The sequence below is a fragment of the Zingiber officinale genome, chromosome 9B (genome assembly GCF_018446385.1).
Source record: "Zingiber officinale cultivar Zhangliang chromosome 9B, Zo_v1.1, whole genome shotgun sequence".
Taxonomy (NCBI): Eukaryota; Viridiplantae; Streptophyta; class Magnoliopsida; order Zingiberales; family Zingiberaceae; genus Zingiber; species Zingiber officinale.
Genome location: NC_056003.1, coordinates 3089008 through 3158898, shown reverse-complemented (window position 1 = coordinate 3158898; position 69891 = coordinate 3089008). Strand labels below are relative to the sequence as shown.

Here is a 69891-nt window from a genome sequence, read left to right as displayed (position 1 = left end):
ATACTGAAGGGTTACCACTTCAAAAAATGACAACGCAGTATTTTGCCTGCTGGCAAGTATCATAAAAATATAAAGTAAAAAGAAAATGATGGTTATAAATGATTCTCCACAAAGCCTCTGTGTTTTCTGCATCTTATATTCAATAAATAAATAAAATCGATGCAGTTTATTCTTCCATACGGTACCAATAGCAAGTCTCTTCAATTTCCCATGGTAGCATACAATTAAGTAGTTCTAGTCTTAAATAAACACATATATGTTACTGCAACCCACAAATCGAAGGCCAAACCCACAATCCATTCGATTTTTATTCTGTTTTTGGAGCCGATCAAATATTTCGTGTTCTAGAGTTCACTGTAGCATAGTGCACCTCGATCTTACATGTTAGATATATGTGAATTGAGAAGAGTAGGAAGAAAGAAAAAAATATGAGACTTTAGTTTACTTGATTTATATTGATTCACTTCGCACGTGCCGCATCAGTACCACTCAAGTTAAAAAAAATTCAATCTCGTCCGTCCAATTAAGTTTAGCCTTATAAATGCGATGCAGCTCCTGCTCCACCTCGTTCGCTAGGGCTTTGGTGCAACCGCTCTTTTCGCTCGCGGCCGCCGCCAAGCTGTCCCTCGAGGGGCGACCGGAGGAGAACACTGATCTGTACGAATGGTGAGTCCCCTCTCGAATTCCCACCTCTGCTTCCATTTTTTTACTTGGGTCTTGATCTGTACGACTTCACTCCGCTGCAGGGGAAGGGCACGGGGAGCTTCGGGAAGAGGAGAAACAAAACTCACACGCTCTGTGTGAGGTGCGGACGGAGGAGCTTCCATCTCCAGAAGAGCCGCTGCGGCTCCTGTGGCTATCCTGCTGCTCGGATCCGAAAGTGTAAGCAGCTATATTTGGGGATTACTGAATTATCTATCTGTATTGATATCAATTTGTGTTCTGGATTGGATCTTTGGGCCTTTGGGCGTAAGGAAATATTCTCGTGATGTCCTTTATTTCTTACAAATGGATTGAGTTTTGTTCTGCAGATGCTTGTTTAATCATGTAGAATAAAGAGATTTTTGGTACTGTTGTTATGCTACTGAATGTTAACAACTGTAACAAAATTATGAAACAATGCATGCAACACACACACACACAAACATAAAAAACCACTTTGACATCAACAAGAAAGACTTGTGATTGACATGATTTGAGCTCAAAATCATATTAAACATTCCCCTAATAAGTACCACCAGCCATCTATGTTTGTGTCATTGTCAACTATCTTTCAACTCAATTTTAATCGGACATTGAATCATCTGATCGAAAGGTGAGGAAGACATCATCCCTTCCATTGTTTTGTTGTCTGGCTTGGACTCTTTTGGCATGAGTTATGGCTTGTGAGTTTTAACAGCCTCTTATCCCTTGCCATTTTTTTGGAGATAAATTTTAGTGGATGTGTGGATCACCCTTCTGGGCATTTGTTTCGATTTACTTTTCAAACCCAATTTATCATCTTCAAAAACTGTATCAAGTTTTCAGGATATTAGCTTCTACGAGCCATAACATACCAACTAAAGACTGGATCAAGGATAACATTTTCTTCTACATTTTAGCTCTACATTGTCGTTACATTACAGATTATTTGTTTATCTGTTTATATATTCAGTTAGTTTTCTTGATGAGCTTGAATGAGAATTTCTTATTGTCCCCCAAGTTCTCTAACCCTTCTCATCTTAACAGCCGAAGCTTTGGTCTATAGCTGTATGATTGCTTTGACTGAAACTTTGAACTGTTGGAAGAGGTTTAGAAGCCAGTTGAATAGAATGCGTTTGAACTGAGAGGAGACTTTTGTGAATAAGAAGAGGAGGTTTTATGTGACTTTTAGTTAGTGTCCTTGGGAAAATTTTATTCCATTCCTTGACCATTAATTATAGACTCTTTTCTAACGATTCCATTATTACCACCAAAAAAACAGGGGTGCAATAGCATTTATAAGTCCAAAAATTGATGTAAAAAAACCTTAAACTATGCGGTTTATAATCTTTGTTAGCGTTCTGTCTTTTTGTTTGGTGGTCAAATTAGCCAAATCCTTACAATGGGCATGGCATCTATCACTTGATGCTGGTACGCCACTTTGTTCAGAAAATTGTGTTTTCATCTGTTCCATATTTATAGTGTATATATATATTTTCCTCATATGATGTTTCATGCTGCTTGAAGATTGATTTATGTAATTACATATCATTGACCATGCCATCTTGAGGCAGATAACTGGAGCGTGAAGGCCATTAGGAGAAAGACTACTGGAACAGGTAGGATGAGATATCTCCGTCATGTTCCTCGGAGGTTCAAGAATAACTTCAGGGAAGGTATGCTATTCTCTCTCAACAGAACGCCTGCAAAATAGCTTTTAATAATAATAAAAAAAAAGGGTTGAGATCATTGGATACATAGACGATTCGAGATATATAATGTTTATTTTCGCAGTTCCCATTATCTATATATGAATAAATCATAAGCAATATTTTCATAAAAAGAGTTCATACGCATTTTTTTTTATTATTAGGGTGTTTTGGGACTGAAAACATTATAAAAGTTGTTTTTTCCTTGTCTATCTCTTATAACATTTTTACATTTAATACATGGGATATCATTTTTTTTCTAGGAACTGAAGCAGCTCCAAGGAAGAAAGCTGCCGCAGCAAATTAATCAAGAGTTTTATTTTATCGCTATTTATCGAGGAGCACCTCTTTGCATTGGCGTTCATCGTGAACATTTTATCAATTAGATTCCTTGCAACTTCCTATCGAAGAACTATGGATATAAATTTTATATTTTGATGTTAAGTTGAGACAATCTTGACTATTGAGCAACACTCAATACTATAATAAACTCAAGCTCCAACACTTAGTTGTGCGTATAATATCAGGTTATCTCATTAGGATTTCTTGCCTTGAAAAATCTCGACTATGCTTGATTGATGTGTATAACGACATAGTGCAGGAAGTGTGCTGCAGTTTGTCGATTCACAAATACCATAACAAAACAAACTGAAGACCAAGGAAGAGCACAACCATCGTCCAAACATTATAATTAGAGCTTATGCACATACGATACAACGGTAACTCCTAATAAGCTTTAAGCCTCCGGCGTGGCTGCTGAGTCGACACGGTTGGTGGCGGACTTGAGCTGGAAGGTGGCGAGGTGTGGGGCGGTGGAATCCTCGTCATGGTAGACGTAGGCGAAGCCGCCGTGGCGGGTGAGGTCCATGCCTTGCAGCTCTTCCTCCGCCGTGATCCTCAGTAGGCGGAGCTTGTTGAGAACGTAGAAGAGGGGCGCCATGGTGGCGCTGGTCCACGCGATGTTGACCAGGATGGCCACGATGTGCGCACCGAGCAGTCGCCCGCCGCCGCCCATGAAGAGGCCGTAGGGGCGGTTGTCGTGCCCCGGGTACACCTCGTTCACGTACTTCTTCCGCGCGAAGAGGGCGGTGAAGAGGATCCCCCAGGTGCCGCACCCGCCGTGGAGCTGCGCCGCCTCCAGCGGGTCGTCGTACTTGAAACGGGCGGCGAGCGCGTTGAGGCCGATGAGGACCCAGGCGGAGACGAAGCCGCAGATGATGGCCGCCCACGGGTCGACGACGGAGCACCCGGAGGTGATGGCCGCGAAGCCACCGAGGAGGCCGTTGCAGACGTCGACCACGTTCCAGTGCCCGTTCTGGAGGCGCTTCCCGAACAGAGTGGTCAGAGCGGCGGCGCAGCCGGCGAGGGTGGTGGTGACCGCGGTGCGGCCGACGGCCGACCACTGGCCGTGGATGCTGCCGCTAGGACCGTACGACTTGAAGATGCTGAGGAAGGAGCCCGGGTTGAAGCCGAACCACCCGAACCAGAGGAGGAACGAGCCGAGCACCACCAAGGAGGCGGAGTGGCCGCGCAGCGCCACTGTGCGGCCGGCATGGTCGAACCGCCCGATGCGGGGTCCCTCGATGAGCGCGCCCCAGAAACCGGCGATCCCTCCGACCATGTGAACCACTCCGGATCCGGCGAAGTCGATCACCCCGGACTTGAACAAGAGAGATTTGCCGGGGCTCGCGGCAGCTGCCGCCCATCCGTCACCGGACCAGTACCTGCCCAATTGGTTGTTAAACCTGCCAATCGAACTCCAACAACATCATTACAAGAAATCGAAATAAAAGACCACGACGAACTACCAGTGGGAGAGAACAGGGTAGACGAAGCCAGTGAGGAAGGAGGAGTAGATAAGGTAGGCTGGGAACTGCGTGCGCTCAGCAATGGAGCCGGAGGTGATGCCGGCGGCGGCGATGGCAAAGGCCCACTGGAAAAGGAAGAAGGAGTAGTCGTAGCCGTACACGGACTCCGGCATGTTCTTGAGACCGAAGAAATGCTTGCCGATGAAGCGATTGGAGGGCGAGCCGAAGGCGAAGGCGAACCCGAAGAGGTAGTAGAAGAGGCCGCCGGCGGCGGCGTCGAGGACGTTGGTGAGCATAATGTTCATGGTGTTCTTGGCGCGCACAGAACCCGCGCAGAGCATGGCAAAGCCGAGCTGCATGGCGAAGACCAGGTAGGCGGAGAAGAGCAGGTAGGTGCTGTCGATGGCGTGGCCGGCGTCGGAGAGCTGGTTGCAGATGTAGGTGGCGGCGCCTGTGCCGTTGATCCCCAGCAAAGGGGCCAAGTCGTCGGCGCTGCAAGCCATTCTTTGGTTCCAACAAAGTCCAAAGAACTACTGCACTGCTAAGAACTCAAAGAACAACACAAGATGGATATCGAAGGAAGCCATTAAAGCTTGAATTTTATAGAGAGGGAGACGCACAACAAATCAAAACAATGTAATGGATGATGCAACCATCTGCAAGATGGATTTGATTAATGTCAATTTGCAGATTTGCAATGGTTGAGTGCGACAGTAGAACGCTGGAGGATTCCATGGGGATTCCAGCGGCGAGAAAGCTTGAATTGCTATCCAATTGTGCAAAAAAAGCGGGTCCCGCCGCCCAGCGGCCTCCTAGGCCTGGCCCCACAAGAATCCTAGGAGGAAGTAAATCAACGGTGAATGTTGGTCTGGTTAAAGCGTGGTGTCTCCGGAATTTAATACAGCCGGCCCAGATTATTCATCCAGTGCGCGTCCGTGGACCTTCGACCCTACAACTCATTGTGCAAGGATGTCACGCCTTAACCGGTTGATCCAGCCCGCGGGGACGCTTGAATTGCTATCCAAGAGCAGACATCACGATGACAAAGAAAACGATTTATTTAGTGTCGCTGACATTTGTATTTCGCCTTTAAATATGAGACAAATTATGGCAATGGAGGCAGATTGTACTTCTTCAGAAGGAATCAAAATTTTTGGAATAAAAAATGTTTTGTAGATTCAAATAGAATATGCAGTAGACAAATCTAAATTGTTCATGTTCACAACTTATTCTGCATCTAATTAATTAGTTCTTATTGGCTGGATTTTAGCACCAATAATGGCGCGCCACTCTTGATACTCTTGAATGTCAACACTGTATATTTAAGCGCAAAGGTTTGAATTCATTCATTCCGTCAGTTACGACTGAAACAAGAAGATTAAATAATAATTCTAGGATGAATTTGTATTTGTAAAAAAATGTTTTTTTACTTTCGATGATGAATTAATTTTATAATTACTTAATAAATATCTTAAATTTTGTTGTTAAAAATTTAAATTTAAAATCCGTCTTTACTTAAATATAAATATATAATTTTTTAAAAAAAATGGAATCTAAGAACCTAACACATGTTTTCAAGTGAAAATATTAAATATCTAGGATTTCCAGTGAAAGGTATCAGTTTATCAATGTGTATGTACAAATTTACCAAACAAAATTAATTGTATATTAAAATGATCAAATTTATTTAGAATAAAAATGGTTTCAAGCTTCTATAAACAATTCTTGATTGGTAGAAAGTGAGCTATGCAAGAAATGAATTGTTTAGTATCAATATTTATGGGGTAGGTGAAAATAAATACATATAAATTTGAGGGTATCAATTAACAAACCTGATAAAAAATTTCTACAACAAAGAGATTTTGGCTACATATTTTTAATTAAATATTGTCAATTAATATAAATATAAGTCCGTTTATTTTAAAATAAAGGCTAAAATACTCCTATATATTTTTTTTATCAGTACAGCCAAATTTACAAAATTTTATAAAAAACCATTGTACCTTTCTTATTAATTTTTTGATAATAACTTTAAGTGAGAAAAAATATATTAAATTAATTATTATATCATTCAATAAAAATCTTCACAAAATTTATATCCGTGCCCGCATAAACAATAGAAAATAACAATTCTGAAATAGATAATCAGTAAAAAATGCATTCCATCACTCTTACCAAATGAAAAAAGAACAATAATTCTAAATTGATGAACCAAAATCAAATGAAGATAGAACAAAATTCATCATAAAAAATCTCCTCCTCCTCGTCAAATGTGTCATACAATGAATAAAAGACTATTGTGCCATTGTCTTTTTTATTATTTTTCGATAATAATCTCAAGAGAGAAAAATACACTTTGAATTGACTGATATATCTTTCGGTAAAAATTCTCATAAAATGTATACATGCACCTGCATAAATAATAGAAAAGTAATAACTTTAAAAGGAATGACCAACAAAAAACTCATTCCATCACACTCACCAAATCAAAAAAGAGCTAAAATTATAAATTGATAAACCAAAATACTCCTACTTCATTATAAGTCACATTTGATAACGATGAGAAGATTTTTAATGATGAACTTTGTTCTATTTTCATTCATTAATTTAGAATTTTAATTTTTTTTATTTGATGAGGAGGATGGAATAAATTTTTGACTGGTTATCATTTTCAGAATTGTTACTTTTCTTTGTGAAAATTTATATAAATGATATAATAATCAATTAAATATGTTTCTCCTCATTATTGAAAAATAATTAAACAAAAAAGATAAAATTATAATGATTTTGTATAGGATTTCTCACATTTAATCTAGGTAAAAAAGTTAAATATTATTTTTCAAATGCAATAAAACTTCTAAAAAATGGTGAACTCACTGTGAGAATCAAATTAAATGTCTGATAAGGAGACGAAATAGATCTTCCTGTTTCGAACTGTGCATTTTAATTACTAAATTAATTAGCATTTATCAAGTACAAAGTCAAACGCATAATAAAAATTATCGTGTTAATGTCAAATCAAGGATTAATACAATTGACGATTGATGAGACCGGGAGAGTTGACTTAGTGATATCCCAATCAATATATCGACTTTATTTGAGATTAAAATTTTATTGAAAATCTGTTAAATATGAATTAATTTTAAATTAATATATAAAATATGTTTTCAACTAGAAGAAAGGGATTTTGGTTGTAGAAGAAGACAAATGCTATTTTCCACTTTTATATAAACGTAAGATGTTGTTTTTTTTCTAAATCGTAAAGGCACCTACTACATTAATTTTTTTACTAAATGGACGTTTATATAACGTACAATGATATAATTGTTTTTTAATATTATTTCTGTGATTAGACGATGACGAATACATGATATCTTTAATATAATATTTTAATAGTTTATTCTTATAAACAGAGTATGAGATTTATTTTATATATATATATATATATATAAATATAAAATTGCTCCCCTGTGATTTGGTGCGGCAACGATGAGTTGGACATGCCATGTCATCTTAGTTAAAGACAAAACAAAAAAAACACATGAAAAGCAAAAAAATCAAAGACGCGACCTAGGGTTTCTTTTCCTTCTCTCGCCGTCATCTAGGTTTCGTGTGTCGCAGCGTTCCTCCCTCTCTATCTAGAAGCTTGCGCGTTCCCTCTATCGTCGCTCCTCCCTTTCTCGGCGAGAAGCTTGCCGCCTCCCTCTATTGCCGAAGTTTGTCGTTTCGTAGCCGCTCCTCCCTCTCTTGCCGCCGCAAGAACAACTTCGTCACGACGCACGACGAGCTCCTTCGCCGCGACGCACGACATGATCCATCCTCTCCTCCCTACGTGCCCTCTCGCGCTGACGCGCTCCTCTTCTCCCCACCGCTACATCCTATGAGTTTACCCTAAAATTTTCCAAGTTGGACGAGTTGTATGTGATATCTTGCTTACAATAGAAATTGATGTTTTCTATTTCGCAATAGCTACAAACATAAACTCAAGCAGTGGTTGAAGATTTTATAGAAGTTGACAACACTGCTCCATAAGATGGTAAGTTTGATATAATTTGTTAAGTATATATTAATACTTTGTAAATTTCAACAAATATTTGATATATCATTATTAGCTACATGAGTATTGTTTTGAATTTTCAAAATCTATATTTTTTTTGGATCCTACATCACTGAAATACATTCTTGTCATAGCAGGATCCCGTATCAAATAGTGATGCAGGATCTTGATCTGTATTTTTGTCATAACAGGGAAATAAATTCCATATCGATGCAAATCCTTATTCTTGACTATTTCATGTCACTAATAATGTCCCACTTGTTCTTGCTCAGATCTTTTTTTACTTTATACTAGTAGGAAATTAAATTATTTTGTTTATGTTATTTTGCTTTAGAAAACTGTTAGTTTGCTTCTTTATTTTGCTTTAGAAATTACATGCTTTGTGTTGCTTTAGAAATTGCATAATTTGTTCATTATTTGTTTATCTATTGTCAAATATAATGCGAGAGCGCATAGAAATGAAAGAAAATAGAGTTGATGATCAAGAATTCATTTCCCAAGTTGCAGATGCTCGAAAGTCAAAAATTGGAATAGAATTCCCATCACTAGAAGATGCATATTCGTTCTATAACCAATATGCTCGAGAAGTCGAATTTAGTTCAAGAAATATCACGAGCAGGAAAAATAAGATAACAAATGAAGTGACATGGAAACAAATTGTATGTTTTAAAGAAGGGCATGCAAATCTAATGTGAAACAATAAACATCCAAACCCTAATCAAGTAACAAGGGAAATAGCACGTGTCACAGTTAGAATGGGTTGTAAGTCAAATATTGCATTTGCCAAGAAACAGACGGGTCCTAATTGAGTTTTCTGTAACTTCATAGAAACTCATAATCATCCGCTCTCGACTCCATCAAAGGTGCATTTGCTACGCTCACATCATAGTATTTCGGTAGCCAAGAAAGCATTGACAAAATAGTTTTCAAAAGCCAATGTACCAACTTGCCAACAAATGTGTTTATTAGAGATAGAGTATGGAAGCCCTGAGTGGGTAGGTTGAACAAAACACAGAAAAAGATATTAGAAACTTTGAGAGAAATCTTAGGGATGAACAAAAGGGTATTAATGTTGAAACACTTATTGAGTTTTTTTACATCTGAGCAAGAAAAGAATTCAGCTTTTTTCTTTGATTACGAGACTGATTCAGATAACAAATTTAGTAGGTGTTTTTGGTCTGATCATGTATCAAGAAGGGCATACAGTGTATTTGGTGATGCAGTTGTATTTAATACTGCATATAACACCAACAGATATGGCTTGATTTTGGCACCATTGGTAGGAGTTAACCATCATCATCAGACGATTCTTTTTGGTTGTGGATTTATTAGTGATGAGAAAACTGAGTCTTTTGTTTGGTTGCTTACAAAATTTTTAGAAGTCATGCCTAAAGGTGCACCAAACATTATCATCACTGATCAAGATCCTGCTATGACAAACACTATTGCACAGGTATTCCCTCAAATAGTGCATCGATATTGTTTGTGGCACATGTTGAACAAATTCCCAGATAAATTAGACCCTTTGGCTTTTCGAAACCACTATCACAGCATAAAGAATGTCATTAAAAATTCTACAACACCTGATGATTTTGAGAAGTCATGAGAAGAGACTATCAAGTGTGCTAAGTGCTAACCTAGAGAAAAATGATTGGTTATCCTTGATGTATAAATTGCGACACAGATGGGTTCCAGTATATTTTAGTCATGTATTTTCTGCAGGAATGTCAAGTAGTCAAAGATCTGAAGGCTCGCATGCATTTTTCAAGAAATATGTCTCAAATAAGAACTCATTAATGGATTTTATCACCCGTTTTAATAGAGCACTGAGACACCAAAGACATAATAGTTAGTTGCAGACCATATTGATATAAATGAACATCCCAAGGTTAAGACAACCTGACCAATGAAAACTCAAATGGTTAAGCTATACACAAAAAAAGAAATAGTTGGAGTTTAAAAGTGAAATGACCGAGAGTCATAGTTATTATGTGCAACAGACATTTACAGAAGTTACCTCAGCAGTTTACCATGTGATGAAATTTCAAAGTTCTTCTTTCTCAAAATCAAGAGTGCTCACGCATGACAAACAAAGAGACTACATATCGTGTAGCTGCATGAAATTTGAGTTCGAGGGCATTCCATGCAGACATATGTTAGCTTTTTTTCGTATCAACCATGTGTTTATTTTGCCTGATACGTATATACTCAAACGATAGACACGAGATGCAAAAGTTGGAGCAATATATACTTTAGGGGAGCAAAATTTTCATTGATGATCCAGATTCAGAAAGGTATTTGATGTTGAGGCACTCGAGGTTATCCTATAAAATTTCAGTATTAGTTGATGATGTATCTGTTGGGACCGATGTGCCCGCTAGAGGGGGGTGAATAGCGTCTCACCAAAATCGATGGCTTCCTACGTATTCGTTAGTTGCACAGCGGAATAATACGAAACTAAATACGAATATGAAAGCTAAAAGACAAAGAAAGGAAATGCAAACCAATGCACGTCAATGTAACGTAGTTCGGAGATAACTTGCTCTTACTCCACGGCTGTCCGTAAGGTGGACGATCCCGATCTTTCGGTGGATTAACCCCCGGCTACTCAAGCAACTCCTTGTGGGTGGAGAAACCTCACCACAATACCAACCAAGAACACTTGGACACAAGAGAACCTTGAGCACGTTTGGTGACTACTAATTAGGCTTTAACCAAGTCTAATTTCGTCACCTTGGCCGGCCATCCCAAGCTCCTTCTTATAGAGCTTGGAACAAATCAGTAAGCTGATTTGCTCGTTACCAGTCGACTGGTCCTTGCACCAGTCGACTGGTGTCAGCCCAACGACTCTCTCAACGGCTCTCTACAATGTACCAGTCGACTGCTACAGTCACCAGTCGACTACTACAGTACTGCTACAGTAACCCCTAATTCTAGGATTTTACCTCGAGTACATTCACTCAGCACTCGTTCTCGCCCGACCAACCTAGACCTAGCCTTCTAGCCTCCTCCATCAGCCTTGCGTCCCTCGGATGCCTCCCCATCCTTCACGTCTTGCCTTCTGGAGCTTCCATCGGACTTGTCATTATTGTCGGATCTTCCTTTGCCAAGAGGTCGCGCCTCCGGGACTTCATCCATTGCCAAGTCACACTTGGACTTACGTTGCCAAGACTACATGCTTGGACTTACACCGCCAAGACTCATCCTTGGACTTTCCTCCTTTGCCAAGATCACACTTGGACTTACGTTGCCAAAACTACATGCTTGGACTTACACCGCCAAGACTCACCCTTGGACTTTCCTTGTTGTACCTGTATCATGCACACTCACAATGCATATCAAATACAACAATAAACCTAACTTAAACCTTTGTCCAAACATCAAAACTTAGGGCACCTAGATTGCTCCAACAGTATCTTTGAGTAATGAGAGGACAACCTTCTTGGATGAATAATTTGATTATATCTATAACAAAATTCAAGAAATGTCCATTAGTACAACATGCAGTGATAGAAGTCAAAGAAAGAAATCCATTGATGAGAGCATTGGTATTATTGATCCTTCTACGGTAAAAACTAAGGGATGTGGGAATAGATTAAAATCATCAAAGGAGACATCAACCTCAAATTCTAGACTTTGTTGTGGATGCGGACATCGGGGAGTATCACATGACAAGCGTAACTGTCCGTATTTACAGCAAGGGTATGAATCGATTAATTTTGCATTTTTATTATATTTTAATATATTTTGTATATGACAATGCGTCAATTATCAGAACAATTGAAGATAATAATTATATCAGTCTTGACGACACATATAAACCTGATTTGGGATCTATAGTTGATACTATCAAAGTTTTAATTTGTAAAATTATAGTGGTTTATTATTTATTGAGAAAATAAAATTAATAAATTATCTTTATTGTTGCAGGTTCTAACAACATGCGCTAGGATGTTGATTTATGCAAGTATTGGCTTTGGTAGGTTGCGTTCGCGGCGGAGGTGTTCGTGGAGGTGGTGACGGGCAACTTTATCTTCAAGAAGCTGGACTTGCAACAAATAGCAGAGGTCGGCGGGGTGTGCGTGGCGGTCATCGTCTGCGCCGCCACCTTCGCCTGGATCTCCAGCGCTCATACCAGAATCCGACAAATGATCATGCTTGGATGCAACAGCTTTGTCGACTCCCTCATTGACAGTGCAGTGGACAACGAGCTCAGCGATTGGTCTGATGAAATGTAAACGACGATGATGATAAACTTCAGCGTTCGAGATGAGAAGTGAGAAGATTTGGATTGCTAGAACAGAATAGTCATATGTAGATATTAAGGATTAGAGTTAATCTCCATCAGTAAACTATACAAACTACAAACCAGAAAAGAAAGAAGAAGAAAAAAAAACTGGAATTTAAAGTCTGGGAATCGTGGAACTCATCGATCAACATCGAATAAGTTTATCTAATTGCCCTTTTCAACTTCAACTCAGATAAATTTTATCTTTAACACAAACACCATTATCATATCACAATTATAACACCAACATTATGCAACAATGTTTAATGTTTCCAACACCAACTAACAAATTAATTTTGTGTCCAGAATTACAAACATTTAGCCAGTTACATTACAACATGAACATTACTTAACACTAACTAACAATATGAACTAACAACACAATCAAGATTATGGTTAAGAGAATCAAGTTGACCATCACTGATATCCAAATGAATTTCTGTACTTGGATTATTCTTAGGTTATGTCCATGAAAATCATTGTGTTCACTTTCAATATTACTAGATGAACTCATATCGGGCGTCATCCACTTTTGCCATCCATGTTGCCTACAACTGTAATACTGTCTTCCAGGATTCTTGGTTGATCTAGAAACACACACCAATATTCTTTGTCTATAGTCCTTGCATGTTACAGGTTGAAGTCTTGTATTTTCGATGCTGCTAAAACTTGATGATGCCATGAAATAGCAACCTAATAATCAAATTTTCATTACTTAGATTAAAAAAAAATTATAACATTCTGCGGAAGGAATATTGAAGATAATTTGTTATGGAGCTAACACTATAGATTATGTTTAGTTCAAAAAGAAGACAAGTTGGAGCCTTGTGTTTAACCATATAGAAAAATGAGTTGTTTAAAACAACTCATGGTAACTTATCATATGAGAAGGCATCAAAATCAACCGACCACAGGAACCTTGTGCTTAACCATACAGGAAAATGAGTAGTATAAAAACAACTCATGGTAACTTATCATATGAGAAGACATCAAAATCAACCAACCACAGGAGCCTTGTGCTTAACCATACAAAAAGATGAGTAGTGTCAAACAACTCATGGTAACTTATCATATGAGAAGGCATCAAAATCAACCAACCACAAGAGCCTTGTGCTTAACCATAAAGTACAACTTGATGTGAAAGTACGGATAGAAAATCTCTGAAGTAAAACCTTAAACTATTTATCTAGGTTAACTAATAGCAATAATAGAAAATGCAGGAGCATAGTCAGAGGATTTTTGAAATAACAATAGGTTGTGAAGTAAAGGGTAACCTTAAACTATCAATAAGGCAGTTACAAATGCGAGCAAAATGTTGGAAGAGAAATATGTTGGTGCTTGACACCGTGCTAGAACCAGCAATTTTGACCCAAATTTTGTTACTAGAACTTCCCTACGTTCAAAACCATCGTGAACTCAATCTAAGTTACTAGAACTTTGTTTGTCATCTCCAAAATGTTGGTGCTTGACTTAGTCTTAGTGGATTTTCTATAGGAGTTGTCAATTACTTGGACTGAAAATTTTAGGGTAAACTCATAGGATATAGCGGTGGGGAGGAGAGGAGTGCGTCGGGTGAGAGGGCACGCAGGGAGGAGAGGATGGATCATGTCGTGCGTTGTGTAGAAGGAGCTCGTTGTGCGTCGCGGCGAAGTTGTTCTTGCGGCGACGAGAGAGGGAGAAGCGACTATGAAACGACAAGGTTCGGCGATAGAGGGAGGCGGCAAGCTTCTCGTTGAGAGAGAGAGGAGCGACGATAGAGGGAACCCGCAAGCTTCTCGGCGGAGAGGAAGGAACGCCGTGACGCACGAAACCTAGATGGCAGCGAGAGAAGGAAAAGAAACCCTAGGTCGCGTCTTTGGTTTTTTGCTTTCCATGTGCTTTTTTTGTTTTGTCTTTAACTAAGATGACGTGGCATGCCCAACTCACCGTAGGAGCAAAATCGCAGGGAGCAATTTTGTATATATATATATATATATATATATATATATATATATATATATATATATATATATAGATAAATATTTTTTGGCTTAAAATTGAACGGGTTATACTAGTAATAAATATAGAGGTTTTGATACATTATGTGTCCCATGGTTAAAATTATAATATATGATTTTACACATTTTCAATTTAAGATTTAGATATAAATATAAATAAAAAATAATAATGAGAATAGTACGGTGAACTACAGTATTTTTTCATATATATATAGTATTTTTTCTAATTATTTTAATATTGATGCGGTAATAAGAGAGAGTTCATCTGTCACGGGTCAATTGATACGGTGTCAGTCAAAATCAAGGCGGTCAACGTCGGGCTTACGGTTATCCCAGTCAGTAAAGAAGTGGCCGAGTGGACATCACACCGTCGATCAGACGAATGGACAGACTTGTAGTCAAAGAAGCCAAGACAAAGGAGAACATTATATTTATCATCAATGCACGGAAGTCAAGACAAAGAAGTCTTTCTCATATAATTAATATCATTAAATGAGGACAGATGAATGATTACAGAAAAATATATAAAAGGGGTATACTAGATTTGAGGAAGATAGGATTTTTCATTTTCTGGATTACTCATTCTCTTCATGATTTTGACTTGAGCGTCAGAGGACCAATATCAGCAGTTCAGATCCTCTGTCCCCAAATTTCTCTGTCCCCGTGTCCCCTGCCGATCGAACGGACCAGATTATATCTCAAGGCATCATGGTATTTTTAAGATGTGTGCAGTATCCTCGTGATGTGCAAGACATCCTTGAAATGTAATCTTTGATCCGTCGATCAACAAAGGGACATGAAGACAAAGAAATTTGAAAATAGAGGATCCGAACTCCAATATCAAAAACCTCTTCATTGATTTTAATTTTATTTTACAGGATGAAAATCTTCGTACCATCAAGGATCACCTCTTTCTGGATTTTCCAATTTCTTTCATTCATTCGGCCATGATATATATATATATTTATATATATATATATATATATATATATATATATATATATATATATATATATATATATATATATATATATATATATATATATATATATATAAAATATTTCTCTTTATTCTACTTAAGAAATTTTTATAAATATTTTAGGCCGCTGTAGAAAAGATATTTTTCTTGATTTTTTTTATTTATTTGTTTGGTTAGGATTGTATTATCTGTCTCCGCTGATATAACGTATATACATACAACGCATACTGGCTCGCGGCTGGCTCAACCGGTTGAGTCCGGCTAGGTCGTTCCTGGGTGACCATCGAGTTGCTCGATCAATTTGGCGAGATCCACTGGTCGTCGCCGCAGGAGATCGTTGCAGGCGCTCGGATCCGATGGAGAACGGCGAAGAATCTTTCTTGGTCAATCCAGAGAAACTAGATGACGACGATGAAGTTCTCCGGTTTTTAGACTCTCTAGATGCCTATCTCAGGCTCAGGGATTCAGTGTCTTCCATGCTTCGCCAGGTTACTCTTCCTTACCTTGATTTCATATGGATCACTTTTCTGTTTCCACTGATCCTGACTCAAAGTCGAGCACCGTTAGGTATTTTATATTTAAAAATGATTTCAATGTTTTAATGATCTCTTTGGCTATTGTCGACGTTCGTTGAGATTTACCCTGCTAAAAAGGGTAACCTTTTAGGGGTAATGGCGTACAGTTCATTTCTAGTGTCTTCCTGTTGGTCTTCTTCTTTTCTACTTGTAATTGCTGTTTATTTTTTGATTGCTGGAGTATTCCACTGTTTGGTCAGTTTGTAAGAGGGGCAATAAGCATGGGAGGTGAATGAAAACCAATAGGAGCATAAGTCCGTAAACTACAGTATTTTTTCCTGATGTTAGTTCCATTTGTGACTTTATTTAAATCATCGCCATACGCCAAGGAGAATCTGCAGTTTTGTTCAAAAACATTTTTAGATAAGAATAGTTCACTGGAAGTAGAAAGTTTGGTCAGGAACATCAGGTTGTGTAGCGTTATGTTTTTCCAAGTGATTTTGAATTGGTAGCGCTGTTGTCATCCACCAATATTCATCACTTAAGAACGACGATGTTTGATCACACTCCCATGCTTGTCTCATTTAGAGATATACAATCAAATTAGCCGATGCCTTTTCGGTTGCAACAAACGTGGATATCTCATGCTGAGTTCCAGTCAGTGTTGAAGCAAAACTAGGAGGCTTCTATCTACTCCAGCCTTTATCCAGATTAGTGGGCAAGCTGAGACCCCTTCAGAATGATGCTAAGGCCTGAAATAAGTCAACATCTGAACTGTTTCCGTTCCTTTGGAAGCATCATAATTGTTAGGACCAAAAGTAGCTAGAGGGGGGGATGAATAGCTCGTCGCGTTCGCTCGGTGCTCGGCGTTGCTTGTTCCTTCAAAGATGTGCAGCGGAAAATATAGAAACAAATACAACAACGCTAACACGGTTGGTTTTACTTGGTATCCACCTCACAAGAGGTGACTAATCCAAGGATCCACACCAACACACACACCCTCCACTAAATAAAACTCTCCTTTATGGTAACTACCAAGGGCGGAGAAGCCCTACAAGACTCAATACAAGAAGAGAGGGAAAGGATACAAGAAATACAAGCTTACAAGCTTACAATGAGTACAAAACCCTAACCCTAGCTTCTCTTCTTGGCTTTGATCCGCCTCTTGACTTGGAGAGCTTCCAAGATCCTTCAAGAACTGGCTGGTGTGGAGGAGTTGGCGAGCTGGAGTGAATCGGTGAAGAGATACCGGCACGCTGACGACGCCCGGTCGGATCCGATCGATTCAATGTTTCGATCGGAGGCTTTGGATCGATCCACGGATCGATCGAGCGCTCGAAGCGCTGGATCGATCCACGGATCGATCCGGCCTTATCGCGCAGCGTCCCTCGATCCGATCGATTGGACTGATCGATCCGGATCGATCCGACTGATGGGCGGATCGATCCACGATCGATCCCTTTTTCCAAGTCCTAAACCTCGAACCAACATCCGGTCAACCTACTGTTGGTAACCATCTAGTCACCCACGACTCCTTACCAAGTGTCCGTATCCGACCACTTTTCTCTGCCAGTGATCCCGACCTACTTGGACTTTCTTTCAGGTATCTCCTGACCTCTTGACTTCGATGTCCGATCATCCTGATCCATGGATTTTCCTGCGCTTCACTCACGGCTTTCACCACCACTCAGGGTTTTCCATCGCCTCTACCATGGACTTTCAAGCCACTCACTGGGTTTTCACCTCTTCACCACTAGGACTTTCACCGCTCTCACGATTCCATCTTCACACGGACTTTCACGCTCACGATTTCCATCGCCTAGCCAACTACTTCCTCGCACTCACCGACTTTCATTTTGCCTAACATCCCAGTTAGGACTTCCCAGTCAAGTATCCAGTCAACCTTGACCTACTTGACTCTTCTTCAATCAATATCTTATTGTCAAACATCTAAACCCAAACCAAGACTCAGCTTGGTTACCCAGGTCAACCTTGACTTGAGGGATATTGCACCAACAATCTCCCCCTTTTTGATGTTTGACAATACCACAATAACACTTACAATCCCATATGTAAGTTAGGCTAATCCCATAGCCTCCTTCTTCATGCCACTAGGTAATGAAGCTTTCATGAGTCCTTTCATTCTCCCCCTATGACCTTCCCATAGGTAATGAAGGCCTAAGCTTAACCATACATTCTCCCCTACCCGTGGACACACATCAACCTATGCCCGCACACTCAAATCCATTTGTTGAAGACTCTCCCCCTGAAGAGTTGCTCATCGTTGTTCACAACATCACTCGTTGTGATCAACACGATAATGAAGGTCCCATACCCTTCATTTATCCTTAACTTCTCCCTTAATGTAGACAACTACCCAACCTTGAGCATTATCTACCACTTGAGTGTCCACTTGAAATAATGAGGATATCCACTCCCCATTTCTCCCCATTTCAAGTTTAAATGCTCAACCTTGAGCAAGTTCACAACAGAAGGTTAACCACCTTCCAAGGTTCATGAAAAATAATTTTCATGTCTTTAAAGAGTCCCTCCCCCTAAAGACATGGTGGTAACTTCTGCAACAATGACTTGGAATCCCTAAACCATCAGGAAACCCAAATTTAGAAGTTTTGAGGTTCAAATATTCAAAATTTGAAACAACCTCAACCTAAACTTCTACTTAGTCTTCGTTAACCAATCCATCCTTGTTTTCAACATGAAAACACCCTTTGTATGTATACAAATGTATTTAAGGGGTTTGGAATGGTTACCTAGACTAAAATAGGTTCAAAGATGCTGAAATCAGGCCTTCCCAGCCAAAATCAGCAACTTGGATCGATTGGAGTTGGGTTCCAATCGATTGAACCTTTCTGAATCGATCCCCTGATCGATTCAGACTCCCTGGATCGATCGGCTGATCAATCCAGCGAGCTTCTGCTCGCGGGAATTGCCGTTTGAATCGATCCACGGATCGATTCAGGAACTCCAATCGATCCATGGATCGATCGGAGCTCTGATAGTTGCTGAAATTCTATTTCAGTCAACTTCAGAAACCCCTAGAAAATTCTACAAAAATCTAAAAATTATGAAATTTCGCGTAGACATTATTTAGGGCATACTTAATCATGGAAAAATAGCTTTCTATGAAAATACATCATATTTTCAAAGATTGACACAAACTTGAAAACTTGCAAAAACTTTAGTGTTTTTCTTCAAGTTTGTGTCTAACTATTCAATGGTGATTACTATCAAAAGATAGCCTTCACCAAGGTTTTCCAAAAACATTTTAAAAACATTTTCAAAACCAATATCCTATCATGTTCCTTGGGCATAATGCACATGACTTGTACATTAGCTTTCCCAATGATGGGAAAACACATAACTATGTGTTTTGATGAATTTAAAACTCAAAGGAATGCACTAAATCAACATCTTGAGTTTTGTTCATCATCCTAACATCTCACTTGTATATAATATGCACTAAAACACATACAAGTCACCTTATAGTTTTTGTGAGATGTAGATTTTGGTTTTGCCCTAATCTAGGGATCATGCATATTTATCTAGGCATTTTAGAAATATTAGACATCCACCTAGGATGTCACTTGTCAATAAGTGTCGTTAGATGCCATTTGTCCTTAATTACAAGGAATTAAACTTAATGCATGATTATGTTATGGCATACATCAAAAGAAAATAATTTTCAAAAGAAAATATCCTATTGCTACATGATGTATGAATGTCATGACATGGTATTTTTGGATTTTTCATAATAAAACATGAATGCAAAAATAGACATGATGTCATGGCATATGATGGGCAAACAATCATGGCAAGGTTTAGCATAAATAAAATATACCTAGATTAACTATCTAAGTATCCTTAAAGTCTTAGCTAAACTTACAACTTAAACCTAGATTGCCCTAAAGTGCTTCAAGAAAATGCCAAAGCCTAAGTTTGCATTTCTTATTCCCTTGATTAATTTATGCCAATTAAAATTAAGCATATTCCTCAAATGTTGGCATATTCCATTTTTCCTCAAGAGTAGCACTTTTAAATTTAAGGCCCGGATTGCCTTAAATTGTCTAAGAACATACCAAAAACCTAACTTGATAGTTCTTATGAATTTTCCAATATGTGCCATTTAAGATTAAAATCAATTCTTCCACCATTAGGCACATTTTACTCTTTCAAGGAGTAATCAATAATTCCATTTCATTTTCAAAGGTTAACTAAAACCTTGAAAATGCTCCTTGAGTGTCAGTTTCCTCAAAGTTGGGTTAACTACCCTTCTAATCGGAGTTGACACTCTCTAACCCATCTATGGGGTAGAGAAGATGCTCCTAGGAACCCAACACCTATTGGTGCTCCTTGGATGCTCTAGGTACTCACTAGGGATAACTTCCCTAGATACCTTCCTAGTGACCTTGTTGGGCTTCTTAGAAGCCTTGGTCACATTTTCTAGGTCAACTCTAGGGATAACTTTTCTTGTGACCTTGTTTGTGACTTTCTTAGACTTCTTAGAAGTCTTAGTCACATTTATTGCAAAAATACTCTTAGGGATGACTTCCCTATTATTTTTGGCTTGACCACTAGACCTAGGGTTTGTTCCATAACTATATGGAACTCTATGGTAAGAGGGCACATCCTTCTTAGCCTTTGGTTTGTATCCCAAACCTCTATGGCCATTGGATGACTTTTGTACCCCTAAACCTAGGTTATGCTCATTTTGCCCTAATAGGATATTTTCCATCCTTTTTAGGGTCTTTTCCATTTTATCAAGCCTTGATCTCAAGACTTGATTTTCTATCACTAAGTCCTTAGTTTTTGTTTCATTTGATCCATGAGCATTTTTATTCTTGGGCTTGTATCTATTATCCTTAGTGTTCTTGCCTAGGTTTTTACCCACATTCCTAGCCTTAGGGATAGTAGTTTTGGCATGTAGGGCCACATGTTTTTCCTTAAAGCCCTCATGCTTCCTATTCTTATGGTAAATCGCATTAAAATGATAAAAATTGAGCATGCTTTTTACCATAATGTAAAGGGGTAGGCTCAATAAATGTTACCTTCCTTTTTACCTTGGAGGCTCCCCCTTGACTAGTGCCTCCTTGAGCCTTGACCATCTTCTTCCCCTTGGGGCATTGACTTCGGTAATGCCCTTTTTGTTGACACAAGAAGCACACAATGTGCTCCTTGCTCTTCTTTGTCCCGGGGGTGGTCTCCTTGGGCTTCTCCTTGCCCTTTTGTGCCACTTGGCCCTTCTTCTTGGCCAAGTTGGGACACTTGCTCTTATAGTGCCCATGTTCCCTACACTCAAAACATATTATATGATTTTTATTATTAATTGAAATATTTATACCTTTGCTTGTAGGGGTGGCATCTTTTTCTTTGGATCCGGAGGTAGAAGCTTCCTCTTGATCGGACCTTGATTCTCCTCCATTTGATTTTTCTTGACTTGTGGAGGTAGAAGCTTCTTCCTCCTCTTCTTCTCTTGACCCGGATGTAGAAGCTTCTTCTTCTTCTTGATCCGGTGTCACCAAGGATTGCTCCCCCTCAATCCTAGAGGTGGAGGCTTCATCATCTTGAATATGAAACAAGGAGTATGCTCCCTCCTTGTTCCCTTCGTTGCATTCCCTTGAGGATGAAGCTTCTTGGATTTCCTCTTCTTGGGAGGTTGAGCATCTATCAACCTCGGAGTCCTCCTTTTGGTCTTGCTCCAAAGAGTCACCCTCTTTGGATTCTGATCTTGTCTGGAGGGGATCTCTTCATGAAGCTTAGCCAATTTGTTCCAAAGTTCCTTTGCATCTTCAACTTCTCCAATTTTGCAAAGAATGGTGCTTGGCAATAAATTGACCAAAAGCTTGGTCACTTTGTCATTTGCCTCGCACCTTTGGACTTGTTCCGGGCTCCATTTGCTTTTCTTTAGAACTTTGCCCTTTGAATTTTTTGGAGCCTTGAAGCCTTCCATTAGAGCAAACCATTGCTCTATCTCCATCATAAGAAAATTTTCGATTCTTGATTTCCAAGAATCGAAACTCGTAGAAGTGTATGGTGGAGCCACCCTTGTGTCAAATCCAAGCCCATCTTGGAATTGCATCTTGAAGTTGAGCTTGATAAAGTCTTGAGCTTGAAGAATTTGCTCCAACTTCTTCACCCTCTAGCTTTTCTTGTTATACTTGACCCTTCCGGCGATGATTCCGGTGAAGAGCAACCAAGCTCTGATACCACTTGTTAGGACCAAAAGTAGCTAGAGGGGGGGGGGGGATGAATAGCTCATCGCGTTCGCTCGGTGCTCGGCGTTGCTTGTTCCTTCAAAGATGTGCAGCGGAAAATATAGAAACAAATACAACAACGCTAACACGGTTGGTTTTACTTGGTATCCACCTCACAAGAGGTGACTAATCCAAGGATCCACACCAACACACACACCCTCCACTAAATAAAACTCTCCTTTATGGTAACTACCAAGGGCGGAGAAGCCCTACAAGACTCAATACAAGAAGAGAGGGAAAGGATACAAGAAATACAAGCTTACAATGAGTACAAAACCCTAACCCTAGCTTCTCTTCTTGGCTTTGATCCGCCTCTTGACTTGGAGAGCTTCCAAGATCCTTCAAGAACTGGCGATCTGAGCTTTGTGAGCGCTGTGGAGGAGTTGGCGAGAGCTCGGTGAAGTTCTTACGCAGCCATCGAACGCCTGCAGCTATAAACGACGCCAACGGTCGGATCCCGATCGATTCGAATGTTCCCAATCGATCGGGGAGGCTTTGGATCGATCCACGGATCGATCCAGAGCGCCTCTGTGCTCTGGAAACGCGCCTGGATCGATCCACGGATCGATCCAGCGCTTATCGCGCGAAGCAGCCGCGTCCCAATCGATCCACTGATCGATTGGGACCTCTGGATCGATCCACGGATCGATCATCTGTCGGAGATCGATCCGAGCTGGATCGATCCACTGATCGATCCAGCACTTGGTTTTTGTCCGAAACCAAGTCCTAAACCTCCCAAACCAACATCCGGTCAACCTTGACCTGTTGGTATGTCATGCCTAGCATCTAGTCACTCCCTTGACCTGCTAGGACTCCCTTACCAAGTGTCCGGTCAATCCCTTTGACCCACTTGGACTTTTCTCTGTGCCAAGTATCCGGTCAATCCCTTTGACCTACTTGGACTTTTCTTTCATGCCAAGTATCCAACTGACCTGATTCCCGATGTCCGATCATCCTCGATCCATCGGATTTTCCTGCCCCTTCACTCACGGCTTTCACCAGCTTCACTCACTAGGGTTTTCCATCTGCCTAGCTTCACTCACTAGGACTTTCACCTAGCTTCACTCACTAGGGTTTTCACTCTGCCTAGCTTCACTCACTAGGACTTTCACCTGGCTTCACTCACCAGGATTTCCATCTGCCTAGCTTCACTCACTAGGACTTTCACCTGGCTTCACTCACCAGGATTTCCATCTGCCTAGCTTCACTCACTAGGACTTCCTTCTGCCTGGCTTCACTCACCAGGACTTTCATTTTGCCTAACATCCCAGTTAGGACTTCCCAGTCAAGTATCCAGTCAACCTTGACCTACTTGACTCTTCTTCAATCAATATCTTATTGTCAAACATCTAAACCCAAACCAAGACTCAGCTTGGTTACCCAGGTCAACCTTGACCTGAGGGATATTGCACCAACAATAATAGTCCTTATTAGATAATTCCACGTGTTTCTAACTAAAAAATCTTAAGTCCTTGAATTCTCACACACTATTTTTTTGTTCTTTTGGAAGTACACCATCATACAATATTGTATTTTTTTGTCAATAAATGTTCCTTTCAGAAAAGAATGATTCTCACACGTCAAAATTTCATGGAGCACTTGTTGAGCATGCTCCTATGCTTCTCCTCCAATGTCAAAAGTGCAAGTGATGCGGAATTTATGAGTCATAAACCTTACTAAAGAACCTTTTCTCAAACTCATTTCAGATGTTCTTTTGGACAATTGCCAAGATTGTTGTTCTTTTATCAGTTTGATGTTGGTTTTTGTGTAGCGTACTCTGTATCCAATAATGCTTGTTTTTAATAATTGAATATTCGGAATACATATAGAATAATGTAATCCTTTACTCTTTGTATATTGACATGAGAGTAATTTGAACAAAGCCCATCCCATTCAGTTTAGGGCTCACCCCCTCCAGTTCATTTCATGATAAAATTGTATGACAATTGAGCATTAGAAGACCTTGCTAGAAAGACCATCTATGCTAATGATTTTGTATTAATGCTGTTGCATGAAACTAATCTGATGCACTAGGATTTGGTTAGAACCATAAATAGGGCTTAATTGTGTGTGTGTGCGTGTGTGAGAAACAACCCACATTAGTACACTTAGACATTGTATTCAACATGATTATTAGAGCATCCACACCCGTTTCCTTATCCAAAATGTATAATTTAGGCTGAAAAGGTTACTTTATTAAATTTGGATATCCATTTTTCACTACATAATATATCAACTTCCTTATTTTTTTCTCTCTCCTCTATAATGTTTAGGGAATGTATTTCATTCTCTAAATTAGAGAAGGACTGTTCATAAATGCTAAATTTAGGGAATGGATAGAGTAGCTGATGCAAAGATTTTTTAACTACCCTATCCAAAATTTAGGGTAAATCTTTGAATAAGGTAATTGATGTGAATGCTCTTAGTAATGAGAAACATTATTCATAATGGAAATAGATGAAAATTCATTAGCAGAAATCCACAGAAGGTCATTAAGGCCATACTCTACTAAGATTTAGAGCAACAAATTGCACATGGGAAAGAGCGTAGTGATGATCTTATTGTGCAGTTGGATGAGTTATGAAAATTTCAATAAACTCTCAGAGGCTGATGCCATGTTTGAAGATTAGTTTCTAGTACAGTATAAAAGGTGTTTATGTTACTTTCTTCTTGCACTCCTTTGATGCTTTTGTGGAGACACAATGGTCAATGCCAATGTTGAAGAAGAGCTGTGTTATTATTACTAGTGTGAGGTTCACATTTGTGTGTAAGGCTTTGGTGTTTTATAGAACTAAAAGAAAGGATAATTTGGGGGAAAGTTGCTCTCTAAGTTAGATGTTTCAGGCTCAACTGCTCAAGCAGCAAAATAATGAGGTGGATAAGTGGATCTCGAAGGGGCAGATCAATGCCTTTATACTTGGTATTTGAATGCACCTTAGTGCTTATACAAAGAATAAGTGTTGCCTTGAAAAGAAAACTCGGAAGAAAGAGCAGCAACTTGCTAGTGTCTAGGATTGATCATATAGGTACTGGTTAAAATATCAGTCCTTCATATTGGCATCTGGTTGAATTGGTGCAGACCAAATATTGTACTGTGGTGATGCACAACACTTGCCAGTACAGATTAGCCAGTGACGGTGATGGTGAAGAAGAAAGGGGAGAGGAAGGTGAGCAAGAGGAGGAAGTGCATTGGAATTGTGCTCTCTCAGTAACTATCGATCCAGAGAGAAACAATGGCCCATTTTACCAATAATTATCCCTTATTTGGTTAATGGGTGAATAAGATAACAAGTTTTAATAATAAATCTTTTAATTTATCTAGTGATAATTTTTTATCATTCTTTTTACTACTGTTAATTGTTTCCATGAGGTGTGGAACAATGAGTGATAGATAGGTGATCGAAGTGATTGGTTTTTATGAAAGTTTGTGCAACCAACAACATCCTCTTCCTGTTGTCTCTCCATGATCTTGTGGAGATTGTAGCCTGCATCGAGGGGCTGTGTGTGATTACCAGGTGAGAACATATGCTTGTATCCTCCAATGAAGTGCATTGCCTAGTACACACTGTGCACATGTAAATCATCAAAATTTGGTATTCTTGCCTCTATATTCCTCGTCAGACCAATCAGAACGACAATACAATATGGTAAGATTTTGAAACCTAGCATTTGCATCAAAATTATTAATGTTCCTTTTACCTAGATGTCCATTACGATCTCTCAGACTCATTTAAATTGCTTATCTAAAAGCTGACTAGTTCAAAGATTTATAAGGTGATAATTGAACAATAGTGGTCATGGGCGTCAAGAACTTAAAAATCAGGAGGGTTAGTGGAGCAATGTCCACCCTAAAGGAAGAGATGTATGTACATAAGATGAGGCGGCAACTTGTGTCCCTCAGCAAGCTTGGTTCTGATGTTTCACTATATGACTAATGTTGGAGTTCTTACGTTAAAAATGATTTAGTGATCTTAAAGGGAAGGCCATTTCGAGATCTACTTTTCCTAGAAGAGCACAATTTCTTGACTTATTTAAGATGATGACTTGCACGTCCAAATAGTTGATTGATGTGAAAACCAAGATGTTTTCAGGCTTCAAGTATAGACTGAAATTTTTGTGACGTTCTTTCCGGAAGGTCTCGACTAAGCCATGCAAAATTTCTCCTGCACATGGTTCTGCATATTTCCAACTCGGGGCATTGGCAAATATTTATAGTTGAGTTTATCCCCATGATAGTAATGATACTCTAAATCAAATTTCCTGCTATGGACATGATCAACTGTATTTCTACCTTTTGACTTGCTATCTTCTGGATCCTCAGTGGCTATCCATAGAATAACTATTGTTTGTTGTCTGGATCATATTGTATCAATCTGTAACTTTAGAAGGTAACAAATTCTGTCCATGTTAAAATGGGCAAGTTCTAAATGCTCTATATAAGATCATCGTATAGTGCTTCAAAAAGGCCAATGAAAGCTTTTCCAAATTTTAGATTACGAGAGTTTAAAATATTAACCTCGTCTGGTTGTCTTTAGGGGGAAAAAACTTCTTTTGGTTGTATTCCTTTTTCATTCAATTCACAGAAATGACCTTTTGGCTGTAGGGATGGTTTGAACTTGCCACTGCTCGTCATTCTATGGGTTCATCACGCGTCTCAAGTGTTGTTCTAGACCAAAAAGTACAGCCTGCTGCAACCACACTACAAGTGAGAGAATCTGTATCAGGTAGTCATATAAATGCTGTCATCTGAAGCACCAGTGACATAAAGTAAAAGGTTTTTTATTTCTATATTAATTATTCAAAAGAATAGTAGCAAAGTAAACTTTTCTTGGGTACAAAATTTTGAAATTAAAATGTCTTTTTAATCAACTAGAGTTGCAACCATTTTTTTCTCTATCCAAGTGGTCATCCTCTGCAAAAGATGGGATATGCTCTTCTGAGGAGATAGAACTTAGCAGTATGCAAACAACAGTAAAGGATTCAGAGTTACGGCATCGAGGCACATCCAGCTTCTATGGTATTATCTCTCTTCTTCTTGTGCTTTATGATCTTCTGATGATCAAATCTTATATTAAAATTTGTTTGTTGTAGATGATATGAAGAAAATCAATTCAACCATCAATCTAACTCCTACTGATAGCGACAGCAATGTAAGTTTGATTTTGTCATGAATATTTGACATTGTAGAAACTGCAGAATGCTTGCGTGGTAATGTATTAAATTAGTATGTGTCGTTAATGTTTACGCTGTTTAGCACAGATTCAGAAGGAAAGGTCGAAAATGTTATCAGTCTTTGGGACTTTGGTATCCCCAAAGCTTCGTGCTGCACAGGTTTCATTCGAGACAGGTTAGTGCCCCAGTTTCTACTGACTCTTGACATGTAAATCTTTTCAGCTAAAACTAACTTGCGATCTTACCCTTTTTGCAGCACTTGATGGCATAGTAGAAATAGCAAATGTGCAGTCTACTCTCCTCTCTTCATTCTCTCGATTGCAACAAGAAAGGAATGATTCTAGTTGAAAATTTCGTTATGCTTCAGTCTGTGCAACTTAAGTGAGTTTTGATCAATTACTTGGACCCAAAGAGCACACTAGTAACATCGAATGCTTTTTATTGATGTTAAAATGCCTTTAACATTCCAATTCTTATTGAAAAATAAGTGATTTGGATGATAATTTTAAAAAGATGAAATAGGTATGCTATCTTAACAATATCCCATAAAATTAGGCACGACTTTTTCATCTTTTATCTTACGATGTACGATTTATTAGCAATTCTACATAGATCGTTATAAATTATTTGAAAAAGTGTATTTTAATCACGTGAATCCTGTGCGTATTTACTAAGAGAAAATCTTAAATGACAATCAAATTCTTGTAGTAAACAAATATGTGAGCTTGGAAATGAGACCAAAATGATTAGGCCTGAATATTCACATGCAGTGGAATAGAGTACTAATCCGTAAATTAATCAAATTATTTTAATTATGATCTAAACATTTAATTTAATTTAATAAATATTCAATTTTGATAAAAAAAATAGAGTTTAAAAATTTGATTTAAAATCGAATCAAACTAAATTAACCGATTATTTCAAAAAAATAAAAAAATTGAAAAAAATCAGAATTTCTAAATATTTATTTGATTTAATCAAATTTTTATTCACCCATAAAATCAAGTAATCACCCAGATCTAACCCGATTTGATCACGCAAATACTAATAGATGCACGAATTGATCTTGAATACAATCGAATTCAATAAATGGATTGATCCAAATCACTTATACGAACTTCTGTTTTTTTTTCCAGAAATTTCTACACTAAAATAATAATACAACAATGAATAACTAAGGATTTCCGGTCACAAATAATTAGATATTTTTTCTTTATTAATTTAACGACGGCTATTGCCTCGCCGCCTTCACACGAGGCACGTGGAGTTCACCGGTCTCATGTGACTCCACTCCGGCCACCTGCAAACGAACGGCCACCTGTCCACGGATCGCGTGAATACGCGCCGGCCGTGTGGCCTGTGGCCTGTGCGGTGTCGGGCGCGGCCGCCATGCTCATACACGTGGATGCCGTTCTAGCCATACACGTGGAGTCGCGGCATTAGAGGACAGCTAAAAGAACTCATCGCCTCACGTGCACGATGAATCTCGCCGTCCGCTGTCGTGTGCGATCGCCGCCGTTGGTTTGCTTAGCCGCCTTCCGCCCGACACGTCGTCTCACGGCGTCTGGACTCCTCGGCCTATAAAATCCCACCGCCCTCTTCCAAGCTTTCTTCACTGCAAGCGGATCGAATTCGACCAAGAAGAAGATATAACAGATTGGAGTTAGATGGCGCTTAATTTGGCTACGCAGGTGGGAACTCTGCGCGGGACACCGGTGGTGGCGGACACTGGATCGGCGTCCAGGGCGGATCAGCAATTAGGGCCGGCGGCGGTGTGGAATCCGCAGCCGGCGGCCGAGCAGAACCTGCGCTGTCGGGTCCAGAAGGGCATGGGGCAGGGGGAGATCGAGGTGACACCGCCGATGAGCCCGCGTCGATCGCCGTTATTGATGGCTGTTCAGCCAGATCAGCCGGTGGCGTGCAAGGCCCTGGTGGCGGACAAGGATGCCGCTACCGTGGAGGAGGAGGCGTTCGTGATAGAGCACCTCGGAGGCGGAGGTGGTGCGGTGAAGGGGGTGCCGGTGTTCGTGATGATGCCGCTGGACACGGTGAAGCCGGGCGGAGGGTTGAACCGGAGGAAGGCGATGAACGCGAGTCTGATGGCGCTGAAGAACGCGGGGGTCGAGGGGGTGATGGTGGACGTGTGGTGGGGGATTGTGGAGAAGGAGCGACCGGGGGAGTACGATTGGCGCGGCTACGACGAGTTCATGGACATGGCCCGACGCATCGGCCTCAAGGTCCAGGCCGTCATGTCCTTCCATCAGTGCGGCGGCAATGTCGGCGACTCCATCACGTACGTCATCATCCCTTCTCCTCGTGACCATACAAATTGGTCTTAGTAAAGTTTGACGATTTCCACGGCGTAGCATAGGGATCGGCGTGATGCCCATTGCGCCATCTTCATTGACTAGCTAGCGTTCCTCCTTCCCCTGTTTCTTCTTTCGATGGATCTACGAAACAGGCAGAACAGGACAGGACTCATCTTGACGATTTACTTTTGGACACAGGATCCCGCTGCCGGAGTGGGTTCTGGAAGAGATGGACAAGGATCCTGACCTGGCCTACACGGACCAATCCGGCCGCCGTAACTACGAATACGTCTCCCTCGGCTGCGACACGCTGCCGGTGCTCAAGGGCCGCACTCCGATCCAGTGCTATGCCGACTTCATGCGCGCCTTCCGCGACCATTTCGCCCCTCTTCTCGGCTCCACCATTGTCGTAAGTCCACTACTACAGATTCAATTCGACGAAGAATTAGCATTGCTTTGCTGTTTAGCTATTTCTTTGATTCAATTCGATCGAATGATTAATCTCGCAGGAGATTCAAGTGGGAATGGGTCCTGCCGGCGAGCTGAGGTACCCTTCCTACCCCGAATTGAACGGCACCTGGAAGTTCCCTGGGATCGGCGCATTCCAGTGCTACGATAAGGTATATATTTGTTTTGCGTAATTAATTGTGTTTAATTAGCTAGCTAGCGTTCATTTGATTCTAGAAATCGATCGGAGCTATTTGCAGTACATGTTGAGTAGCCTGAAAGCAGCGGCAGAGAAGGCGGGGAAGATGGAGTGGGCCAACGGTGGCCCCTCGGACGCAGGAGACTACAACAACTGGCCGGAGGACACGTCTTTCTTCCGCCACGACGGTGGGTGGAACAGCCCCTACGGGGAGTTCTTCCTTTCCTGGTACTCACAGATGCTCCTCGATCACGGCGAGCGAATCGTCTCCTCGGCCACGTCCATCTTCAGTTCCACCCAAGTAAAGATCTCGGTCAAGGTCGCCGGCATCCACTGGCACTATGGCACCCGCTCCCACGCTCCTGAGCTCACCGCCGGCTACTACAACACCCGCTACCGCGACGGCTACCTGCCGATCGCGCGCATGCTGGGCCGGCACGGGGCCGTGTTCAACTTCACCTGCGTGGAGATGCGCGACGGCGAACAGCCGGGCGAGGCGGCATGCAAGCCGGAGGAACTGGTGAGGCAGGTGGCGGCGGCGGCGCGGGAAGCCGAGGTGGAGCTGGCTGGGGAGAACGCGCTGCCGAGGTACGACGAGACGGCGCACGAGCAGATACTGAACGCAGCGGCGCGCGACGAGGAAGAGAAGATGGCGGCCTTCACGTACCTGCGGATGGGGCCGGATCTGTTCCAGCCGGACAACTGGAGGAGGTTCGTGGCGTTCGTCAAGAACATGGCGGAGGGAAAGGACGGCGCGGAGCGGTGCCGAGAGCTGGTGGAGAGGGAGGCGGAGCGCTCGGTGCACGCCACCGTTCCGCTGGTGCAGGAAGCTGCCGTTGCCCTCGTGAGCGGGTAATATAAAATAAAAATCATAGAAAAAAGGGGCTTTATTTAATCACTCCCTTTCGTTATTGTTGTAATTTATAGAGCCAATCAAAAAGTAATTAAAGTAGACTAGTGTCTTATAAATTGGGAATATGTCTCCATGTACTCGTGTAATCTTCTGCTAATCTTTACCATTAATATGTAAAAAGCTTATTAGTGTTGCATTAATGTGCTTTCTGTTGATGAACCATGTCTATTAGTGGGCGGTAAAGAAGAAATCGTCAATTCCACCACTGTCGCAAAGGCATCTGATGTATAAAAATTTTTTATTAGTCATCCGCATAAATTAGATAGCCCTGATAGGGAAAAAAAAAGGGTAGTCTGCTGTATGAAGTTTTCATCATACGGGGTTTCAGGAAAGTATTTATTGTATGCAGTCTTATTCTATTTTTTACAAGGGTCTGTTTGAATCAAGTCCTAATAGGGAAAAAAAAGGATAGTCTGGTGTACGAAGTTTTCATCATACGGGGTTTCAGGAAAACATTCATTGTATGCAATCTTATCCTGCTTTTTACAATAGTCTGTTTCCAGGATTCAAACCCGTGACCTTTAATCACATGACAACAACTTTATCGTTGGGTCAAGACTTCCCTTCTATAATCCTAATAGGGGCACATCTAAATTATCAGTGATGTGATGATGAAGAGAAACTCCACCTGATGTGATGATGAAGAGAAACTCCATCGGAGGGTCAAAGAGGAAAAAGAGTTCGTTAACATGGAAGTCAAGATTAAAAATAGATCAAAGCCCTAGTCAGCCGATCGGACGAGATGATCAGGAGTCCTCGGTCGGTCGAGCAAGGATGCCAAATGGTCATCCTACGATAGATAGGTCAATCCTCACCTGTCGAGCGGCATGACCGGTCAGACAAAGATAACTATTGTCAATCGAGAAGCGAAGAAGGGAACCATCCAACAACTCTTAACGACACAATCGAACAGGGATAGCTAGTCTGAACAACCATCAGTTAGCTTACTACGGGACTCCTTGCATATCTCATCGTACCCCTTTTGGAGGTTTGCGTCACTTACAACAAAGCATGTTCAGTAAACAAATCGTAATTTAGAAACTTCGAGCCTGCCACATCAGAAATTTATATGCTTGCTTAAGTAAAAGTGTCAGAGAGATACTTTTTGACTATCTTTTCTTATGACGTTTTGAAAAATGTGTACAGACGCTACAAGATATTATAAAAGAGGTTCCCATCCACATGTGGAGGTATATAATGTTTCATTGTTGAACACGTTTTTGCTACAGCATATTTACTGTTCTTCTTCTACGTTTATGTGGATTGCTAATTTAAACGTCGGAGGGTCAACGTCGAGAACTTTTTCCTAACTCGACACTAACATCGCTCGTATTGCAAGATTGTATAGAGTCTTTATCTCATTAACTTTTAAGTTATATTCCTAATTTATCATCTTCTCAAGTTTAAGATACGATGAGTTAATATAGGCCCGCTTTTCGTTAGATGAAAAATTCTCACTAATCTTACATCCTTTAAGTATTAAGCCTAACCATTATGCCGTTGTTCCAAACAAGTCAATCTCTATTAATATTGATAGTTTTATTTTGATTTTGTAAATTATTATTTTTTAAATAAAAAAAATGTAAAATGAAAATTTCTCAAAAATTGATGGGCTCCTTGCGTGGTCCATCAGTGACGGCCCATTCGTTATTGCCTCTAAGGGCTTCGTACTCTAGTCCAGTTCTCCTTGCGGGTTGCTCTGCTTCCATGAGCAGTAGCGCGGCGGTGCAGAGGCGATTCGATCTCGCTGCCATGGGGGACGCAGCTACGAGGCGGCAGAGGCGCGTGGGGAACGAGGATGACGACGACGATGACGAAGAGGAGGATGACCAAGGTTCGGAGGCCTGGGGGCGTGCTTACGCCGACGAGCGCTCGTGGGAGGATCTCCAGGAGGACGAGTCCGGCCTCCTCCGCCCGATCGACACCAAGGCGCTCGCCTACGCGCAGTACCGTCGACGTCTTCTCCAGAAGTGTGCTGCCTCCGCCACCTCCAGTATCCAGAAAGGCCTTATTCGATACCTCTATCTTATCATCGACCTCTCTCGGGTGCGTCCTCCCCTTCTAACTCTTTTATCGTTGCTTTTGACAAATGTATGGGTTCTGTGCTTTTGGGTTTGGATTGATACCGATTGCAGACTTCCCTGCGTCGAGATTTAGGGGTGTTAGCTTAGTTCGTTAATATCAATATGCACAACCCTAATTGAGTTTCTAGTTCAATTGGCATTCGTTTAGTTACTCAAACAGTCGCCTTTCCTTGTAAGCATGAATTCTCTATCCACGCATAACCATTGGCAGGTATGACCATTTGATTGGCGATGGTTCCTGCTTAAATGGCAGCTAAATTATGAAGCTGTCCGTAGATTTGACCGATTTTCATATCTATATTTTCTTATGGAAAGGCGTGATGTTGCACTGAAGGTCATTTATAATTTGCCAGAGTTGAATATATGTTTCATGCAGTTTGGATTATGATAGCGGGGACCAAATACAATATACCACTGGCTTCGGTAGAAAGTATTGTGTAACGCAGGTTTTTACCTTAGCTCCTAAATCTTGCCATTAAAAGTCACAATTTGGACTCTTAATAAATTCCTTCTTTAAAACTTTAATTAGGTTACTGTTGCAATTTAGACGCTAGGGCTTAGCAATTCTTATATGTACCTACCCGTGTGATCTTCTATGCTATCCAATTAATGAAAATTTACCTTGTCATTTTGTTGAGTTGGTTTTGTTTTTCAGCTCATGGGTCAGAATTTTAAAAACCTATGTTTGTTCAGCATGAATTAATAAAATAATTATCAAACTTCAGGCGGCTTCAGTGACAGATTATCGCCCCAGTCGTATGGTTGCTGTTGCTAAGTGTGCGGAGATTTTTATTAGAGAGTTCTTTGATCAGAATCCATTGTCTCATATGGGTATCGTGACCATAAAAGATGGTGTTGCTCATCAATTAACAGAGATAGGAGGCAGCCCAGAGTCACAGATTAGAGCCCTAATGGGTAAACTTGAATGTTCAGGTGATGCTTCCTTACAGAATGCCCTAGAACTAGTTCATGGATACCTGAGCCACATTCCATCTTATGGCCACCGTGAAGTACTGTTCTTGTACTCAGCTCTTAATACATGTGATCCAGGAGATATAATGGAAACAATTCAAAAATGCAAGAAAGCTAAAATTAGATGTTCTTTAATTGGTTTATCAGCAGAATTTTTCATATGTAAGCATCTGTGTGAAGAGACGGGGGGTTCTTACACTGTGGCATTGGATGAGGTAAGCTATATGCACTTGGCTTTGGCTTTCAGTATCTGGACTTTGTATGAATGATACATTGCACATGGCAGTCCCATTTCAAGGAGTTGTTTCTGGAGCATGCACCGCCACTTCCAGCAATAGCAGAATATGCAACAGCTAATTTAATCAAGATGGGCTTTCCTCAAAGAGGAGCCGAGGGCGTCATTGCTATATGTTCTTGCCACAAAGATGTGAAGATTGGTGGGGGTTACACTTGTCCAAGATGTAAAGCACGTGTCTGTGAATTACCATCTGAATGTCGAATTTGTGGTTTGACCTTAGTTTCCTCTCCTCATCTTGCAAGATCTTACCACCATCTTTTTCCAGTGACACCATTTAATGAGGTTTCGTCTGCTGTTCCATTTAAAGTCAGCCAAAAGTTTGCACAAACTTGTTATAGTTGCCAACAGAGCTTTGTGAGCCATGGTAAGAACATGCAACCATCTCAATTTCTCATTGTGCCTTATTGTTTTATTTTCAGTCAAGATGGTTTAAGTTTGGTTAGATATGTTGCATATTCTTAATTTCTTTAGATGCCCCTATCTAATTATTTCTTATGAAGTAACTTACTGTACAGGAGCATATGGTCTTTGCTATAGCAACAATAACTTAATAACCAATTGTTGTTTTGTATTTATTGTACTTAAATAAACAATCTTCTGTTGCTGTGCGAAATATTGGTAGACCTTTCTTATTATTACAATATTTGAGTACTCACTGCAAGTGCATGCTTTGAAGCATAGGGTGTGGTGGTTGAGGCATGGGGTTTTGCCACATGAGGTCTTGGGGCCAAATGAGCATGTCTTCCCCCATACCTTGGCCACCTGTACTAATGGCTAGTAGCCATCCGTGATTTACCTCCACTCGTTGGCCTAGTGACGGGTTGACGGGGGCGCTGGGGCGAGCAAATCGCCTTTTTTGCCACATGCTTTGAAGCAATCAGTTCAAACATTACAAGGCACCTTGGAAATTGAAGGTTTACGTTACACACTCCTAATTACTCTATTGTCTTTACTGAGTCAATTACATGCACATGCTGATTATGTGATAGACTAACAATGATTTAATAGGATTTGAGAATATTGTATTTTGAAGTGTTGATATAAAGTGTTTGATCTGAATATGAATTTCTCTCTTGAACTCTGCCCAATATAGTCTTGTTGCAGGACCCACCTTGTGTCAATCTACCTATGAGAGATATTGGTCATCATTAAGAACTATACCAGCATACCCATCGTTAAGGACTACACACTAACAAATGTATATGCCACCTATATTAGTTCATAAGAGAGAAGGGGCTTGAAATTCTAGGTGGAATTGCAGATTCAATGTGATGTACCAGAGAATAGAATTTAAAGAATTACCTACTTGTTGGAGGAACCTATTTTATCTTTTTGAATCCCATATTTGAAATTCTGATAAGATCGATTCATTAAATTGAATAGATTACTTTGACCAAGTTATAACTATTATCCAATTTTAACATTAATGTCATGTGTAAATAGAGTTCTTAAGTTGACATCACAGAAGGATAACAAATGCTAGACAGTAAAATTTGTAAAATCATAAAATCAGGTAGGACAGCGAAATTAAGTTGCTTCTGAGGTTTGCTTTTCTTAAACTGCTGCTATTTTAAAATTGATCAAGTAATCAAATTTCAAGTATGATAAGAAATGTATTGGTAATTGGTTATGACGTTGAACAAATTCTTAAGCCATGTCTCTTATGTGAAATCGGAGAACCAAACGTTGACAGTTTCTTATATTCCTGTGCTCAATGTGCTAGCGCACATTTTCATGTACTAATAAATGACCATCTTTAGTTGATAAAGTGCAGGAAAAATGGTTAATTTGTGTAGAATAGAAGTTTATCATGGAAACAAGAAAATATATTAAATATTGCAGCTACTGGAAGAAAAAGAGGAAAAGGTAGTGAAGAAAGAAAATGTGTTTCAACTGCTAGTTTTGCACCGTCACACTGGATGCACCTGCAGGTTGCCCAGTTCAGCTACTAAAAACTTGCAATGTAGTCTCTCTCTCTCTCTTTATTACCTTCTCTCTTGCCTTTGGAGTTGTGTTGTATGTTTACCTTATCTCTCTTATCTGCAGGTGGGTATAACTCTCTTCGATATATTTGTGTACAAAAAACATATAGGAGGACATTAGTAAATGTAGAACGATTTAAAAAAATGATATACATATTTGTAAATAGTCCTGGCATCTTAACACGTAAATTGCACCGAAGTGAATTGTACAACCTCCGCTATGACTGGAAGCATTTTTAGTGTTGCTTTGGAGTCCTAAAAATGTGGAAATATTTGCTTGTAAAAAGCGGTTGATGCTAAGTCAATACACGTCACATGTAAGGATTTGGCTTTCCTTTTCAATTGTAAAGAGCATCCTGTATGTGACATAACTACTAAGGCAATTCAGATGTGCTGTCTAGAACCTAGGCACACCATATTAATAATACTAGAATACATAGACCTTTGTTATTCATGATTGTAGCACTTAGAATCACTTGATCAATTGCACATATCGAGTGAATATAGGGCACTTGAAACTGCTTATCTGCTCGAACCTTCTATTTTTTCTGGAGAATGCTGCCTTTTAAAATTTCTTTTATTCAATTTTTTACTTGCATCATCTTTTGCAGGAAGCAAATCCACTCCCCATGTATCTTGTCCAAAATGTAACCAAGCTTTCTGCCTCGACTGCGACATCTACATCCACGAGAGCTTGCACAATTGCCCAGGCTGTGAGAGCCGACCTGGCTCAACTACATAAATGTTGTGGATTGCATCCTAGAGTTCATCTTATCGATGGTGTATCTCAGCATTTCATGCCAGCCTACAAGTTTATGGTTCAACAGGTTGAATTATTCAATGATATGGCTCGCCATCAGTTTTTCTGCCATAATATGAGACGTGAAAATGAATATCGCGATTGAATGGCCTGCCTATACATCTCAGGTTTACTGATTTGGACGTTGAAGTCTCTTGTGGACACTATTTCCTGCCACCAAACTTGAATCTCCAATCGGAGCAATCACTGGTGCAAGCTACAAGGTTCCTCTGCAACAACTGAAATTTGAGTATGTACTCTTGAGACTTTGAGGTTTCATTTTGTTTCATGGCGTTGAGTTTGAAGAATTATTAATTTACATCCTATCAAAAGTTACCTTTTTATTTTTTTTTTCCCTGGGGTTTGAATAAGAAAATTGAAAAACCATCTTTCAGGGTCATTATGTTCCCACAATACTTTTAACGTCAACCTTACGCCCAAGCCCACTCGATTCTATATCGATACCGTGCGCACTCGAATCATGTTTCGGTAAAAAAGGCACAAAAATGACCCATTCTACTTAAAATATAAAATATATAATATGAATACAAGAAATTCTCAAAATCACATAAACGAGGTCAAATTTGATGGCTCGAATTATTCTCTGTGGAAATCAAGAAAAGTTCCTCCCATCTTTAGTCGATGCTCTTGAACCAAATTAACAAGGTAGTGTTTCATCACCAACTCGCCATCAATAATTATGTTCCTCCCACACAAAAAGGCAAAATGGCATCAAAGCATTCTTTAAATTCCCATTTGAACTCAACTTGAAGATGCCCAACACACACAAACACACACAGCAGTGCTCCTGCATTGCATGCATGCATGATGATGCGCCCAATTATCCCACTTAAAAAAACTACAGACCCCTTAAAGTTCCTCTTTTCCTAAAGGAAAGGAAAAAAGCTATGGCTTTTGTGGAGGAAAAAGCTAGCATTATTCTCCATTCCTCCTCCTCCTCCTCCTCCACAAGGGAACAGTGCTGCACCAGATCATGATCCCCTTCTCCTTTTGAGAGCACATATGCTCAACACACTTGCCTTGCCTCCGTGCAAAAGAACCCTCAATGAAGTCAACACAAAAGTTTTAAGGCAGAGTTGCTTTAATTAACTCGCAAAGGGACTCCTATCGTGTAGCTCTCATCATGCCCGCCATGTGCCTGATTGAGATGTGACTGCTGAGCTTGAATATATACACAGAATCAGATTTCAGCTACCATGGCGTACGTCGTTCAGAGCATGCAAGAACAATCCGATTAACTTCATCCTTAGAGCTTGAATATACGTGTTCATGGATGATGATGGACATGGCAGCAGCATGGTCGCAGGGATACATGTGATATGATGAAAAGAGCGTGAGATTTGTTTAATTTGGTCCACACGTGCATGCATGCGTTCGAGTGCCGGGTCCATTAGTTTCGCACGCCATGGCGTCGCCATTTATGACTTCTGTTTCGACCAGCTGAAGAAAGTTCTTACGCACTCATCTAGATGATCAAGACATGGATCCGAAGAGCAAGAATGACAAACAAAGTTAAGCTGAGAGGGGATTTCAGACACCCACAAAGGTGATGGATGTGGAGGGACTGGGAATTCCCGCGGTTATCGTTACTCTAGCATGCATGCGGGGGTAAGTTGACAATCATGAAAATTTAGGGGGGTTTTGGCAAAAGAGTCTGCATATTGACTCGCTCTCTTTCTGGCTTCTACTGTCCAACTTTAATTTGTCACAGGCGAAATGTCGTCGTCTTCCTCTTTTTCTTTATTATTTTTTCTGAAAAAAAAGATTTCTTTTTTTTTTCTTTAATGGCTTGTTGCAGTTGTCGGACTTGGACGACTCAGTACGCATCCCATTAATCCCCGCAACCTTTTAATTTTTATTACAAAAATACCCCTACGCTCCCGGACAGTGGGATGAATTTTTCTTATTTAGTCCCTGTATTAATCTTTTTTACAGGAAAAAAAGTTTACATTAAATTTATTTTCCCTCACAGCGGTTATAATTATTATGATTTCTTTGAGAAATTAATTTATATTATAAATTTATCTTTAAGTCACTTAGATTACATTTAAAAGTATGAAATTTATGTGTAGGTTAAATATTAATTATGAATCTTTCATATATTTAAGTTGATTTTCAATATGTATTATGAATGGAGACTTATTTTAATGGAAAATGGAATGAAACGGAATATTTTGCATTGCAAATGTCCTAGAAGGATTTAGGTTGGTTGGAGAATTTTAAAAATTGGAGGACCGATTTGATAACTGTGCTGAGAGACTTGGTCCCTTAGTGGCATTTCAGTCAATAAATGCATTTGGCACGGGCAAATCTGGAATCAGAAAGATTATCCGAACGTAAGATCGCTTGTAGGGAAATGACACCCTGTCATCGTTCTTCTCTTTGCATTTCCCAAAACGAAATGTCGCAAAGGTCAAAACTCCTCGTCCTCTCCGCGAGCCACACCTCTCTCCTCTATAATTCTTCGTGACGGCTCCCACCTCTGACGAGAACCAATCCGCCTGCTTTCCTCCTTCATCCTCCGCTTCACGATCCCCATCTCTCTCCTCTATAATTCTTCTGAGCGGAGAATCGATCCGCCTCTTTTTCCTCCTCCTAGGGTTCGTCCATCCGCAGCAGTCTGATCCTTGCCGAAATCCGCGGCGAAGGGTTAGAACAGAGGCGATTTCGGGGATCCTGTTTCGCAAGCCGCGCGACCTGAAGGAAAGGTGTCGCCTTGGTCCGGTTTTGTAACTGTATTTTTGCCTTGCCCCTTCTCTGCAGCGGACGAAGCCATGGCGAACTCGTGGAGTAGAGCGAAGAGAGCCTTCGGGCTCAATCTTTGCGTCTCTATGCCGCAAACCGCCGATATCGACGACGACGGCCCTCGTACAGCCGAGGCTGCGACCGGCGGCAGGAGGGACTCGACCGACGCCGCTTTCCCTTCGGATTCTTCGCCAGGAGGCTCGACGGCGACGCAGGAACTACAGCCGCAGATGCCCACAACGCCGAATCCGTCCTCTGGTGGCCTCCGGCTTCGTAGATCCTTAAGCAGATCGACGAAGGTGCGTACTTTTATGGTTTCTATTTGTTTATTTGTTTTGTGCTAGTTATTGATTATTCTTCGATTTGGTAATCCGCTTTTTGCTGAGGTTCTTGCGATTTCAAGAAACTTTGTCATGACAGAGGCATATATTTAGAGAAGATAAAATGCTCCCCTTCGATGTGACTTTTATTTGTTTATTGTTCCATCAAAATAAGCAAACTCGCATTTTCCCTCTTACATATTGTTGTCGCTTGTGCTCTTCCCGATAACGTCTTGCGGCCCCTTGGTCTTGAGGATCAATACAATTTTACTTATTGGAAAAAGGGCGAGGATTTTTTTATTTTCTTCTTCAATCCTCGGTAGGTAAAGTGGCTTCATGTGAAGGCGTGAGGGTTTGTTTTCTTTTGTTTCTTACCCTTTTCAAATTAGAGACTGTTGAGTGTTGACTAAGTATGGCTAAGGCTAAACTTACGAGGCCCCTCAAACCCAATGAATAAATAAAAAACATTCAAGCTTTCTTAATTTAAGCACACTGCTGCTGTTGATTTTGCTTGCACAGTTTGTTCCAAATAATTTCCATTTGGTTTTTTTTTAAGAATTATAATGGATGAAAATGATGGGGTAGCTAAAGTGGCTAAGATTTTTGTTGTTTAACTGGCTATAGCCTTTGATGGACTTTAGTAAATGCGTGCCTTCTTATGAGCTGTACTCCCAATGCTGTAATGACTAATGTGAAGTAGCTCAATCGCCATCATTTGGACTGTATGGGAATTACAACGTGAACATCATTAGCAGGTTAGATGATGGGTGAAAGATTATTATGATCAGTCCTTGACGAACTTTTATGAATCTGGTCCAACATGAAAAATGTGGTTTCTTTCTTTCATTTTTCTTTTGAAGTTTCTGGTGGATATCTAGGTAGTTTCTATCTATGATAACACCTTGTCCTACAGTCACAGATTGTGCATGTTGCTAATTAATCCATGTCATATGATGTTCTAGTATATATTCTTGGTAACTTCTAATGACCAGTTGAGTTGATGTTCATCCATTTATCTAGTGTTTGTGACTTAACACTTCTATTCACTTCATTTCCAAACAAATTTCTATAATTGTTTGATAAAACTATGAAACATCAAAACATATTGTTATTACATTAGGAACAAATAGACGTTGATAACTTCTTTGGCTTTTTAGAGAGCTATAAGCTACTTCTGTTAATGAATTTTCTTTGTAGGGACATTGAAGGCATTCTTTTGCATGCATTTTATAGGGTCTGCGTTGTTAAATAGGGTACTGATCCAAATCATGCATGCATTGTTAACATATTACTTAAATTATATATAATTTAGATCATTAAGCCAAGTAAATATTCCTATCATCTGAGAATGCATAAGCTTCCAGATTCCACCTTGCCTTCAGTCTCTTTTTCCAGTTTCATCTTTGTATTTTATATTTTCTAAAATCTGGTTAAATAGTGATATTGGTACAGCTACTTGCAAGTTACCTAACTTAGAGAATATACGTAAACTGAAAAAGTACCACGACACTTAAGCAAAGAATCTTTTCTAGTGCAATATCTTATCAGCATAATTTCCTTCTTTTTTTCAGTTTTTTGCTATGTTTTGGCCAGCATATATGCTTTTTGTTGGTGCTTTACCATCTTAAATTTTCTTTGTATTGTTTTGAAAACTTCGGCATGTTCTACAATCAGGAAATTTTGATGATTCCCTTATGGAGATATTCTTCTAATGGTGAAAATGAAACAAATTTATTTCTTCGGTCTCTCACTTGTTTAGTTTTATTGCATTACTTGTTTGTAACTGATTTCCTTTACTATTTGTTTCTGTTCGTATTCTTCCTATCACACTTCATTTTGGTAGTTTTCTGACATTGTACCGTTTTGCTCCTTATTTTAGAAGACATGCACCATTTGTCTTGGTACCATGAAAGCTGGGCAAGGCCATGCTCTCTTCACTGCCGAATGCTCTCACACATTTCACTTCCAGTGCATTGCCTTCAATGTGAAATATGGCAACTATGTGTGTCCAGTTTGCAGAGCTAAGTGGAAAGAGTTGCCCTTTCAAGCCCCCCTCACTGTTGAACATCCTCATGGTAGAGCCAGAGTAAATCCAGTCAATTGGTCACAGGAAGATGGCCAAATGACAGTTATACGCATGCTTACTCGAGCAAATTCAGCTAATCAGCAACACCGTCCATTGCCTTTCTTCCATGCTTCTGAACCGAGCACTTTCAATGACGATGAGCCTCTAAACTTCCAGCCAGTAACAGGGGGAATTATGCAGCCAAAATCTGCTAGACGTGTAGAAATCAAATCAGTTCCATTATTCTCGGCCGTTCCAAAATCAGTCTCCCAGGAGAACTTCATTGTCTTGATACGTCTGAAGTCCTCTAATGCTATCGGTGAACAAAGCCCTAGTAGAAACCTCAATATTGCTCCTGGAATGTCACGGAGTTCTCGTGCTCCTGTAGATCTTGTCACTATACTTGACACCAGTGGCAGCATGGCCGGCACGAAGCTAGCACTTTTGAAGCGTGCCATGAGTTTTGTAATCCAAAATCTTGGTCCCCTTGATCGACTTTCAGTTATTGCCTTTTCATCAACTGCACGGAGGCTTTTCCCCCTCAGGAAGATGACAGAATCCGGCCGGCAGCAAGCACTGCTAGCTGTAAATTCATTAGTGTCTAGTGGGGGTACTAATATTGCAGAAGGCCTCAGAAAAGGTGCCAAAGTGATCGATGAACGCAAGGAGCAGAACCCAGTATGCAGTGTTATCCTTCTATCTGACGGTCAGGACACATACACTATGTCCTCCAATTTGGGTAGAAATCTTCAAACTCGTCCAGACTATAGGTCACTTATTCCATCGTCGATTCTTGGCCACACAACACACCAGATTCCTGTCCATACTTTTGGTTTCGGCACCGACCATGATTCCTCTGCAATGCATTCCATCTCTGAGATTTCAGGTGGAACATTCTCTTTTATTGAGTCTGAGATTGTGATTCAAGATGCATTCGCTCAGTGCATCGGTGGGCTCCTAAGTGTGGTTGTGAAAGAGATGCATTTGACGGTGGAATCTGTGCAACCCGGTGTGCAAATTGTCGCGATTAAATCTGGCAGCTATACAAATAAGATAGAAGATAATATGCTATCTGGATCAATCAATGTGGCCAACCTCTATGCAGACGAAGAGAGAGATTTTCTTGTGTATATTAACCTACCACCTTCTCAAGACACTCGGCAGCTCAGGGTGCGTTGTGCATATGTAGATGCTATCTCCAAAGAAACTGTCAGTCTGCAAGATGAAGTAAGGATTGAAAGGCCAGAAACTGTCGTATCATGCACACCATCTGTGGAGGTTGACAGACAGATAATTCGTGTCCAATCTGCTGAGGCAATGCAAGATGCCAGAGATGCTGCTGATCATGGTGCTTTAGATGAAGCAGTATACATACTCGAGGAGCAGAGGAGGAGACTGGCTGACTCCTTGGCTCGACTGTCCGGTGACCAACTTTGCCTGGCTCTGGATGCAGAACTAAGAGAGATGCAGGAGAGGATGGCTAGCCAGCAGAGATATGAATCCTCTGGCCGTGCATATCTGCTATCAGGGCTGAGCTCACATTCATGGCAGAGAGCAACAGCACGTGGAGACTCCACGGAGTCTGCTAGCCTCCTCCACGCTTATCAGACTCCTTCAATGGTTGACATGCTCCATCGTTCACAGATATTTTCCTCTTCCCCCAGGGTTCCCACCCGTCGTATTCAATCCTCAAGGTCATTCTCTGGGCCACCTCAACTGAGGTGATCCGTGTGAGACTGACAACCATGTTCTGCAAGACATGTACTTGTAGAACATAGCTCATATCTTTTCTTCTATTTGAAGTCATGCATGATGGGTTCAGGTATACTGGAGAAAGTGAAAGGTGGAGATTCAAGTGGGAAAAAAAATTGGGGAATGCTTCAAGGGTGCAAGTGAATAAAAACGGGAGAGGTGGCGAAAAAATATATTAGGTTGTCTTTTTTCCTCTCTTTTCATCTGATTTTTGTTATGTACTGGTGTAGATAGTAGATTTTCCCTTCAAAGGGGGTGACTAGTTGGTGGTAGTTGGAAATATGTGGGTTTTCTTTCCTCTTCAATTTCATATACCTGCATTTTTCTCTGTGCTCAAACACGCATAAGCACAGTATTTCACTTTTCCTTCAATTCTTTTAGTCATATTCACTATTAAATCCTTCATTGCCCAAGGCTTATTTTTGTGGATACTTGATCGATGCAGGTTATGGTTTTATATTGCTGTTGGAGGTTGAAAGGTTTCTCTATATCAGTTCTCGTGTTACCCTAATTATCTTCTGACAAAAAACACTGTCAGATTATCAAACAATTGCTTGTTATTACTTCACACTCCACATAGATCTCACTAAAGACTTATGTTGAGTTATTAAGGTGTTTGCCTGCACTGACACTTCTCAGACTAAATTAGGGTAACACAATATATTCTACTTTAAAGCTTAAATATTCCTTATCAAGGTGCAAAATCCATTTCACAATCTGAAATCATCAATAATCAGCAATTTGTGAACCCTAATGGTAATTCGGATATCACATATGTTGCACTTTTCATTGCTACTGTACTTCCAATTTTCAGCTAACGGAGAGCATCAATCCATTAATTTTGTTAGCTCAATTGCTAATCCAAAGTTCCACAGCTCATAAACTCTCTTCGCTGGCCCACAATTCTCCATGCATGATTGAATTGGGCAACAACACTTAGTGCCCATTGAAATTTAAAAATACTACCGGTACTTTGACTGTGTAATAACTTAGCACAGGGTCTCTACACATGTATTTATTTCTATACGTACATATATACTATTGATATACTACTTCAACTGATCATGCGTGATCATGCCCTTTGAATCCTAGCAAACAAATGCCCCACTCCCATTCTTTCCTTTTCACAACCTTGCCACATGTTGCCACAACAATGGGTCAGGGTCTACTCCACATGCCTAAAGATTTGTACGAACCCCATTAAATTATTTTTATTCCTAAATGATGATGCATTCTTGCCAACAATAGCATCTTTCCTCCATTAACCCACATCAAACATCCATTAAATAATCATTTTCTTAGGAAACAATCAATCCGAAAGCATGGACAAAGGCACCACAATGAAGCAAATGGGCTCAAGCCATTGGCCACATAGATCACATCAAGAGGACACAAACCACCACTATGATCAATGAGTGAGCATGCTCTTCCTCTTTATTGTGAGTCTTCATCATCTCTTCTTTTTTAATGTCCTGGTTCAAATGCTAAGACCTCAATTATTGTCCAAGGAAAATACAAATTTTCAAGAGCAATATATATAATGATGAGGAAAAAAAAAGAAGAATTATAGTGAAATAATTCCAAATAGATTAGTACTCTTTTAGTACAATACACTTAATGAAAAAAAAATGTTTCCATGATATACGTTAGAAATATAGAATGTTCTAATTAAAACAGTTGTGACTTTTGTTTCCTTAATTTAAAAGTAAGTGGATGTGCATGTATGGCAATGGATTCTTTGCTTGGTAGGTAGCTTTATTTGGAGAAGCGGTTTCTAGATTTAGCCAGCTCCATGTTTTAAAGGTGAAGCCCATTAATTAATTAACTCGATAAAGATTGCAAAAGCCCTAGTGACCTTTAGTTTGATGATTAAGGTGAAGTCACTTTGGTTATGATGTGATGAGTATTTGTTTAATAAATCAATTTGGCTGATTAATCTAGACGCGCTCTTAATCCTTAAGAATCGAAAATTAACCTACAAAAACTAGCACATAATTAGTTCACCTTCCATTTGAGAGAGAAGTGATCAAGAAAACATTCTAAATGTCTTGTCGCCTCTATGTTGATTTCTTTTCTTTCAATGAGAGAAAAAAATCACATGTTTTTGTTCCAAATTTTATTATATTAATTATCATCATGCATGTAGAACTATCCATGACATGTTCATGATTGGCTTTTAAAATAATATTACTGTATAAAAGGATGTCACATGAATACCATAATTATTAAGCAATATTCTTCTTTAGGTTAAAGCATATACAGCTCAATTTGGCTATTGTTTCTCCCTTTGTCTCCCACTTAATTCTCGGCAATTTGGGTTTAAAATTCATGTTAAAACAAAGCACAAAGATGCAACCTTTTTGATTTCCTTTTATCAATGGGAAAAGGTAGAATGAAGTATAAATTTCATCTGGAAGAGGATGGAGTGATCATGAACATTCATCAGCAAAAATTTGTGCTTTTTGCCTGCAATTTGATGCCAATCATTTGACCAAGGCATCTGCTCTTATACGCGTTAATTTGTGATACTTTGGACTGGCTTTGTCTTCATTTGACTTTACGTCAACCTCACTATCCATGGGAAGTTAGGTATGCCCCTGTAGTTAGGCATGCAACTGTACACCTTTTGGCTTTTGATCGATAAGAACATATAATATAACACAATTGTTTAGAAGGATCGATGAATAAACACCCTTCTAATAATTTTTGCTCGTATAAATATGTAAGCAACCTCTTGATCCCCCTTCCATCGTCCAATGTCGTGTCACTCTCAAGGAGACACTACTAGCTAGCTGCTTAATACTTGATCGCAACTTTCAAGGAAGGGCCGGGGGTCCTTTGTTTTAAGACCCTACCCACAAAAAATATATATAGCACATTACATGGATGAGCAACACTGTTCTTCACCTTTGGGAGAAGAGGAAGGCTGGAGAAAGGGCCCCTGGACTGCCATGGAAGACAAGCTCCTCATTGATCATGTCAACCTCCATGGTGAAGGAAGATGGAGCTCCATTTCCAAATTAACAGGTAATTAATTAATTAGCATACCAGTTGCCCTCCTGATCAATATTAATGTGATAGTTAATCATGTTTTTATACTGTATTTAGGATTAAGGAGGAGTGGAAAGAGTTGCAGGTTGCGTTGGGTGAACTACCTGAGGCCTGACCTCAAGAGAGGAAATATAACACCAGAGGAGGAGGACATCATCCTTGAGCTTCATGCTGCGTGGGGAAATAGGTGACTAGCTATCTTGTTAACTAATTTCATAAAAGCCTTCTTGTATATATATATATATAGCTTGCTGATTATAATATGTATGTGTAATCATAGATGGTCGATTATAGCTCGAAGTCTACCGGGAAGGACCGACAACGAGATCAAGAACTACTGGAGGACACACTACAAGAAGAACAAAGTGCCCTCTAAGAACATGGAAAGGGCTAGAACTCAGTTTCTGAAGCAGCAGCAGCAACAACAACAACAATATGTATCACAACAAATTAGGTACTTGGACTGCAATAGTCATTTTGGTGATAAAGAGGACATGGGGCAGCAGATTGAGCAGGAGGTTGCATACCTGCGCATGCTTCAAGACGGGGGCAGCAGCACCGACAACGGTGGCATAGCTCTTCAGGCCGGCGATGAGTATGGATCGCCGGGGTTGGTGATGGAGGAATACGATGGAGGATTATGGGGGAGTTTGTGGAATCTGGATGATGTGCAGCAAGATCAAGTCGTTGCTTTCCTTTAAGACTATATTATGAATCATAAGAAGGCTACTTACTAGTGCAGATACATAAAAATTACTATGTAATTGCAGTACTCAAGGTGGATGGAGAGGTATGTTAAGAAATAAAACATTATATATAGATTATAGTAAAAGTCTTTGAATATGCTGCAAGATGATGTATTTTATTTATTATAGCTAGAGATATATTTTCTGCACTATAATCTTTCTTTTCAATTCTTCAGCAAAATAGTCTTCTACAGAATTGTGAGTTGCTTTGCTGAATGAAAATATTGCTTTTTGCGTTCTAAATTTGAACTTTTTTTTGGTTAAACAAGTAAAGCATTGCCTTCCCATCCAACTTACTTCAACTTACTTCTCTTGCTCACCCTAAATGATAATGGAATTGGGATCTCTTGCAAGAAAATGGCTTTATTCTATGAAAGGAAAATAAGTTTTAAAGTAGAGATAACTTTGGAGGAGTTAAATGAAAATTTTCCAAATTTAAATGTCAGAAGTGATGCAAAGTTTTGAAATTGTTTAGTCAGAAAAGAATTAAAACAAACATGTGTGTGCTAAAAGACAAAAAAAAAAAAAAAAAGGGCAAAAAGGGTGCTAAAGACAAAAAGAGGAAGCATGGCCACTTGCCTGCCAGCTGTCAGAAGACAAAGAGAAGATTGCCTCTCTGAAAAATCCAGTTAGCAACACGTGTATGGCTGCGGTTGGATAGTAAGGCGCCTGGATCCCGATTGAATTGAGTGAGCGGCTGAGGTGAGAGATCCTGTCCTGGTACGGATCCAATTCTTGGTTCCTATTAATTTGCCTACTTCTCTCAGTCCCTAAACACAACCAATTCTACTACTGTCAAGAATATTCCTAGAATGATAATGAACTCAGGATGGTGGTTCCAAGAACAATAATAACAATCTTTACTAACAATAATGCTAACAATTTTCAGCTTCATCTAAAAGCATATTGAAGGTTCTTGGAATGTGAATTCTTCTACTGAAGCAATACTTGAAATCTTTACTTACTAAATTATGAAGAGAAAACTTTCATTGAAACACAAGACAGGACTCCTGATCAACAACTGGAATTCTTTCCAGCCAAAACTGTACATCCATTTACATAATGCATAATTAAAACACAAGTGCCGGATTGCTTCAAAACTGTAGATTCGTGTTCCTAAAGCATCAGTTTAACGAAATCTAGTAGATATCGTTCAGCATTTTACAATGAACAAAAATGTGGATCTCGATCTCACTTTTATGCATCTCTTGTAGCATGATAAGCCATCATTTTGTAGAATTCCTCACCGTGTAGCTAGTTGCATCTCATCCAAGTTCTCCATTGCTGGTAGGCAAGATATCCAGGCCAAAGGAATAAATGCAGATATAAACTGGAAGAGAATTCCCAAATGCAAGCGCGAGTAATCGCCCGACGACACTCCGATCAAGGAGGCTAGTCCGACACCGAGAACGCCGCTTAATATTGAGGACAGGCACATTGCTGAAGCGAAGAATGCAAAGAGCGAGGCCTCGCATCCAGAGGGGCATTGCTGTGAGAACAGAACAGAAAAGGGCAGGATCTTGAACTGTGCACAAGCTTCGGCCAGTGAAGAAAAACAGAGCACGTAAATTTCATTAGGTATGCTCAGCTTGGTGTTGATTTGTTTCACCAAGAAGAAGTCTGTAAGGAGGGAGAAGGCATAGAGGATCTGCATGCCAAACATAAGCTTCCTCATCGGGATTCTCTTCAAGCATCTATCGTAGAAGAGAGTTGCACACAGCACCATCATCTGGCCGATCACTTTGGATAATCCGATTACCGAAGGATCGAGCTTCAGAAACTGCGTTTGAAAACAAAACATCGATCCTGAAAGAATGGGAACAATGGCAACAGAAGCTACAGCCCATGAAAGGGGGTAAAAGATCCTCTCTTCATTGATTGCCGCTATGAGATTAGAGACCTTGCTGCTAAGGTTCTCTGAAATTGAACTGCGAACAATTCGGTACTTTGAGCTTGACCGTGAATCAAGCGACGTCTCTCTTGTTGTCAAGGAGAGGGCCAGTTGCAATGCAAGTAGGAAACAGAAAGTGAAAAACATCATATTCGGTTCTTGTATTTTTAGCATGATAAATCCACCAGATAAGTTCCCCAAGAGTGCTCCTGCTGCTAGAGCAATGAACGCATGAGACTGGAGCTCGCCTTCTCTTCGTGTTCTACCGAGCTCAGCGACAAGTGCATCACTGACAACTTCTGTAATTGATGCTCCGAGATTTCCCAATAAAATGCAAGCCATTTGCAAGGAAAATATTTTTCTGTTTGTAGCAAAAAATGCCAGTGTCCCCCAAGACATAAGCTGTAAAAATGCTGCAAGAAAGATGCATTCTTTTTTTAATCACAGGTAAAATTAACCAAGCAAAGCAAAAACATAGAAGAAAGCACATGTTGTAAATCCTTTTTTTCATTGATAACAGCTCAAGTGGTCTTCCAATCTTCTTAGATTATGTACAAAAAAGAAAATTGTATGAATCTTACTTAACTGGTTAATATGCTCTCTGGATTAGAGTAATAGTCAATGGATTATCAGAAATCTAACAAAAGTTTCGGGCTTGAACTTTTGAAGAATAAATAAAGAAGTGCAAAAATCAAGAACTCACCACCAATGGCGATGTAGGGCAGCCTACGAGCACCCCCGATATAAACAGAATCGGAGATGACCCCAAAGAGGGGCTTTGCCACCATGGGGAGGCACCCAGTGTGCTGCACCAGTTGCAGCGTTGACGGGCTCAGGTGGAGGGCATGGACCAGGTGGAAATTGAGGGCCAGCCACGGGAAGCACCTGAAGCCCTGCACCCAGTACCCGAACCCGCACAAAGCCCACACCTGCTGCTGCTCCTCCTCACGGCGGTCGCTCCTCCAGGTGCGACTCGGGGAGATCTCCCAAACACCGTGGCGCCTCCAACTCCCGCCGTGGTGCACGATTTTAGCGGTCTCTGCCCCTCGATTGACGCTGCAGATGAGAGGAGGGAGATGGCGGAGGGGTTTCCCACCCCTACGGGAGGGGAAACTGAAGGAAGCAGCATGGGTACCGGGGACGGGAGCGGCGAGGCAAATCATGGCCTGGAAGAGAGGTATGATTCAGATTGGGAGATCTTTCAATTGGCTGAGAGAAGGGGCGATGGCTGGCTCCATCTCCATGGTTGTCGAGAAAGGTGAGATTTTGAAGACGGTACGAGAGAGCGAGATGGAGTTGTTTGGCGTGTAATGCAAACTGCGAGCGCCCGTGAGAAGAAGAAGAGGGATTGAACGGCTTACAGAGGAAGGCGATGCGCAGCGGCCAGCAGTGCCATGGCTGTCGTCACGCGGTCAATCTATTGATTGACTTTGGACAGGGACGGCGGTGTGGGATTCGAAGGATCTGGAACTAGAGATGCGTATATATTATTTGGAATTTAATAAAATAAGCCAAAATCAATCAATTCATTATTCATATTTGCAAAAAAAAAGAATTTGCCTATTTAATAACAATTTGCCTTTAGTGAATTTAGAAGTATTTTAACAATGAAAAAATTGACAAAAATCAAAAGGCATCCTTAATTGCCAAAATCATAAAAGAATATTTTTTAAAAAAGGAAAATTAGAATTCAAGTAGTGTCTTATAGTAACCATCGAATAGTTACTATAAATTATAAATAGAATACTTTTATATTTGCAAAAAAATATTAATTAGATTAGAATTACTTAAATTTGATTACAATTAATTTAAATTAGTCACTAATATACTGTAATAATTACTAAATGATTGTTATAATAATTTTATGCAAGTTTTATTTTTTTTGAGAGATTTTAATTAATTTTGAATAATATGGACCAATTTAATTTTTTTATATAAAAATATTTTATGTATAGTAGTTTTTAAAATTAAAATAAAAAAATAAATTATCTTAATAGGTATGGCGTAGAGTGTAGTTGTTACGTGTTGTGTGACTATAATAATATTGAAATAGGAATATATTTAGAGAGTGTTTGGCTGAGCTTATAAGCTCTCTAAAATAATTTATAAACTGTTTTGGAGCTTATAAGTTCTTCAAATTTGTTTGGTAAATTTTTTTTCAAACAGCTTATAAGTTGCCAAAATAAGCTATTTTGGAACTTATAAGTTGTTTTTAAAAAAGTATGGAAGACCCTACTTTTTAAAAAACGATCTTATTTTAATATTTTGTTTCTCTAAAATATCCTTATATAATTTCATAAATTCTCATCTTATCCTCCATAAATTTTTATAAGCCTAATATTTTTTTATCTTCGCCGACTTCTCTTCCGACACTGTGTCATCTTCTCCGCTAAAGTCTCTTTCCAATTTTCTCTCCCCCGATGTAGAAATTCGCCCAAAATTCTCTATTAATAAAAATCTCAAAATCCTATATTAATAGTATTATACCATTTTTGATAATTTTATTAATAAAAAGATCTTATAATACCAAACACATCAATATCTTTAAGTTGATTGTAATAAGTTCACCCAAACACTTTAACAACTTATTTTTAAAATAATACCTAACAACTTATAAGCTCCTAAAACAACTTATAAGCTGTACGAACTTATAAACTATTTTTAATAAGTTTAGCCAAACACCCTCTTTTAGTGTAAAAAGAAGATAGGAGATTATATATATGTTTAAATATTATTTAGCACATATTTTATTGTATTGGGAGCATTATTTATATTCACCCAAAAATAATGATTTCATTAGTTTAGTTCGACCCTTTATTTGTTTTAATTGACAAAACACATTTTAGAATATAAACAGAGTTTATTCGATATTGGATCAAACTAAATTTAGAGAGAAGGAAGCCAAAATATGATCATGCCTCGAAGGTAAGGTCATGTTTTCGTCAGCCAAAATCAGCTGTGCAGCATGTTCCACAGTCCGGTAGCTCCCATGAGTGCCTCGCTCCTCGCAGTCTCATGTTATGATCGTGCCTCCCAAATACGATTGTGCAATTTCCAGAGCATAATCCAAATTTCCACAGTGCAGTCGTGCCCCTATGCACGGATGTGTCTTCCTTACAGTGGGTTTCATGCACAATCGTGCCCCAAAGATATGGTCGTGCATTATTACTCTAGGTTTTCACGAGCAGACTGTGTCAAAAGGCACGACCATACCTTCCATCTAGTGGCTTTCATGTCATGGTTGTGCCTTTCAGGCATGGCCATGCCTCATCTACGAACGAAATCAAGTCTCAAACGATGCTAAAACTGAGCCAAAGCCTCCCAGACTGCCAGATCATGCTTAAAAGCACGATAGTGTCAAATCTAGAGTCTTTCCCATGTGTTTCATGGTCTACTCATGTTTGGGGCACGACCATATTGAATCTTGGATTTTTCTACATTACGGACCAAAAGTAAAATGGTCATAACTTTCAGCTCAGTTGGACCCACGGGTCGATCCACCTATCAAAAAGTTAATTTCAAGATCTATAACTTTGGTTCAGAGTGCAAACCGAGAAATTAGATCTAGAGTTCAAAAAATCTATTTTGACATAACCCTGTAAATTTGGCAGATCTATCTGACTCAAACTGTAAATCAAATTTCTAATGACCATAACTTTCGGTTCGGTTAGAGTCAGGGGTCAAACCACCTATCAAAATGTATATACTGTTGGATTATAGAGTTCGCTAGATGGGGGGGGGTGAATAGCGATCGTTAAGAATTCAAAAATCGATTCGAGTATGCAGCGGAAATAAGAAAAATAAAGACAATGCTAACACAACCAATTTTACTTGGTTCGGAGCCTTCGTCGACTCATACTCTAAGGCCCGCACTCATCGAGTGTTTTCGTTGGGCAATAACTAATAACTCGCAAAAATGATTATAAAAATAAGCACAAGAATTATTAAAAGAATAACGACAACAGAAACATAAGATTAAATCGTAGATTGTTGGAGAAGCCTCGCGGTGTTGCAGGAGCAGTGTGCAACAGAGTAGTCGTAGCAGAAGTTGTTATCCAAAGCTCTAATGGAAGGCTTCTTTTATAGGAGTGCTCCGGGGCGCTCGAATCTCTTCCGAGCGCTTGGACTGTGACGTAGGCCCAGCCAACCAGCGCGCTCTATGTTTGCGTCGAGACAGAATTTTGCATTCCGGGCGCTCGGAAGGGATTCAGGCGCCCGAAGTTGGTCCAGGCGCCCGAAGCTGGTCCGGTTGGCCCGTCAACTTAGCTGGATTTCTCCTGCACACTCAGTCAAAGTGTTAAATCACAACAACCCTAACTTAACTTACTTTTGTTATTTATTAAAACCTGAGTTAGACTGTTAGTGCTAACCACACCAACATATACTTCCAAGCTTTAAAAGTTTACTTCAGGATCCAACCCAAGAAAACCTGGTCTAAGAGGTGAAAAACTGATTTTTATCGAGACCAACAAATGGAGCAGATTTGAAAAGTTTGAGAAGGTATAAAAGGGTCAAGCAAACCCTTGCTTGAAAAATCTTGGATCAGGGGCTTCATCCCCTTCCTTGGGGGAGGCTTTTCCCTTTCTAGAGGAAACCTTAGAGCCACCATTCGAGGAGTCGTCAACGAACTATCCACCATCGGACCATGGAGATCCTCCCAGAGACATCGGCAACACATTGCTAAACTTTCTCTTCTCCTTTCTTTATGATTTGGGTTGTAGAATGCTATTCTTCATGTCTTTTCATTATTTCTTCATTACTATAGAGTAGAACTCTGGATTTTAGGATTTAAGGAGTAATTATAATGTGATGTTAATGTATGAACTATGGATTTTCCTATTTCCTTATTCAATGACATGTTTATGCCTTGTTCTTGTTTGATTAACTATGTGTCATAATTGAATGCATATATGTGATGTTTAACTGAATGGATATACAGGATTAGATGCCTTGTAGAGGAGAAACTCTAGATTATATGACTGTGAGATTCTTAGTAACAGAGAACATCTCTCTGAGCAGACTTTATAACGCGATCCTCTTGAAAGGAGGTCAATTCTCTATAAGAGATTAACTAATTAGAGTTTAATAAGTTTTCTCCAATTTAATGTTAGAAAATAACATGTGTAACTAAGATTGCATTGGGGGGGTGGGGGGGGGGTCCTTAGTCACAGAAGGGTATATTTCTTAACTGGACTTTCTATGTTACCTCTTCATTTAATAGCATTGAAATTCAATGGGGGTAAACACTCCTGTACGAACTTTGCGGGTTCACACCGACTTTTGTTAGAATCTCTACAAGAGTATATGCATAGAGACAAGGAGATGAATAACTCATAGAACATCAACTAGCATCATGATGAAATTGAAATCTTAGAATTATTTTCCTTAAACCAACTTCTCCCTTCGATTGCTTGCCTTTCCTCTAGAACATTTGCAAACCGAGAACATCAAACTGAGCAAACTGAGAACATTTGCAGAGTTTGTGGTAATCCATCCCATCCAGCTACTATATGTCACCTCTTCTAAAAAGTTGCAAGCTCTTCAATAGAACAAGCTAAGAACATCTGCAAAGTTTATGGTAGTTCATCCTATCTAGCTGCTATATGTCACCTCTTCCGAAAAGCTGCTAGATCTGCCATGGAACATCAGTGTTTATTCCAACCTCAATATCAAGACATGTATGATTTAGTTCATATTATTAAACTTGAAACTTTTAATCCCAACAAATTTCTAAGCAGCATGAGTATTTACAACTACAACAACATATCGTTGACCCATCTCAGCACTACAATCAAGATTGGATGGATAATCAATATTTTGATTATAAAAGCACGCGAGGTGTTGAGTAATCTTTTTGAGCATATCAAAATTCATCAAGATTTCAAGATGATTCACAACTAAATGGACTACATCAGTGTCAACATGTTGAGCCAACATATTGGAGAGAATTTCACGATTTAGAAACTCTTGCTCCCAGTCAAATGAAATACCACATTTCAAGAATTAGAAGAGCTCATGATGCAACTAGGGATCTTATTTCTCTTATCCCTATAGCAAACTGATGCATCAAGTCTAATTTGGAGATACAATTAAATCATATACTAGAGGGGATGAATTGTAAAGCTGATGATGATTTTGCCCATGATTTTGCATCTTTATAGGACTCCTCTGCTATTTTGCATGATGATAATATATTTGATGAAATTTCGAATATTGTAGGACTATTGATGCGTTTCAACCACCCTGGCTGATGTTCTTGTTGTAGCTCCTGATAATATTGTTGATAATGCATGCTTGATTGATGATGAGATTATAGATGAGGAAGATATTGATGTCCATCCTTTATAGATGATATTATTGTTGGATCGTGATCGTTCGACGCGGGGGGGGGGGGGGGGGGGGGGGAATATCGATTATAAAAATTTCGATAAGAGTAAGCGCAGTGGAAAAGTAAAACAATGCTAACACAAAACCTTTTTACTTGGTTTGAAGCCTGTGTTGACTCCTACTCCAAGGCCCATACTCGTTGAGTACTTTCGTTGGGTAATCACTATCAATTCGAATAATAATTGCAAAAGAGTTAAGTACAAGAATTGATAGAAATAAAATACTGATAATAGAGCAATAAGAAAGAAATCGGAGCTTTGTCGGAGTGGCGTCACAACGTTGTAGGAGCGCAAGAGAGCATATAGTCAATTCAGAGTTGTTCTTGAGCTCCGCCTTTGACCCTCCTTATATAGGAGGCTCGGGGCGCCTCGGATTCTTTCAGGGTGCCCTGGTGTGGCGTGGCAGACCCAACCAGTGAGCTCCACGTGTCTACGCCGCGAACTGGATAATATTTGCCTTCGGGTGCTCAGACCTCCTTTCTCCAGAAAGTCCTTCTCCTGCAAGACAAGGTTAGTCCGAGACAAATATATAATGTGTAACCTGCAAAACAAAGTGTTAGCACAGTTTATAAGTTCAATATAAAGAGTACGACTTAGATTCTGTCTTTCCGAGACCGGAATCTAGTCACGATCTCGACTTAGATATCTGAAATGGATCTAAGTCGGATCGACGCCTAATGTTCCCTTCCCGGGAACGCGTCCTCACAGTCACTCTCTTCCAGTGACTTACCTTTACTCACCTGCCAGACGTCCGGTCAGCCCTTCGACCCGTCTAGACTTCTCGGCAGCTATCCGGTCAGCCCGTTGATCTAGCTGGACTTCGTGCCAAGCGTCCGGTTAGCCCGTCGATCCGCTTGGACTTCGTGTCAAATGTTCGGTCAGCCCGTGGACCCATTTGGATTTCGTGCCAAGCGTCCGATTAGCCCGTCGACCCGCTTGGACTTCGTGTCAGACATCCAGTCAGCCCGTCGACCTGTCTGGACTTCGCCTGCACACTCGATCAGAGTGTTAGATAACGACAAACCTAACTTAACCTAATTTGTCATTTATCAAAACCTGAGTTAGACCGTTAGTGTTAACCGTACCAACAATTATATCTAGAACTTTTGGTGATGTTGCTATTATGTTAGATAAAGACAATGATATTAGTGTGCAATCCTCTGAATGGAAAGTGGATGATTGCTAGAAACCCCAAGACTGGATACTCCCACTTTTGCTGAAGTTCCTATTTCTATTGAACAATGCCCCAATATCCATTGTAATAATCACACTCTTAACCTGAATATTTCAACTGAACCTTCTCTGACCTCTTAGAAGAATCTTCAAGGAGATGAAGGAGGGAGCAATTCTTCATGATATTGATCTCATGATGATAGCTCTCTCCACAATTTAGGCTATTGATAAAAAAGTCCAGAAATATCTTACTCCAACAAGAACGAGATATAGAAGAACCTAATAGGGGGTCAAGTTAATGACTTAAAACAAGCGCTTAGTAGGAGGCACCACAAATTCTTTCTTGTTTTAATTTCTCTTTGACATTTCTTTTCTCTTTTTCCATACTCAATCCTTCTACTTGATTTTTTATCTAATCTTCTTTCTATAGGATTCAAAGATTAGGAGGTGTGTGATTCTCAAATAGAGAAGTGACTTTGGCAGAGGAATGACTTAGACTCTTGTAACTTCACTCACTTCAAACCTCCTCCGCATTAGATTTTTGGTTTTCATTAGAACAATGAAAGATTTAAGTCTAGAGAATGTATATATATTGGGTTGTAGGTAAATTTTTATCACATTTCTTTTGTCATAATAAATTTTTCTAGTTATATCATATATCATGTCATTATTTATTTGTTTCTCATAATAAGATACCAGCACGTTTGTTCTAGATATTTATATTGTTGTGATTTAGTATGCTAGAATGCCTAGTGATCTACTTCTTTCTTCCGTAGTAGCATGAAGTGAGCTATGCTTTTATTGGAAAAATTTTAGTGTTGGCCTAGTTTATGAATCTCATTACACTATATCTATTTTTGATGGTAGATACTTTTGAAAATAGTTATGATTCATAGAATCAGACTAATATGTTTATTTCCTTTGTAATTTCTTAGCTACATTTTGGTTATTGGATAACCTCAGATCATATTAATTCATTTAGAAAAATTAAAATCCCTGTAATTATTTATATTTGTCTTAGTGCTACATCATGCAAACACAAAAAAAAAATCATTGGAATAAGGGATATAAAAATAGTTTTCACGAGTGAAAACTAATAAGTTATCCCTTTAAGACTGAGTTAAATTATTGGGGAAATAACTGTTATCTTTCTCTTGATACTGAGTATTCATTTGAGACTTCGTGTAGACTTTGAGAGGGATGAACTTTGCGAGTGATAGGAAAGTGTCTATTGCCAAAAGTAGGGGTGCAAACTGTTAGGACCTTCGGACGCGGCTAGAGAGGGGGGGTGTGAATAGCCGACCCCAAATTCACGTTTCTTCCTACAATTTTAGTTAGCGCAACGGAAATAAAAGATAGAAACGAAACAGGGGAATATCAAACCTCAAACGCGATGATATAACGAGGTTCGGAGATGATACTCCTACTCCTCGGCATGTCTGTAAGGTGGACGAATCCTATCAATCCGTCGGTGGATGAGACCCCAGAAAACCGGCTAATAAAAAATCCTTCTGGGTGGAGAAACCTCACCACAATCTCTCTTGCAACAGCAAGATCGGAGTACAAAGATAAAGCAAGAAGCCAAGAACAATATGAATGTAAAAAACACTAGTTTGCTTGCCTTCTCGTCGACTGGTGATGAAGCAACCCCTTCACGGATGCCAACAACAGCAGCAACTGATCAGTTGGAGCCCAGCCGAGGGAAGCTCACACGAAGTTTCAGCAGTGGAGAGCTCAACAAAGCTCAGATCGCAGGAGCAAGAAGAAGTCTACCTGTAGAGGCCCTCCACCTCGTTATATAACTTGAACATGCGAAGAAGATAGAAATCTAGCCGTTGTGTCTCAACGGCTAGGCCTGGACCGATCAGGCTCCACCCTGATCGGTCCAGGATGGTTCTGATCGGTCATGGGACCGATCAGGCCCTAGGCTGATCGGTCCCCAGACCGATCCCAACTCTCACAGAGAGTTGATTGCAGAGCCCTGGCCCTCCTATTCCTTCTCCCAATCTGTTTGGTTACTAATCGGTCACCAGACCGATCAGATGACCCACAGTGAGAATCAGTGTATCACTGGATCGGTCATCAGACCGATCCAGATACCCATAGTATCACTGGATCAGTCAGCAGACTGATCCAATTTCCCAACCTTAAACCCTAAAGCCTTCCTGATCTAGAGAACGAGCTACCGAGCCCTCTCTGACCTAGTCCGGAGAACGAGCTACCGAGCCCTCTCCGACTTCCACGTCCGGTCCAGAGAACGAGCTACCGAGCCCTCTCTGACCTAGTCCAGAGAACGAGCTACCGAGCCCTCTCCAACTTCGTCCGGTCCAGAGAACGAGCTACCGAGCCCTCTCTGACCTAGTCCGGAGAACGAGCTAACGAGCCCTCTCCGACTCCATCCAGTCCAGAGAACGAGCTACCGAGCCCTCTCCGACTTCCACGTCCGATCCAGAGAACGAGCTACCGAGTCCTCTCCAACTTCGTCTGGTCCAGAGAACGAGCTACCGAGCCCTATCTGACCTAGTCCGGAGAACGAGCTACCGAGCTCTCTCCGACCTCCCATGTCAAGCTTCCATACTTGGACTTTTCCCCGTGCCCAGCTCTCTGCTTGGACTTTTACCGTGCCAAGCTCCCTGCTTGGACTTTTCCGTGCCAAGTCTCCATACTTGGACTTTTCCCGTGTCAGGTCAACTCAAGTAGGGTCAACCAGGTCAACCTTGACCAAAGGTTGCACCCACAATCCTCCAAGTTCCTATTCTTGCCAAACATCAAAATATAACTTCTCTATTCTTGTTAAACATCAAAATATACCTCGAGTCAGGTCAACTCGAGTCGGGTCACCCAGGTCAACCTTGACCTAAGGTTGCACCAACAATCTCCCCCTTTTTGATGTTTGATAAAAACCATAATCAAGTTAGGTCAACCCGATAACCTAACTTAGGTTTTCCAATAGTTCTCCAATGTTCTCCCTTGAACATTCTCTGAACATTCTCCCCAAACTCCAATGTTCTTCCTTGAACATTCTCTGGACATTCTCCCCCTTTTTGACACACATCAAAAAGAATGAATCAAGGTCAAGAGTTTCTTCCTAATGAAAGTCTCATACCTTTCATTGAAACTCTTAATTTCCCCCTTGATATTAAAGTCAACAATCAACTTAGTAATAATCTCATATCACTCATCCTCAGAAATCTTGACGAGTAAAAACTCCCCCTAAAAGTCAACTCCCCCTTGACCAATAGGTAAAACTCCCCCTAAAGGTCAACTCCTCCTTGACCATTGCACTAACAAGGTCTTGGAGAGTTTCAACCCTTTAGAAATCTAAAGCACCAACTTCCATAGCTGAAATTTCAGACAACAGTGGAAAATCAGCATTTTGGCACGCTCTGATCGGTCACCAGACCGATCAGGACTCCACTGGATCGGTCACCAGGCCGATCCACACTGCCCTGGATTGGTCCAGTGACCGATCCAGACTTCCCTGGACCGATCAGAATCTTCTCTGATCGGTCCACAATTCTCTGATAAGAATTTCTGATTTTTCTCCCGAAATTCAGAAACCCCTAAAAAATTACAGAAAATTCCAAAAATTGTAAAATTCTGAGGATACATTCCTCATAACATATATTATCATGAAAAAATAGTTTTCTATGAAAATAACTCCCATTTTTTAATCTTGATACAAAGTTCGAAAGACTTTGAAATAGCTCAAGGTTAATCCATCTTTGTATCAACTTGCTCAATGATGAATGCTATCACTAGAAAAGCTTCATCAAGGTTTTTTAAATCAATTTTGAAATGATCTTAAACCATTCAATTTAGGACCACAATCTTAGGGCTAAATGTACATGACTTGTACACAAGTTTTCCCTTATGATCCTAAAATTCGAATTAGGCTCATCTAGGTACAAGAACTATGCACCTTGATCCTCGCTAACTCATAATCCTAATATCTCACACACATTTAAGGTGTATCAAACACATCCAAGTCAATTTTGATGTGAGATATGGGTTTAGGTCATCTTAAGCTAAGTTTTCATGCATTTTCTAAACAACAATTTGATCTCCATATCAAATTGTGTTTCTATCCTTAAATCAAATTAATTGATCATAAATGCAAGAGATGATGACATGGCATAAAATAATATCATAAGTGGAAACATGTGCCAATGTCATGATGTCATGTCATCAAGTATGAAACTTAAATAAGGCATGACATATAACTAACCTAAGCATTATCATGACATTTCAAATGATAATAAAATAAATATCATGACATGGCATATGACAAAAAATGTATGGCAAATAACATATAAAGGTATAGAAAATACCTAATTCTAGCCTTAGTTGCCATTTTTGATAATTTTGATCATTTTACCATAAATTCTATATTCCTAAATGTAATAGATTTAAAATCATATACTAAAGATTTTTAGATCACTATGTGCCAATTAGATTGACCCTAGAAAACTCCTCAAATGTGGTTGGCACATCCTAATCACCTTAGGAATAATTTTTAATTTCATTTTCAAGGCTTGATTACATCTTGAAAATTCCTAAAATGCCACCTTTTGCCATGAGTAGGTTAACTACCTATCCAATTAAGGTTGGCACACCCTAAACCATCTAGCGTGAAGGAATCACGCTCCTAGGAACCCAATACCTATTTGAGCTCATTGGGTTCACTAAATATTCACTAGGGATGACTTCTCTAGCAACCCTCCTAATGACCCTCCTAAGCTTTAAAGCCTTGGTCATTTGGGACTCATCAAGATCAACTCTAGGGGTGACTCCCCTTGTGACCTTGGTGATGGTTTTCTTAGCCCTAGGTCTTGTTTCATAATCGAATGGAACATTATGATAAGCGGGCTTGACCACTTGAGACTTAGGTTTGTGACCCAAACCTCTCATGTCCTTGGGCTTTGATTTTTAATCCTTAGACCCTAGAGTTGACTTCTCCAAATTCTTAAGAGACTTTTCTAAAGTGTCAAGTCTTGACCTCAAGACTTGATTTTCCTTCTTTAATACCTCAAGCTTTAATTTTTCATTTTTCTTTGAGGTATTCATAGGCATATGTCTAGTTATTTTGGGATTCCTATCTAGGTTTTCCTTAACCTTAGATGAGTTAACCCTAGGGTTGACATTTCTAGCATTGTCCTTATCTAGGCTAACATGTTTGGCACCTAAGCACATGTATCGGTTTCTATGGTTATCATGCTTATCATTATTGACAATTGCAATAAAACTACTAGCATGTGTTTTATTAGAATTGCAAGAATGTGCCTTAAAGGATACCTTAGGGTTTGCCTTAGCTCCCCCCATAGATGTGCTTGGTCTCTTGTCCTTGTGAGGTTGCCTCCCCCTTGGACATTGACTCCTATAATGTCCCCTTTGCTTGCATTGGAAGCACACCACGTGCTCCTTGCCCTTGCGTATCGGGACTCCGGCTTCCTTGACTTTTGGTGCCGGTGGAGTCTTCCTAATCCTCTTTGGACATTTACTTTTGTAATGCCCATATTCCCTACACTCAAAGCACATTATATGTAATTTACTTGAAATTAAGTTGCTTGAGTTACCTAGGGTTGAGGATGGATATGAGCTCTCTCCTTCATCCCTTCCGGAGGTAGATGCTTCTTCTTCTTGCTCCAGTCTTGAAGAAGAACTCTCCTCCTCTTCTTCCTTAGATGTTGAGTAGCCCTCAACTTCTAATTCCATACCTCCATGATGTGAGCTACTTGGCTCACTTGACTCCTCTTCATAACTTGAATTGGAGCTCTCCTCATGGAACTTAGCCAAGTTGTTCCACAACTCCTTGGCATTGTTGTATCCACCTATGTTACACAAGATATCATTAGATAATGAAAATTCAAAGATTTTCGTTACCTCGTCGTTGATTACGGATTGGTGGATTTGTTCCTTCGTCCACTTCTTCTTCTCGAGAGGTTCTCCTTCTTTATCCACCGGAGGAATAAAATCTACTTGTACACAATTCCAATTTACTAGGTTAGTCATAAGAAAATACTTCATTCTTACCTTCCAATACGTGAAGTCGTCGTGATCGTAGAAGGGTGGAATCGTGACGTCTTCTCCAAGTTGATCCATTCTCTAGCTTGTGCTCCCCCGGGTGTTAATCCGACGAAGAGCAACCTTGCTCTGATACCACTTGTTAGGACCTTCGGACGCGGCTAGAGAGGGGGGGTGTGAATAGCCGACCCCAAATTCATGTTTCTTCCTACAATTTTAGTTAGCGCAGCGGAAATAAAAGATAGAAACGAAACAGGAGAATATCAAACCTCAAACGCGACGATATAACGAGGTTCGGAGATGATACTCCTACTCCTCGGCGTGTCCGTAAGGTGGACGAATCCTATCAATCCGTCGGTGGATGAGACCCCGGAAAATCTGCTAATAAAAACTCCTTCTTGGTGGAGAAACCTCGCCACAATCTCCCTTGCAACAGCAAGATCGGAGTACAAAGATAAAGCAAGAAGCCAAGAACAATATGAATGTAAAAACACTAGTTTGCTTGCCTTCTCGTCGACTGGTGATGAAGCAACCACTTCACGGATGCCAACAACAGCAACAACTGATCAGTTGGAGTCCAGCCGAGGGAAGCTCACACGAAGCTTCAGCAGTGGAGAGCTCAACAAAGCTCAGATCGCAGGAGCAAGAAGAAGTCTACCTGTAGAGGCCCTCCACCTCGTTATATAACTTGAACCTGCGAAGAAGACAGAAATCTAGCTGTTGTGTCTCAACGGCTAGGCTTGGACCGATCAGGCTCCACCCTGATCGGTCCAGGATGGTTCTGATCGGTCATGGGACCGATCAGGCCCTAGGCTGATCGGTCCCCAGACCGATCCCAACTCTCACAGAGAGTTGATTGCAGAGCCCTGGCCCTCCTATTCCTTCTCTCAATCTGTTTGGTTACTGATCGGTCACCAGACCGATCAGATGACCCACAGTGAGAATCAGTGTATCACTGGATCGGTCAGCAGACCGATCCAGATACCTATAGTATCACTGGATCGGTCAACAGACCGATCCAATTTCCCAGCCTTAAATCCTAAAGCCTTCCTGATCTAGAGAACGAGCTACCGAGCCCTCTCTGACCTAGTCCGGAGAACGAGTTACCGAGCCCTCTCCGACTTCCACGTCCGGTCCAGAGAACGAGCTACCGAGCCCTCTCCAACTTCGTCCGGTCCAGAGAACGAGCTACCGAGCCCTCTCTGACCTAGTCCGGAGAACGAGCTACCGAGCCCTCTCCGACTCCATCCAGTCCAGAGAACGAGCTACCGAGCCCTCTCCGACTTCCACGTCCGGTCCAGAGAACGAGCTACCGAGCCCTCTCCAACTTCGTCCGGTCCAGAGAACGAGCTACCGAGCCCTCTCCGACTCCATCCAGTCCAGAGAATGAGCTACCGAGCCCTCTCTGACCTAGTCCGGAGAACGAGCTACCGAGCCCTCTCCGACCTCCCATGCCAAGCTTCCATATTTGGACTTTTCCCCGTGCCCAGCTCCCTGCTTGGACTTTTCCCGTGCCAAGCTCCCTGCTTGGACTTTTCCGTGCCAAGTCTCCATACTTGGACTTTTCCCGTGTCAGGTCAACTCAAGTCGGGTCAACCAGGTCAACCTTGACCAAAGGTTGCACCCACAATCCCCCAAGTTCCTATTCTTGTCAAACATCAAAATATAACTTCTCTATTCTTATCAAACATCAAAATATACCTCGAGTCAGGTCAACTCGAGTCGGGTCACCCAGGTCAACCTTGACCTAAGGTTGCACCAACACAAACAAATCGAATCGAGCCGAATATATAGAAAAATGTAAAGCTCGAATTCGGCTCGAAAAAGGTATATTCGAGTTCGAGCTCGATTCAAAGCTCGAAAAATTTAAAATGTCTGATTCGAGTTCGATTCGAATTAGGGCTCGGGTTCGAGTTCGGCTCGAAATATTCGAACATGTTCGCGAACTATTCAAATTATTGCTTGAAAATATGTTCGAAAGGCTCGAAATTTATTTATTTAATATATATTTAACTTATATTAATAAATATTAAGACTTGCGAGCGGCTACGAACAGTTCGAATAATATAATTTGGGCTCAAGTTCGGCTCGAAAAAAAGTTCGAACATGTTCGAGTTCGGCTCGAATTCGATAAATTCGAATACGAATCGAATAATTTTTGAGTCGGCTCGAAAAGCTCGCGAGCCGGCTCGATTCATTTGCAGCCCTAGCCAAAAGCATGAGGAATACAATTAGATGACAACTTGACTAGGCTTGAAGATTAACACTTGAATAGATTAAGTCACTCATCGCTCTGAACATGAAGAACTTTTACTTAGGCAATATTCAAATAATTTTATACCATACTCATTAATAAAACTTTATGATAGGATTATATTTATTCACTAGGGATTATGATCCACTGTCTACACACATAAATTTAGATTGTAGATTTTTCTTGAGGACAAACAAATTAAAAGTTTAAGTCTGGGGTGTAATATGTATAGATTATATATGTTTTAAATATTATTTAACATATATTTTGTTACATTTTATGAGCATGATTTACATTTACACACTTTATTTCTATGTGATTTCATTACTTTTATTCTTTTAGTTTGAAGAACTGCTCTTTACTTATTTTGATTGACAAGATGTATTTTGGAACATAAATGAAGCTTATTTGACATTGGATCAGACTTGGAAGAAATAAGCCTAGACATGACCATGCCTTTGAGGCATGACCATGGTCATGTCTTCATCATCCAAGACCAGTCGTGCAAAATGTTCCATGGTCCGATCGTGCTTCGCTCCCAGTAGCCTCCTGTTGCAGTCGTGCCTCCTAGGCACGACCGTGTCATTTCCAGAGTAGTATACAACATTCCACGGTTTGGTCGTACCCTTAAGGCACGACCATGCCTTCTTTATAGTGGGTTTCATGCCACAATCATTCCCTAAAGTCACGGTCATGCCTTCTTCCTCCAGGTTCCACGGGCAAGCCATGCCTTCCATCTAGTGGTTTTCACGCCACAGTCATGCCTTCTGGGCATAGTCGTGCCACATCTACGGATGAAATCGGGCCCCAAACGATGCTAAAATTGAGCCAAAAGCCTCTCACACGACCATGTCATGCCAAAAGCACGACTATGTCAAATCTGGAGCCTTTCTCCTGTGTTTTATGGCCCGACCGTGCCTCCTAGGCATGACGACATTGAATCCTAGATTTTTTTTACACTGTGGACTAAAAGTAAAACAACAATAACTTTCAGTTTAGTTAGACCCATGGGGGCAATCCACTTATCAAAAGTTAAATAATTTCAAGATCTGCAGCTTTGGTTAAGAGTGCAACTAAGAAAACTAGATCTAGAGGTCAAAAAATCCATTTTGGCAGAGCCTTGTAAATCTGGCAAATATGCCAGACTCAAACTACAGACTAAATTTAGAAGGGTCATGACTTTCGATTCAGTTGGAGGTAGGGGTCGAACCACCTATAAAATTTAGATACTTTCAAGTCTACAAGTTTGATTCAGATGCCAATTTAAGAAAATCAGGTTTAAGAGGTGAAAAACTAGTTTTGGCTGAGCCCAACAAATGGAGCAGATTTGGAAAGTTTGAGGGAGATATAAAAGGGTAAAACAAACCCTTCCTTGAAAAATTTTGGACCAAGAGCTCCATCCCATTCCTTGAGAGAAGGTTTTTCCTTTCTAGGGAAAGCCCTAGAGCTACCATTCGATGAGTTATCGATGATCCATCCACCATCGGAGTATGGAGATCCTCGGAGACATCGACAATGCATTGCTAAGCTTTCTCTTCTTATTTCTTTATGATTTGGGTTATAGAATACTATTCTTTGTGTGTTTTAGTTGTTTCTTCATTGTTATAAAGTAGATCTTCGGATTTTAAAAAAATGATTAATCAAGCTGGGTAACATTGAGCTTAGGGTGATTGATCCGACTCCACGAAAGTTTTCTACTGACCACCAGGGTAAATCGGGAAGCACTCACAGCGGGCAGCCCAGGAGCCCAACATCCTTTAGTTGCGTGCCCCATTTGGAGGAAAAATTTCTACAAATTCGCTATAGCTGAGGCTCGAACAGCGGGTCATGTCTAGGTGACAACCTGGATACTCTACCGCTGCACCATAGCCCCAAGGGCAGATCTTCGGATTTTAAGAAGTATGGAGTAATTGTGATATGATGTTGATGTATTAACTATGAATTTATCCATTTCCTTGTTCAATGACATGTTTATATCTTATTCTTGTTTGATTAAATGTGGGTGGTAATTGAATGTATGTATGTGATGTTTGATGGAGAAATTCTAGATTATATAACCATGAGGCTTAGTGATAGACAACATCCCTCTAAGCGGATTTTCTAGCATGATCCTCTTGAAAGGAGATCAATTCTCTACAAGAGATTAATTAATTAGAGTTTAATGAGTTTTCTCCAACTTAATGTTAGAAAGTGACTTATGTAATCTAGATTATATAATCGGCGACTTTTATTGGCAGAAGGGCATCTCTCTTAATTAGACTTTCTATTACCTCTTCATTTAATAGCATTGAAATCCAATGGGGTAAACACTTCAGTACGAACTTCACGGGTTCACACCGTTATTTGGTTAAAACCCCTACAAAAGCATAGGCACATAGACAAGGAGATGAACAACTCATAGAACATCAACTAGCATCATGATGAAATCGAAATCTTAGAATCATTTCCCTCAAACTAACTTCTCCCTTCGATTGCTTGCCTTTCCTCTTGATCTCTCTCTCTCTCTCTAGTTCTCAAGCTCACACAACATTTGACAATTTAGATAACTTGTTTGCAGACTTGATTAGTGCTTAATCAATAGTTCCTAAGAATCGATATTTTTATTACTTGACGACTTTACCGTGCACTTACGGTCAGACAACAATCAACATGCTAAATAAACAAAAAAAAACTTTTAAAATAAACAAATAGGTTTAACTTCTCAAGCTCAATAACCAATTAAACAAGTTTGTATTGATAGCTCGCTAACATCTAAAAGAACCAAGTTTAAGTCAAGCTTGAATTGAAATCTCGATAACATTTAAACTGACCAAGCTTAAGCTCATCAAAAATATACCAAGTCAAGCTTGAACAATCATTTTAAAGACTTGGTTCATTTTAGACTCGACTTCTCTCCTCTAATGGCAACAAGCAATAGCCCCTCCTCTTCTCAAGCACGATAGCAACCTTCCTTCTACCATCTTCCTTCCTAGTTTTTTTTCGGCCAACAACAACCACCACAACAATATATGTCGGAGCCCCTTCGAAGCTAGTTGTGGTCATCGTAGGAGCTTGGCGAGACAACTGATGAAAACAAAAAAAGTTTTCCCTTTCCCCTTCACTATCCCAGCAACCAATTTCTTTATTTTCATCCTTCCCCAACTGACATTGTCGCCTTTCTTCTTCTCCAGCATATCCAATGTAACGACCCTAGTTGTTGCTCTTTTCTGACCACTAGTCATCGATAGCCTCTTTGTTTTCCCTCCACTTCTCCCTTATTGTCCTTTATGTCCTTGCATCTCAACAGCAGCCGCCAAAGCTTGCTAAGGCTACCAGCACAAAGGGAAACATAACCCTAATTGTTGCCCTCTTTTCTATCAATCATAGTAATCTATAAAAGGTATACTTTATACTTTATGTTAATCGATTTGTAGTCAGGATAGGTAATAATTAGATAGTAATATAAGTATCATTTAAGAATGTGAAGTGGTATGACATAGCAAGATAAAAAATAATGATCTATCGACTTTGAGTCATAGATAATGTTTAGATGTTATATCATGATTCTTATTGAGTATCATTTTAAATATTTCAGTTATTGTTGTAGTATATTTTTAGATATGGGTTCGAGTAGAGCAAGGTGATCTACTAACATTCAAATACTTTATTGTACATAAAGTGAGTACATCGATCCTTTGACTCTTATATATCTATCCTTGTGTATTAATAAAGAGATACTCTTATATATCTATCCTTGTGTATTAATAAAGAGATAAGTGAGATTATATGTACTTGGATAATTATTTTCGAAAGGAGATTAATATGATATTATCAATAGTGAAATAGGTTAAAATAATAAAATTATTGGTGGGTAAATAATTGATGTTATTTCATTTTCATATGTGGGTTCATATGAGAATTAAAATGGAAAAGGTTATTTTAAAAATTAAATGAATATTCTGATTTACTCTTTTGTTGATACATGTTTTTATATTACTTGACC

General features: G+C 40.1%; 8 protein-coding genes across 10 annotated transcripts; 6 read left to right on the top strand and 2 right to left on the bottom strand.

Moving 5' to 3' along the window:
* The first annotated feature begins 537 nt into the window (after positions 1 to 537).
* Positions 538 to 2898, top strand: LOC122023731 (60S ribosomal protein L37-3). Its single transcript, XM_042582020.1, has 4 exons — positions 538 to 666; positions 747 to 882; positions 2256 to 2357; positions 2654 to 2898. Exons 1-4 carry the CDS (start codon positions 664 to 666, stop codon positions 2695 to 2697), a joined length of 285 nt encoding a protein of 94 aa, XP_042437954.1. The 5' UTR covers positions 538 to 663; the 3' UTR covers positions 2698 to 2898.
* A 43-nt stretch (positions 2899 to 2941) lies between these two features.
* LOC122023729 (ammonium transporter 1 member 2-like) lies at positions 2942 to 4761 on the bottom strand. Its single transcript, XM_042582017.1, has 2 exons — positions 4199 to 4761; positions 2942 to 4114 (listed from the first exon to the last, which is right to left on the bottom strand). The coding sequence occupies exons 1-2, from the start codon at positions 4699 to 4701 to the stop codon at positions 3127 to 3129; spliced, it is 1491 nt and encodes a 496-aa protein (XP_042437951.1). The 5' UTR covers positions 4702 to 4761; the 3' UTR covers positions 2942 to 3126.
* A 10972-nt stretch (positions 4762 to 15733) lies between these two features.
* On the top strand, positions 15734 to 27990 carry LOC122025280 (coiled-coil domain-containing protein 115). Of its 2 annotated transcripts, none has more exons than XM_042584058.1 (6): positions 15734 to 16007; positions 26910 to 27030; positions 27180 to 27323; positions 27398 to 27456; positions 27566 to 27653; positions 27735 to 27990. In XM_042584058.1, the coding sequence occupies exons 1-6, from the start codon at positions 15876 to 15878 to the stop codon at positions 27824 to 27826; spliced, it is 636 nt and encodes a 211-aa protein (XP_042439992.1). In that variant the 5' UTR covers positions 15734 to 15875; the 3' UTR covers positions 27827 to 27990. The 2 variants fall into 2 exon arrangements, with proteins under 2 accessions (XP_042439992.1, XP_042439993.1); XM_042584059.1 differs by having other exon boundaries at positions 27561 to 27653.
* Positions 27991 to 29098: 1108 nt separating this feature from the next.
* Positions 29099 to 31303, top strand: LOC122025353 (beta-amylase 1, chloroplastic-like). Its single transcript, XM_042584156.1, has 4 exons — positions 29099 to 29771; positions 29986 to 30196; positions 30297 to 30407; positions 30495 to 31303. Exons 1-4 carry the CDS (start codon positions 29146 to 29148, stop codon positions 31287 to 31289), a joined length of 1743 nt encoding a protein of 580 aa, XP_042440090.1. The 5' UTR covers positions 29099 to 29145; the 3' UTR covers positions 31290 to 31303.
* A 1714-nt stretch (positions 31304 to 33017) lies between these two features.
* On the top strand, positions 33018 to 37834 carry LOC122023412 (general transcription factor IIH subunit 2). Of its 2 annotated transcripts, XR_006123115.1 has the most exons (5): positions 33018 to 33392; positions 34156 to 34617; positions 34689 to 35064; positions 37294 to 37509; positions 37610 to 37834. XR_006123115.1 is itself a non-coding variant. In XM_042581503.1 (4 exons), exons 1-4 carry the CDS (start codon positions 33054 to 33056, stop codon positions 37422 to 37424), a joined length of 1308 nt encoding a protein of 435 aa, XP_042437437.1. In that variant the 5' UTR covers positions 33018 to 33053; the 3' UTR covers positions 37425 to 37834. The 2 variants fall into 2 exon arrangements, 1 of the variants encoding a protein (XP_042437437.1); XM_042581503.1 differs by having other exon boundaries at positions 37294 to 37834.
* Positions 37835 to 39868: 2034 nt separating this feature from the next.
* Positions 39869 to 44724, top strand: LOC122023411 (E3 ubiquitin-protein ligase WAV3-like). The gene is made up of 2 exons (XM_042581502.1): positions 39869 to 40546; positions 42447 to 44724. Exons 1-2 carry the CDS (start codon positions 40277 to 40279, stop codon positions 44355 to 44357), a joined length of 2181 nt encoding a protein of 726 aa, XP_042437436.1. The 5' UTR covers positions 39869 to 40276; the 3' UTR covers positions 44358 to 44724.
* A 2352-nt stretch (positions 44725 to 47076) lies between these two features.
* Positions 47077 to 48352, top strand: LOC122023413 (MYB-like transcription factor EOBII). The gene is made up of 3 exons (XM_042581505.1): positions 47077 to 47411; positions 47493 to 47622; positions 47716 to 48352. The coding sequence occupies exons 1-3, from the start codon at positions 47267 to 47269 to the stop codon at positions 48134 to 48136; spliced, it is 696 nt and encodes a 231-aa protein (XP_042437439.1). The 5' UTR covers positions 47077 to 47266; the 3' UTR covers positions 48137 to 48352.
* Positions 48353 to 49192: 840 nt separating this feature from the next.
* LOC122024570 (probable folate-biopterin transporter 8, chloroplastic) lies at positions 49193 to 51523 on the bottom strand. The gene is made up of 2 exons (XM_042583225.1): positions 50776 to 51523; positions 49193 to 50485 (listed from the first exon to the last, which is right to left on the bottom strand). Exons 1-2 carry the CDS (start codon positions 51233 to 51235, stop codon positions 49425 to 49427), a joined length of 1521 nt encoding a protein of 506 aa, XP_042439159.1. The 5' UTR covers positions 51236 to 51523; the 3' UTR covers positions 49193 to 49424.
* Positions 51524 to 69891: the final 18368 nt, after the last annotated feature.

Coding starts and splice junctions, on each gene's coding strand:
- LOC122023731 (XM_042582020.1), top strand. Junction 883..2,255: donor TGCTGCTCGGATCCGAAAGT/GTAAGCAGCTAT, acceptor ATCTTGAGGCAG/ATAACTGGAGCGTGAAGGCC. Junction 2,358..2,653: donor CAAGAATAACTTCAGGGAAG/GTATGCTATTCT, acceptor TTTTTTTTCTAG/GAACTGAAGCAGCTCCAAGG.
- LOC122023729 (XM_042582017.1), bottom strand. CDS start 4,701: ATGGCTTGCAGCGCCGACGACTTGGCCCCTTTGCTGGGGATCAACGGC. Junction 4,115..4,198: donor TACCCTGTTCTCTCCCACTG/GTAGTTCGTCGT, acceptor CCAATTGGGCAG/GTACTGGTCCGGTGACGGAT.
- LOC122025280 (XM_042584058.1), top strand. CDS start 15,876: ATGGAGAACGGCGAAGAATCTTTCTTGGTCAATCCAGAGAAACTAGAT. Junction 27,324..27,397: donor AGGCACATCCAGCTTCTATG/GTATTATCTCTC, acceptor TGTTTGTTGTAG/ATGATATGAAGAAAATCAAT. Junction 27,654..27,734: donor ACAGGTTTCATTCGAGACAG/GTTAGTGCCCCA, acceptor CCCTTTTTGCAG/CACTTGATGGCATAGTAGAA.
- LOC122025353 (XM_042584156.1), top strand. CDS start 29,146: ATGGCGCTTAATTTGGCTACGCAGGTGGGAACTCTGCGCGGGACACCG. Junction 29,772..29,985: donor AATGTCGGCGACTCCATCAC/GTACGTCATCAT, acceptor TTTTGGACACAG/GATCCCGCTGCCGGAGTGGG. Junction 30,408..30,494: donor CATTCCAGTGCTACGATAAG/GTATATATTTGT, acceptor AGCTATTTGCAG/TACATGTTGAGTAGCCTGAA.
- LOC122023412 (XM_042581503.1), top strand. CDS start 33,054: ATGAGCAGTAGCGCGGCGGTGCAGAGGCGATTCGATCTCGCTGCCATG. Junction 33,393..34,155: donor TTATCATCGACCTCTCTCGG/GTGCGTCCTCCC, acceptor ATCAAACTTCAG/GCGGCTTCAGTGACAGATTA. Junction 34,618..34,688: donor ACACTGTGGCATTGGATGAG/GTAAGCTATATG, acceptor TGCACATGGCAG/TCCCATTTCAAGGAGTTGTT.
- LOC122023411 (XM_042581502.1), top strand. CDS start 40,277: ATGGCGAACTCGTGGAGTAGAGCGAAGAGAGCCTTCGGGCTCAATCTT. Junction 40,547..42,446: donor CCTTAAGCAGATCGACGAAG/GTGCGTACTTTT, acceptor TCCTTATTTTAG/AAGACATGCACCATTTGTCT.
- LOC122023413 (XM_042581505.1), top strand. CDS start 47,267: ATGGATGAGCAACACTGTTCTTCACCTTTGGGAGAAGAGGAAGGCTGG. Junction 47,412..47,492: donor CTCCATTTCCAAATTAACAG/GTAATTAATTAA, acceptor TACTGTATTTAG/GATTAAGGAGGAGTGGAAAG. Junction 47,623..47,715: donor CATGCTGCGTGGGGAAATAG/GTGACTAGCTAT, acceptor GTGTAATCATAG/ATGGTCGATTATAGCTCGAA.
- LOC122024570 (XM_042583225.1), bottom strand. CDS start 51,235: ATGATTTGCCTCGCCGCTCCCGTCCCCGGTACCCATGCTGCTTCCTTC. Junction 50,486..50,775: donor GCCCTACATCGCCATTGGTG/GTGAGTTCTTGA, acceptor TCTTTCTTGCAG/CATTTTTACAGCTTATGTCT.